The 71,883-nt window shown below is 40.1% G+C and overlaps 4 protein-coding genes across 6 annotated transcripts in view; 2 read left to right on the forward strand and 2 right to left on the reverse strand.

The window, feature by feature from the left end:
• Positions 1–13,270: 13,270 nt before the first annotated feature.
• LOC146517513 (pregnancy-specific beta-1-glycoprotein 1-like) lies at positions 13,271–20,560 on the reverse strand. The gene is made up of 9 exons (XM_085164359.1): positions 20,337–20,560; positions 19,990–20,217; positions 19,362–19,712; positions 19,029–19,262; positions 18,614–18,874; positions 14,742–15,002; positions 14,009–14,099; positions 13,838–13,895; positions 13,271–13,712 (listed from the first exon to the last, which is right to left on the reverse strand). Exons 1-9 carry the CDS (start codon positions 20,443–20,445, stop codon positions 13,692–13,694), a joined length of 1,614 nt encoding a protein of 537 aa, XP_085020485.1. The 5' UTR covers positions 20,446–20,560; the 3' UTR covers positions 13,271–13,691.
• A 3,576-nt stretch (positions 20,561–24,136) lies between these two features.
• Positions 24,137–26,008, forward strand: LOC146517514 (small ribosomal subunit protein eS6-like). Its single transcript, XM_085163058.1, has 4 exons — positions 24,137–24,160; positions 24,336–24,462; positions 25,260–25,417; positions 25,880–26,008. The coding sequence occupies exons 1-4, from the start codon at positions 24,137–24,139 to the stop codon at positions 25,973–25,975; spliced, it is 405 nt and encodes a 134-aa protein (XP_085019184.1). The 3' UTR covers positions 25,976–26,008.
• A 7,795-nt stretch (positions 26,009–33,803) lies between these two features.
• Positions 33,804–37,486, reverse strand: LOC146517515 (uncharacterized). 2 transcript variants are annotated; one of them, XM_085163913.1, is made up of 6 exons: positions 37,435–37,486; positions 36,642–36,696; positions 34,923–35,875; positions 34,806–34,832; positions 34,548–34,714; positions 33,804–34,323 (listed from the first exon to the last, which is right to left on the reverse strand). In XM_085163913.1, exons 2-3 carry the CDS (start codon positions 36,682–36,684, stop codon positions 35,052–35,054), a joined length of 867 nt encoding a protein of 288 aa, XP_085020039.1. In that variant the 5' UTR covers positions 36,685–36,696; positions 37,435–37,486; the 3' UTR covers positions 33,804–34,323; positions 34,548–34,714; positions 34,806–34,832; positions 34,923–35,051. The 2 variants fall into 2 exon arrangements, with proteins under 2 accessions (XP_085020039.1, XP_085020040.1); XM_085163914.1 differs by lacking the exon at positions 37,435–37,486 and having other exon boundaries at positions 33,804–34,318; positions 36,642–37,410.
• Positions 37,487–71,731: 34,245 nt separating this feature from the next.
• The window catches only part of LOC146517516 (uncharacterized), a 3,092-nt gene continuing 2,940 nt past the window's right edge, over positions 71,732–71,883 (forward strand). For both annotated transcript variants that reach the window (XM_085161586.1, XM_085161587.1), the window contains exon 1: positions 71,732–71,883. This exon is cut by the window's right edge and continues 79 nt beyond it. The gene's annotated coding sequence lies outside the window, so the exon portion shown is untranslated.

The raw sequence follows: 71,883 nt of genomic DNA on the forward strand, positions 1-71,883 counted from the left end.
GACGTCACATTCACACCGCCCTTTTCTTCGATGTTGAATAGTGACCACTGTGAAAAGTTCTAATGTACATAAAGTTTGTCTTTTGCTCAATCTAATTGTTTCTTTTTTCATAAAAACACGATTATTGAACAATGAACAAAATGAGATTAAATATTTTATTTGAGCAAGGAGACAGGCACCAACAGAGCCGTGTGAATAATCACCATATAATGCAAGATATGCAGCTTTAAAAAGGTTGCCTGTTGTCCTTTGTGCCACTTTTCAAGGTATCTTTATATCCACATCAAGTTTCATGTTTTTTTAATGTTTATCTTTAGTTTCCCCAGTTTAGGTTATTGTTTAGCTTCACCTTTGCCTTTTGTTTTTTAATCTTTTACCATCCTCAATAAATGGCTCGTTTTCTGTTAACATTTACGTTTTTTTTTCCATGTTCCTTGGTGTCTGCATTTGGGGTCCACTCCTCAAAATCATACAGTGTGCTGCTGCTACTGTGACAGCCAGACCTAACCAGACCAGAGTTCCTCCAGAAAGTTTCCCAATTATCTATAAAGCCCACATTGTTTCTTGGACACCACTCAGACAGCCAGCAATTTATGGAGAACATGACACTCCTGGTGTGATTGGGGAGGGGACTACAGTCTGACATTGTGTTTGCAAAGTTACACACTGATTCAATATTGATTTTAGTGACCTCTGATTGACGTAACCGGGTGTCATTATTGCTGATGTGAATTATACTTTTACTGAATTCAGGTTTACCCTCAGCCAGCAGTTTTTAAATTTCCCTCAGTGCCGCCTGCTCTGGCCCCTGGAAGACAACTGACTATGGTTGCTGGTGTCTTCACATGTCTCAGAACAGAATCACTAATTAGCAGAGTTTGTGAGCTTTGTGTGATTTAATAAGTATCTGAGGCTGAGACCACAGGACTGTAAAACATGATTGTTGGGCTTCATATCTGTACTGAACAGTCATATAAGATTAGCTAGTAAATAACAAATAGTTAATGCTGTTCATGAGACTAAAGTCAGTGTAAATATGAGATGGCCAATATTATAGTTATTATATTAATCATTATTAGTTATTACAGCAGTGAGCTTGAACTCTCAAATCAAATCACTTCTATTGTCACATCACATGTGCAGGTACACTGGTACAGCACATGTGAGTGAACTCTGTGTCAAATACTGAGCTTCAGTAAAGATTCACCTTAAATCTTCACTCAAAGACACTCAAGTATCTTTGACAGTGTATATATAGATGTATTATATATAAGAGACAAATATTGTTCTTTTAATATGTTGGCATTACTAAATTTGGTTCAATGCTTATATATGTGTGTAAAAAGCAAATGTACGAGCTGTGATAACTGTGTCTGATAGAATGAAGAGTAGACTGATATATTAAATATTCCTTTATTGGGTGAGAAAATCAGACCATGTCATAACTGCTTTAAGTCATACAGAATAGATATCAGAGCCTTAAACAGGCTGACTTCTGCTAAATTGGTCAAACTGGGCAGAAAGTCTACAAACACATAACATTCTTATAGAATATGATGTAACACTATAGATCAACTTACCTCAGAATATATAAAGCATATAAACAATTACAGCGATATGATGCAACAAATACAGCAGTGCTACTAATCCAAAATACTCAAAGCTTCATAGAACTGAAACAAACATTTATTTTTAGCTCCATTCTGCTGCTGATACATACTTTAGGTTTCTGAATATTAAACTTGTTGCTGCCTTTCATAGTGTGTAACTTGAAGGCCCTGAGTACTTTCTCCCACACTGAAAACACTGGGATGATAACATTATTTGAACATTACCTAATAAGACTGATTCAGGACAGACAATTAGTTATGTTAAACTTTTCTAGCAGTCCTTCACAAACAGGGAACAGTCTGTCTATTCTCTCCATCTGTCAGCTGCTGCTGGCTCTTCCTCCTCTTCCTCACACACTGCTGAGTTTGTCCTGGTGGATCATTGGGGGTGCAAAGCCTCACAGATGATGTGCAGCAGTGGGTCCCTCAGTCTGTCCTCACTCTGGACACTTGCAGTCGTCACACATGGGAATCAAATGTGTGATAAGCTGCAGGATTCAAACACAAGTGTAACTTATAAATACATGTTCATACTTTTATTCCACAATCAGAGAGAAAGAAACAGAGAGAGAGTGCAGGACAGACAGACAGGTGACAGTCTCAGGTGTATACACTGCTACAAACAGAAGGATTTAGTGTTATTACGAGTGCTAAACAAGAAGAGTTCCCAGCTGGTACAGTGGACACATGTGTGACTGCTGTGATTAAAGCATCTTTCTTTCAGCTTAATGAGTGTAGGAACCATAATTAAATGTATTGAATTTTTTGATGATCACTGGGTTTTCATTTGTTTGGTTGCTATGGTGATGTGTAATGGGAGTCACGTGGGTGCTAGCGGTGACATTAAGAGGGCGTTGTCAGTCTGTCATTCACTGGTTTTGATTTTGACAGAGAGGAGGGCTGGGTAGCCGTAGTTTTTGTTGACTGCTGCACAACATGTTTCGTCTTGTTACATTAGAGCCTGTGACGTTGTAAGAGTCCAAATCTCGAGATGACATTACTCTGTAAACACTTTAATAAACAAGCAAACAATTCCACCTCTCGCATTATTGCTAAAGTTGACAGCGCGTCAGGCAAATAGGCGGGCTCCATCCCCGGCCTCTAGCGACTGTGGAAGTCGCTACAATGAGTGAACCGTCAGCTCGTTCAAACACACGTTAAAGTCCGTTTGGCTCAACACCACCGAACAGAGGCAGCAATATAACTTAGCTAACATTAACAGTGCAGTGAATCCTGCTTGTGCCGTGATATTCAGGACTGCAAACCGAGCAGCATCACTGACTTTCAGCCTGTTGTGTTTGTGGATATATGACTGACTTTAATTATCCACAAAATCATCACATTCTCTGTAAGATTAAGGTCGACTATCTAACGGCGTATAAAGTAAAGACTTTAAAACAAAGTAAACGCTGAAAGTACAAACATCGCTAATGTCACATAACTTTGCCGGCATGTGGCCAACAGTAATGTTTTAATGTTCCTCGTTATTAAACATTTGCACATAAATAAGTGACATAATATTCAGAACTTACTTTTGAAAGTTTACTCTTTGGCCGCTCTGCTTCCACTTCGTTGAAGTGTCTCCCAGTCCCAGTGCACTTGTTAGCATGTGTCACTACCCGATCCGTACCGGAAACCCGATTGGTACCCCGCATGCGCAAATCTTACGTCACTTCCTCTCTTTGCCAACATTGCGACATTCAATATATTTGAATGATACGGTTAGCGCCCAGTTAGCTCCTAGCATTTCTCAACAGCTCTGCCTCCTTTTCGACTGCCCGGGACATTTAAACAATGGATAATCCGTTTACAAACAAATTCATGCTTTTCTCCTCAACAGAGAGCGTTCCCCGATTGAACAACAGCGCCGTAAAATAAGAAGAATGGCGCCTTATTACAGACTTAATAATACTGATTTAGCAATGTGTCACGTGAAGATTCATCAGCCAGATTAAGTGTTTACTGACAATTGACAGTGATAGTGGACATCATCATCACTATTCCAGTCAATCCTCTCCACACAGACGAGCATAAACACACTCGACTATCACTAAATCAAATTTAACACGCGTTTGTAATGACGCCAATTCAGTTTACAATAGGGTTCATTCGCTCAGTCAGAAGGTGGCAGTATCCTCATACACTGGGGAGTAAACTGCCATTAAACGAACAGAAGAAGAAGAAAACATCTGCACATGCGCGGTACGGATCGGGTAGACCCGATTTGTACGGTCCGACTTTGCACATGCGCAGTAAGGATCGGGGAGTCCCGATCCGTAACTATCTTTTTATTTTTCGTTTTTGTCTACATTGTACTGAAATGCTTCATTATTGCAAACATTTTAAGATATACTTATTATTCTTAACATCTTAACTGATACTCTGACCCATAACTATCGTAAAATGCTACGACCGGAAGTAGACACCTTTCGCGCATGCGGGGTACCGATCGGGTTTCCGGTACGGATCGGGTAGCGACAGCATGTTTTGGTCAACTGGTCCGTCCGGTTATTGTCTCCCCAGAAACATTTCCGTTGTGTTTTTTCCTATTTCCGTTGTGTTGTGTGTGCTTTTGCAGCGCTTTTCTTTTTGCAGCGCTTTTCTTTTTGCAGCATTTTTCTTTTTGAAAGTGTTTTTCTTTTTGCAGAATTTTTCTTTTTGCAAGTGTTTTTCTTTTTGCAAGTGTTTTTCTTTTTGCAGCATTTTTCTTTTTGCAAGTGTTTTTCTTTTTGCAGCATTTTTCTTTTTGCAAGTGTTTTTCTTTTTGCAGCATTTTTCTTTTTGCAGCATTTTTCTTTTTGCAAGTGTTTTTCTTTTTGCAGCATTTTTCTTTTTGCAAGTGTTTTTCTTTTTGCAGCATTTTTCTTTTTGCAGCATTTTTCTTTTTGCAAGTGTTTTTCTTTTTGCAGGTGTTTTTCTTTTTGCAGCATTTTTCTTTTTGCAGCATTTTTCTTTTTGCAAGTGTTTTTCTTTTTGCAGGTGTTTTTCTTTTTGCAGCATTTTTCTTTTTGCAGCATTTTTCTTTTTGCAAGTGTTTTTCTTTTTGCAGCATTTTTCTTTTTGCAGCATTTTTCTTTTTGCAAGTGTTTTCTGAAGTTGCAGTCCGTTTGGCCTCTCAGGGCCACCGTACTATATAAATAAAACTGTACTTTTACCTTTTACTTACTTTCTTTACTCACTTTGTATGTTATTGCAATAACACTTTTTTTTATTTTTTATTTATTTTTATTTTTTTTACAAAAGTAACAGGGATTGAAACTTCATTGGTAATTTTCCAGGCAAAAACATTATCCTCATTCAGAACCTCATTGGCTTACGGAATGTTGATGTTATTTAAAAAGATTCAAACAAAAATATGACCTCATTCAAAAATGTCATGTGACTTATGGAATTCTGATGTCACAATCCTCTAAAGCTTTGATCCTTTGAAGCTTTGATCGTCATGAATCCTTAAATAGGGGTGAGGATGTACAACTTTTAGTCCGTTATTTGCAGCACTTATGTTAGCAGCATTCAAACGTTCGCCAGTAAAACATTTTGAAACATTTGGATCCTTTTTGTAGTCACGGTATACAGACTCCAACATGTCTCAGAAAGATCAAGAAAGACAAGAAGTTGACCCCAGCTCTATTCCGTGGTATGAGTCCCTAGACCCTTATATCAGCTCTCTTCCTTGGGACGAACAGGTAGAATTAGAGGAACAGCGATTGGAAGAAATGCAAAATGAAAATCTCATGAACAGAGAGAAGATTAAGATCCTGACGGAAGAAAATGAGAGAAAGAGCACTGAATTAGAAAAATTATCCTACCAGCTTCAAGAAAAAGAGGGTATTATTGAGGAGAAACAATGGGCTCTCCAAGATAAGAAGAATCAGGAGCTCCAAGAAAAGCTTGATGAAGCTTTGGAAAAAATTAAAGATCTGCTCCAAAAGGAGAAAAAAGAGAGCATTAAAGGGGATACAATGCTCAAGAAGAATCAAGAGCTCCAAGAAAAGCTTGACGAAGCTCTAGGAAAACTTAAGGAAATCCACCAAGACAAGAAACAACAGCCAACAGAGCAGAGAGACCTGCAGAGCAAACTCCAAGGCATGGAGGAAAAATACAAAGCGCTGCAGGTGAAGTATGATAAAACTCTGCACAAAAATCAACAGTTGTTTCAAGACAAGAAGCAACTGAGAGAGCAACGGGAAATGCTCGAGAAAGGAACGGACTCCAAGGTTGAAGTCTTGGAGGAAAAATTGAAAATGCTCCAAATAACTCTTGAGGAAACACTGCTCAAAAATAAAGAGTTGCTTGACGAGAAAGACCAACAGAAAATACAACAGGAAGAAATGGATTGCAAGCTGAGGAACATCGAGAAACACAATGAAGGCTTGCAAGTAATTCTTGATGAAGCTCTGGAGAGAAATAAAGAGATCCTCCAAGACAAGAAACAACAGCCCAAAGAGCAGAGGGACATGCAGAGCAAACTCAAAGGCGTGGAGGAAAAATACAAAGCGCTGCAGGTGAAGTATGATAAAACTCTGCACAAAAATCAACAGTTGCTTCAAGACAAGAAGCAACTGGAAACGAAACAGAAAGAAATGGACTCCAAGCTTGAAGAGATGGAGGAAAAACACAGAGGGCTCCAAATCAGGCTTGATAAAAAAGTGCACAGAAATAAAGAGTTCATTCAAGAGAGAGAGCAACGGGAAATGCTTGAGAATGGAACGGACTCCAAGGTTGAAGTCTTGGAGGAAAAATTGAAAATGCTCCAAATAACTCTTGAGGAAACACTGCTCAAAAATAAAGAGTTGCTTGACGAGAAAGACCAACAGAAAATACAACAGGAAGAAATGGATTGCAAGCTGAGGAACATCGAGAAGCACAACGAAGGCTTGCAAGTAATTCTTGATGAAGCTCTGGAGAGAAATAAAGAGATCCTCCAAGACAAGAAACAACAGCCCACAGAGCAGAGAGACATGCAGAGCAAACTCCAAGGCATGGAGGAAAAATACAAAGCGCTGCAGGTGAAGCATGACAAAACTCTGCACAAAAATCAACAGTTGCTTCAAGACAAGAAGCAACTGGAAACGAAACAGAAAGAAATGGACTCCAAGCTTGAAGAGATGGAGGAAAAACACAGAGGGCTCCAAATCAGGCTTGATAAAAAAGTGCATGGAAATAAAGAGTTCATTCAAGAGAGAGAGCAACAGAAAATGCAACAGGAAGAAGAAAAACTTATTCTCCAGAGGAAAATTCAAGAACTCCAAGAATTGTATAATGAAACCAGGTACAAAACAACTGTACTGGACGGAGAAAAGAAAGAAATGGAAAAACAATGCTCAGCGATGCAGAGTAGCATCAATGAAATGCTGAGAAAAAATACTGAACTTGAGGAACTTTCAAAGAACTTGAAGTGCAAAAACACTGAAATCCAGGTGCAAAAGCAAGAACAACAGAAAACACATAAAGACCTGCAGTGTAGACTTCAGGAAATCCAGAAGAGAAACCAGCAGTTGGAAGACATGCACAAGAAAGTAGAACAGAGAAATACAGATGTGCACAAGGCAAAGCGAATAGAGGAGGCAACAGTTAAAGAACTGAAAGACAAGCTTGAAGAAAAACAAGAACAATTAGAAGACATGGTGAAAAGATGCAACAAACTTGAGAAAGAAAACACAGAAACAATGGATGAGCTGAAAACCCTCATCATTGAGAAAAAGGTGCTCGTCGAAGAATATCTTAAAAAGAAGAAAAAACGCTTCTTCTGGTTCTGGAGGAGGGACACTGCTGCTTCTCACCTGATGTAACCTTGTCTTCCTCCACCTTTATTCCAACTTAATTTTCCCCCTTCCCCTTCCCCTTCCCCTTCCCCTCCCTCCTTTTCTTTTTTCACCCTCACCCCCCGACCAGTCCCGGCAGTTGACTGCCCCCTCCTGAGCCTGGTTCTGCCATAGGTTTCTCCTTTAGATTTCTTTCACTTTAAAGGAGTTTTTCCTATCCACTGTCGCCTGGTGCTTGCTCAGAGGGGATTGTTGGGGTTTTCTATCCCCCCCCCTTTTTTTTTTTTTTTACCTCTTTTCCCCCTTCTACATTTTCCTTTACCCAATAAATACAATTGGCCACATTTTACATGTGTTTGAAAAATGTCTTCATTCAACAATAATTCATCTTAGGTATAAAAACAAGAAATGTGTAATAGCTGCATGTGTGTTTGTGTGTGTGCATAATATACATACTTAACTTGTATCCCAGAAAGAATTAACACTAGATGGGTAGAGACAGGTTTTAAAGACTACAAATGAAAACATGTGAGTCCTATAATCTAAGCTCGTTTCACCAATAGGTGATGTTACATTTTAAATTAGGCACTTCATTACAGGACTGTCATTGTACCGAGGTACATTAAATAACATGAAAATGGATTTCTCGTGTCTCAGGTGACCTCGCTGTGAAGGTATTAACTTGTTGAATAATTTAGCTCTGCAATAGCAAAGTTATTTCTCACCACAGAGATGAGGGAATTTCACAAAGTCAAAATTAAAACTTGCAAACATTACACGGGGAAGGCAATAACTCAACATGCCAACAAGGCATCAAGGAAATAAAGACATCTCAGTATCAGCTCTCTTCATGTCGTCTACTGACAGCTAAATGAGCACAATTCTATGGTCTTCTTGGCTTTTGGCATCTATTCCTCAGCTGAAGGTTTATACATCATCGTAATCAGGACAGCCAGGCTGGGAGACAGATCCAAAATTCTCAGTCAGTGATGAAAATCAAGCTTTTTTAGTTCCATCATATTAAAGCAAATTACATTTTCATTTCCATTTGTCCTGACAGGAAATAGCAGAAAATGCCACATTTTGTTTAAACATGGGCTGAATGCTATGCAGGTTAATATCTGAGCTGATCTCGTGGTACAAAACAAAAAATCGTTCCTATTTTCACACGTGAAGTCAAAACTTTCTGGGAAGTTGAGTATATTGGATGTTTAATGGTAGAAACAGACTTTTTAGACTTCTAGAGACTGACTGATGTGAGTTTAAATCAAATCTGAATCCGATGTGCTTATCTTTCTAGTTGTGGTCTGCAAAGATGTCAGGTTTTTAAAACTAATTAAAGGGCAATAGTGTGATATTTTGTATTTATTTATTTCCTTTTTTTGTCCTTCTTTAAGAAATTTGTATTGAAATAAAAACAAGTGCAAGGGCTTTTATTTTGTCCTGATGAAACCCATTTTACTATACTTGACATAATTCTTTTTGATTTACACAGATATGCAGATATACTACATGTGTAACATTCATGTCATTGTTTAAATGTTTAATAATAAAGTACATGAATAACTTGAGCTTATTATATATCATAGTAAAGTATATTTCCTATTAACTAGGCAGGTCATTCTCTTTCTCTTGACAACGCTGTCTTTAAATAAAAATATATAATTCTCTATATTCCTATCTATTCCAAACAACGGTAGTAAGTAACAAAGTTTCAAATTTGTCTTTCACTTTGACTCTTAATTTAATAATAATAAAATAATGAACAAGAGGTCAGAGGTCAAATGTGGCATGATACCTTAAATCTTTCTATGACACTTTCTGTATGTGGACCAGAGATGGGCAATAACGCATAATCCGATTACTTTTTTCAAGTAACGAGTAAAATAAGGGATTACTATTGCAAAAAAGGTAATTAGATTACTGTTACTTTCCCGTTAGCACGCTGTGTTACTGCGTTACTACGTTACTAAACCGTGATTTCGTTTGCGAGAGTGTCTCGTGACAATGATGTAAGCGTCGTTCGTGGCAACAGCTGTGTGCAGATCAAAAATGGATAATATAACGAGTGTGGGAGAGAGAACGACTGTGCAGCGTTTAAAGCGTGGAAGTACTGACCTTACTTCGAGTTTGATTCCATAAAAAGTGACAAAAACATTAGTGTCCGCTGTACACTGCATGGGAAGAAAACTTCTTTTTACAGCGAAAAACCCCCTAAACTACCGAGCAAGCACCGAGTACGCTGCCACGGGAATGCGAAATTCACAGAGAAACTCCAAGATTCTTCCACTGACATGTGGCACACCTGCACCAGGGCAAACCTCTGCCTGCCTAACTCCTGCTAAGCAGGGGAAAATAGAGCAACAGGACCACTGAGTCTTTGATTTGATTTGATTTTTTTTCTGCTGTGTTTTACTTGCATCTATTTGAAAGAGTGAGTGTAAACACAAAAAACTATTTAATTTTATGTGCTGGAATGTGCAGAAAACAGGTTTAAATGTTAAACAAATTTCTTCCAGTCAGACAATGTTGCATATGATTTAATTTTTGCTTGATGCATAAAGTTAAAAGATTAAAACTAATAAAACTAGTTTTAAAAAGAGACTTTTTCATTTGATTACATTTTATATGGTGGATTATGCAGAAAAAGTAGAATTGGGCTGAAAGATCTATTGCTTTATTACCTATTCAGGTTGTAAATCGTGTTTTTTAAAAGTAACTAAAAAACGAATTACTTTTGAAAATAAGTAATCAGTAAAGTAACAGGATTACTTTTGGGGGGAAATAAGTAATCAGTAATTAGTTACTGATTCCTTTTTCCAAGTAACTGGACCAACACTGATTGTGATTACTTTGGTTGCAATCAGATTGCCATGGTCACCTGCAGTTTGCATGTAGGATGCCAACTACTCACCAAGTGGTGGACAAAGTTTGGTTTGGTTTAGTTTGGCTTTCATCTTTACTTTTGCGCCCTCCTGTGTCTCATGGTCTAATCAGCCCCTTGTGCATTTATAATCCCTCCTTTCCCTCTGCTTTGCCTCACAAACAGCATGCACACCTGACTTGACTGCCAGATAAAATAAATAAGGTCAGTATAAAAAGAAAAGGAGCAGAGAGAAGAAAACATTTAAAGTCCCCCCATCAAGCAAAGATTTATCAGTAAAACCTGGCTTTTGGCAGTGTTTGGGAAAACAATTCATCCAAAATTAAATCAAAGTATTAAGCATGCAAGCAAGCAATTTATTTATATAGCACTTTCAGAAAAACACAGCTGAACACAAAGTGCTGTACACTTGGCATGCCAAAAATGATACATGAATAAGTAAAAAAAAAAAAAAAAGATTTACCCAAAATAAATAAATAAGAATAAATAATAATAAAATGAGAACAAATAGCGCAAAATAAAAATGTATGAAATGATAATTAGAATTAAAAACAATAAAATCTGTGTCATACAGAGTCATATGCCAAGGATTAGAAATTTTCTCACAATCTCATAAAGAATAGTGTCATTTATAGTACCTCTACTCTCTGCGTTTATGTGGTCATTTATATGGCGTGTCATACAAAACCTAAACTGTTTTAGGTTTTCTAGCATCACTTCTGATGCTTTCAATCATTGTTTCCACACAAATTTTGCTTAAATGAATGCATGTGCGCGTCACACTCCTGGTGTTAATGCACAAAACAAGCAGTTCCAGTACTTGCAGATGTTGACTTGTAATACACAACACCCCCAATGGGTTAAATAAAGAAGCATAAGCAGATATTTACTTGATAAACTGTCTCAGCCATGAACAGAGCTCAACAAATGTTGTGTTTGTGAACACTAGAAACATCGTGCACTCTATATATGAAGACGTAGATTCTCTTTTTCACATGTTAGCATGTTGTTTGGCCCACAGCTGTGGCTTACATTACCGCAGCTGTGATAAAATGATCAGGAGTAGTTCTATGTGCACATTAAGCATCTCCTGTAAGTTTCCTTGTACTTCCTTGCAGGTCTATGTGGGAGGAGGCAAATATGTTCACCTTTGTGTTTACGAGAAACTCCCGGCTTATGGAGGAACGCTCAAGCTGACCAGGCTGCAGCATCCCAACAGTCAACATGACAATATTGAGTCATATTGAGAATTTCAATCACAGAACCTGTAAAGTGGGGTTAGGCGAGATGTGCTTACGTGTTGGTGCCATACTCTACGCTGTTCTAGCAGCTCTAACATTGATTAATGCATTTGATAGCATTTAGGCCAAGTTAAACTGAAAAAGATTAAAAGAATGGCTGCACAGTGAAAGGACGGGCGGGCATGTCCCAGTAGCTGTCACATCACGTGAAAACTATGGATTGATCGATACTGAAAATGCAGGGTCTGTCAACAGAACACAAAGCAAACATGAAGTGCTCCCTATGTCACTACCTGATGACGTGCTTGCCTGTGTTAGTCACAGCTGCTTCCTGCACTGCACAACTTGAAATTTCCCAAATGTGCTTGACTGCAGTGATAAACTACTCGTTCTGTGAAGCACTTTGGCATACCTGTGGTTTTTTAAATGTGCTATATAAATAAAATTGTATTGTATTGTATTGTACAGATAACAGACCATCGAAGCAAAATTCAAATGTCTGGCACAGCAGACGGTAAACAATTTGTCTCTAGAAGCAGATCACGATCGAGTTTGTTCGGACACAGTAAACGTATTAAACCACCTGAAAACACACAACATCCTGCAATCTAATGAATGCATGAAGGGCAAGAGCAACAATGCAGTGACTGCTAATGTGAATCGTCTCTGAACTCAGATGTCCATAAAAGGTACTGTTACTTCAGTGCAAAGCAAAAGCCTCAAATATAATAACAACACTGTTATCTCAAATAGCATGGCACTCAAAATTAGAGATGTACATATAGGCCCTTGGGGGTGGGTACTTTGTTTCTCTCCCCCTTAAGTTCAGTAGGTATAACGAAATTGTATTAAATAAATAAAGTTTTTGGAAATTTGAATTTCAATCACAGCTCACACCTTGTATTTTCACTTCCCGGCAGACTCAAGAGTATTTTGTCATACGCTCTGTTTTGTTTTGTTTTTTTCAAGTTACTCATTACTTTCAAAGTAACTAGTTACTAGGGAAAGTAACTTTGGTTTTACTCAGAATTCTTCTACTAATGTGTTGCTTCCTTAACTGGATACCAGCAAGGATGCCAGTCTTCTAGCTTGCTTAAATGGTAGCACTATCCTGCCACAAGTGCACTGTGCCACCTAATGGCCTGAACCTAAAATGCCAGTGTAGTAGTGTGAGTGCAAGTTAATGATGAAATGAATGAAACTAAATTTGAAATTAACAATGTTTTTTTAATGTGTCACTTTTTAATCTGTCTGTTTTAATCTATTTCTATTGTTTCAAACCTCTATAAATGCAAACACATCATTTTGGGGTTGATGCAGCAGTGTTATAAATCTAATCATTGTATGTAATATCACTAGGAAGAAGCAGTGGATCACAAAACACGACATACAGTGTGTTGAAACTTTTGAAAAGTATATTTATTTTTGCCATTGAAATTGGTAGAAAGTTTACTTTTAGCAGTGCCAACATTAAACTGTGCCTCAGACCATTTAGGAGCTGTAGGTATCAAAATAGTGCAAAAATGGTTCAACATGAACACAGTGAGGTTTGTCCATTCTGTGTCAACTCTAAGCTGAACTGCACCAACTGCAGACCTCATGTTCAGTAATGATGGGCAAACTTTAAAGTATTTTGAGCCTCACAAAGAAACATAAAATAAATAATAAGTATGTTCAGCCTCATAAATAGTCTAGATTTAACCAAAATAATAATTCATCCAGTCAGGCCAAGTAGATAAATAAAATATGATGGTAGATTTACATGTGTCTTTCATAGTGGGCACAAAAACATTTCTGTAAATTAATAGAAATTGTTGATCATTTTGATTATGGAGCAAAGCACAGAAAAAGAACTCCCAGTACTGTCTCTGTATTTTATTTTTTATATTTATTTAGAGTATAAGCTCAGTAGATTTCTTTGTAATGACATTAGATTGGCTGAATGTGGAAAAACACCACAGGCTGCTCAGCGCAGGTTTCATACATGAAGAAGAAGAAATTTTAAATTGTGGCAGTCTTTGTTTTATTAAGCAAACATTTTTAGTTTTAATGGTCTAACACACAAAAGGGCTGTTTGTGACTCTTGAACTGAACACCTGCTGTAACCTGACTGCACTTTACACCAGCTGTTCCTGCTCCTCCTTGTCATCTGTCTGTGCTGCAGTCAGAGCCTTTGAGGATTCATCAGGATTCAGTCAGGATGAGAGTATACCTAATGAAGAGAGATGAAACGCTCAGACTGAAACAGCTTCACTCATAAAACATGTGCATGTATTTCATAATAAGTCATTTGCTGAGTGTCACTTGCTCCAACTCCAATAATGCAAATAAACAAACCTCAGTCATCTCTACAGGTTCATTTGGTTCAGTTTTTAAGATGATGCGCTTCTTCCTCCTGGATATAATAAAAAAACAACAACTTTAGTATAAATGTTATGAACTTTCAACTTTCAAACTAAGGGTCTAATGGGAAAATAAAAGAGGGGTAAAGTGTTTGTATTGTTTTACCTCTTCAACAGACTCAAGACAAGCAGAGGAATCAGGATCAGGACCACCAGAGTCAGCCTGATGATATTCATGATTATTATTTTGGATTTCCCTAAAACAGAGACAAATACATGGCAGAGATTTCTCAGCAGTAAGATTAGATTGTTTGCCAGGTGATGCTATTAGTTATTTATTGTCATAATCCACTCATACAAACGTTTTTCCTTTAAAATTAATGAATAAATAACTATTTTAAATATTGTATACAGTATAACAATTATATTAATATACTAGAAGATGCATTTTCTGAAGAAACAGCAGTGTGAATGCTGATAACTGATATTTTGAGCTGAAATGAAATAATTGCTGAATGTTAAGAGAAAAATAAAGAATTTTTCACTTGAAAACAAAAGTGCAGAACGGTTGAAAACTGAAGTTCACACAGAAGTTGAAAAATAGCCGAACATGTTTAAAATGTGTATTAGAAAAACCTGAGTAATGACAAAAGAAAATTTAGAGTCAGAAAACATCTGAATAAATATTAAAAGTTCATATTCTGCATCTCTGAGCTTTGGAAGACACGCTGTCTGAAAGAAAACAACGATGGTTTTGTTTTGAGGTGAAAACAATGGCTGTAGATCAAACACTGTTGTTTTCTTTCTTCGATGCTTAATCAGCATCCACACTAATTACTGTATAAATGTGTGTACTGTATTTACTTTACATTTGTTATTTTAAAGAGTGTAAAATTTACTTGTGACAACAGTCAGCTGTAAGGTGGAGTTATGAGTCCCTCTGTTGTTGTGGGCCACACAGTAATAACTCCCACTGTGCTCAGGTCTGATGTTGCTGATGGTGAAGTTGTGTCCTGATGTTTTAGGTGAGTCTTCATCCTCCTTGTACCAGGTGTAACTAGCTGCTGGGTTAGCATCACTGCTACAGGTCAGAGTGACTGAACTGCCCTCCACTATCTCAGCAGAGGGACTCACTGACACAGAGGGAAGCTTTGGAGCATCTGGAGGAGGAAACATACAACATATAATTACAATATATACAATATATAGTTAGAACCAAATTTTCAAATATTAATAGCTTATATTCTAAAAGGAAAACATTGTAAACTTCCCAAAACAAAACAAATCAGCTTTATTGAGGAGTAAAGGAGTAAGAGAAGTGAACTCACACACTGTTAGAATGGAAAAGCTCTGATCCTTTCACAGCACAGTTAAAACTGTCTGCAGGTTTTTCTTCAGCTAAAAACTTGTTTGATTTCAATATTAGAGGAAACTCAATGAAACTGCTTTGCTTTGAAGAATTGCTTTGTGTATAATGAGAAGCTGCAGTTGATGTTCTCAGTTGGATAAAGTCGTCTGTTATTTAAAGAAATGACACAAATATTTGTATGAACACACTTTTGAAAGTGGAAATGATTGGATCAAACTTTATATCACTATTTACTGAGATTTTGATGTAGACATTTGTAATGTTTCTTACATGTGTTCATATACAGTGGCTTGCAAAAGTATTCGGCCCCCTTGAACTTTCCCACATTTTGTCACATTACAGCCACAAACATGAATCAATTTTATTGGAATTCCACATGAAAGACCAACACAAAGTGGTGTAAACGTGAGAAGTGGAACGGAAATCATACATGATTCCAAACATTTTTTACAAATAAATAACAGCACGGTGGCACGGTGGTTAGCACTGCTGCCGCACAGCAAGAAGGTCCTGAGTTCAATTCCACCATCAGGTCTTTCGGTGTGGAGTTTGCATGTTCTCCCCGTGTTTGCGTGGGTTCCCTCCGGGTACTCCGGCTTCCTCCCACCGTCCAAAGACATGCAGCTTGTGGGGATAGGTTAATTGGATAATCCAAATTGTCACTAGGTGTGAATGTGCAAATGAATGTGAGTGCGAATGGTTGTCTGTCCCTGTGTGTTGGCCCTGCGACAGACTGGCGACCTGTCCAGGGTCCCAATTAGGGGGCTAATTATTCAGCCCCCTTTGGTCTGAGTGCAGTCAGTTGCCCATAGACATTTCCTGATGAGTGCTAATGACTGAATAGAGAGCACCTGTGTGTAATCTAATGTCAGTACAAATACAGCTGCTCTGTGACGGCCTCAGAGGTTGTCTAAGAGAATATTGGGAGCAACAACACCATGAAGGGATAACGTTATTGCGAAATTTAAAGCAGGCTTAGGCTACAAAAAGATTTCCCAAGCCTTGAACATCCCACGGAGCACTGTTCAAGCCATCATTCAGAAATAGAAGGAGTGTGGCACAACTGTAAACCTACCAAGACAAGGCCGTCCACCTAAACTCACAGGCCGAACAAGGAGAGCGCTGATCAGAAATGCAGCCAAGAGGCCCATGGTGACTCTGGACGAGCTGCAGAGATCTACAGCTCAGGTGGGGGAATCTGTCCATAGGACAACTATTAGTCGTGCACTGCACAAAGTTGGCCTTTATGGAAGAGTGGCAAGAAGAAAGCCATTGTTAACAGAAAACCATAAGAAGTCCCGTTTGCAGTTTGCCACAAGCCATGTGGGGGACACAGCAAACATGTGGAAGAAGCTGCTCTGGTCAGATGAGACCAAAATGAAACTTTTTGGCCAAAATTGCAAAACGCTATGTGTGGAGGAAAACTAACTCTGCACATCACTCTGAACACACCATCCCCACTGTCAAATATGGTGGTGGCAGCATCATGCTCTGGGGGTGCTTCTCTTCAGCAGGGACAGGGAAGCTGGTCAGAGTTGATGGGAAGATGGATGGAGCCAAATACAGGGCGATCTTGGAAGAAAACCTCTTGGAGTCTGCAAAAGACTTGAGACTGGGGCGGAGGTTCACCTTCCAGCAGGACAACAACCCTGAACATAAAGCCAGGGCAACAATGGAGTGGTTTAAAACAAAACATATCCACGTGTTAGAATGGCCCAGTCAAAGTCCAGATCTAAATCCAATCGAGAATCTGAGGCAAGATCTGAAAACTGCTGTTCACAAACGCTGTCCATCTAATCTGACTGAGCTGGAGCTGTTTTGCAAAGAAGAATGGGCAAAGATTTCAGTCTCTAGATGTGCAAAGCTGGTAGAGACAAACCCTAAAAGACTGGCAGCTGTAATTGCAGCAAAAGGTGGTTCTACAAAGTATTGACTCAGGGGCTGAATAATTACGCACACCCCACTTTTCAGATATATATTTGTAAAAAATGTTTGGAATCATGTTTGATTTTCGTTCCACTTCTCACGTGTGCACCACTTTGTGTTGGTCTTTCACGTGGAATTCCAATTAAATTGATTCATGTTTGTGGCTCTAATGTGACAAAATGTGGGAAAGTTCAAGGGGGCCAAATACTTTTGCAAGCCCCTGTATCTGAGATTATAAAACACATCCTGCCATTTCTCCTCCAATTTTCAAAAGCATAAAGCTGACTAATTTCTGCATTAGGCTGGATGGAATACCCAGCATTCATACCCTACACACTTTTTTTATTAGTGATATGACCAACTAGAAATATTTCTGCCCTTGCTAGTCACCTTAAACTAGTCTGTGGTCTTCTTATTGTATTAATATATAATGGCAGTTACTTGTTCAAAGATGAAGAGCCCACTGGCCAGTAACCTGGGCTGCACCCTTGACAGATGACTGAGCATCCAAAAAGAAGGAAGGATGTAAAGGAGAACCAGGAATCAAATGACAGCCCACTGGCAAAGGCAGTCTCATTCGGCAGCAAGGAGTGGATGCTAGCTTGGAAGAAACCAAGGCTACTTCTGTCTGTGCTGCTAAGATTAGCCAAACTCTGCAAACTAATAAGCATATTTTGAATTCAGTGACAGCAGCACATTTTCAAAAAATTTGGAGCAGAGACATTTTTACCTTTTTGAGGGTCTGAATATCACAGGCATCCAATAATAATCTCAGTCAATGCACCTTATGCACACAGATTTCTCTAGATTATCTCAATATTTGATGACATCATGTACTATAGCTGGTCAGATATCCAGAGTCTTAAAACATAAAATCTTTAATTTTACATCGTGGACGATAATTTTGTAAAATTTCCATAATTTGTAGTCACAGGTTTTTACAGATTGAAGAACCTTTGCCCGTCTTTACTTCTGAGAAACTCTCAGATTTTATTTTTATACCCAAACATGTTGCAAGACTGTTGCCAGTTAACTTGATGCAACATGTTCCTCCAGATGTTTTTAGTAACTCTTAGTTTTCCAGCCTTTTGTTGGCACCATCCAAATTTTTGGACTTGTGTTACTGTCATCAAACTCAGAATGAACAAATATTTATTTTCTTTAAATTGTACATTTTCTCAGCTGATATGTTTTCTATGTTCTATTATGAATAGAAAACATATAAAATTTGTTTATGACATTTTCTAATCATGTAATTCTGTTTGGGTTTTTTTTCTATTTGAATGCATAAAATAGTTCAGCTCAAACACTCAGCCATTGAAAATAAAACAACCATTGAAAATAAAAAGAATAACAGCATTTCTAGCAACTGCAAACATGGTGTTCATGATATGTAACTCAAGTTTTTCCATATTCCTGCAGCAGTCTCACAACTCTTCAAAAAGTCTTTACAGCTTATAAATGTATTTTACTCACATTTCACATCAATAGTTCTGCTTTCAGATCTCTTTTGTCCCAGCTTATTATCAGCTGTACAGTAATACTTTCCAGAGTCAGAGGGCAGGATGGAGCTGAAAACATGTTGGTTTTGGTAACTGAGAGGATTGATGACATCCTCCTTGTACCAGGTGTAACTAGCTGCTGGGTTAGCATCACTGCTACAGGTCAGAGTGACTGAACTGCCCTCCACTATCTCAGCAGAGGGACTCACTGACACAGAGGGAAGCTTTGGAGCATCTGGAGGAGAAATAAGGAGAATGACAACATGGTCATAACAACTAATTTTTACATGATTAACAGTTTATATTCTAAAACAAAAACATCATAACCTTCCCAAAAAGAAACCAATCAGCTTCATTGACGAGTAAAGGAGTAAGAGAAGTGAACTCACACACTGTTGGAGAAGGAAATGTCTCATATCCTTTCACAGCACAGTAAAAACTGTCTGCAGTATCAAATGTATTCAGGTGTAAATATTGTTTTTCTGATGAAAGTTTGTGTCCATTCCTGTACCAGATGTAGGAAGATTGATCAGGTAGCTGACAGTTGTTGTGACATGTCAGCTCTGTCCAGTTAGAATAAGAGTTTACTGTTGATCTCCTCACATGTACCTGGAGCTGTGGATCTGGGAGCAAACAACAGATATTATATTAAAACAACTCAACATACAGACAGCTGCAAAGCTTATAAATGTTTAAAGTGATTCCAGTGAAAATTATTTTACTCGTGACAGTCAAAGTGACTCCAGGTTTTCCAGAATATTTCTCTCCTGGATCTTTTGTTATGAATCTGAACTTGTACTCAGCTGAGTCGCTCTCTCTCAGGTCTGAGATTCTCAGAGTGCAGTCGTTGTTTTCACACTGATACTGAACACGGTTTCTGTGCTCTGACTCTATTTTCAGATCCACAGGTTCATTATTTTCATCTCTGATGAACCAGAATTTTTTGACAACTTCTGTATTTCTTCCATTTATAGTCGATGGGTATCTGAAGGTGCAGCGTATTTCTGCTGTTGCTCCTTTGAAGGCACAGACCTGAGTAGAAGTGTAAGTCACATCCCAGACATCCTTCACCACTGTGAGACAGAGAGAGTTGGATATTAGTCAGAGTCACAACATCCGAGGACAGAAATGAAAACGATGTGATCAGGCCTCAGTATAAGCCCATGAGAAAGGTCTCCTCCCTCCAGTGACCTCAGTGTAGGATAACTATTTATGAGCTCCGACTACACAGGTTGTGTGATCAACAGAAAATACAAACCAGTAGTGTTACCCTTATGAAAACCTATAAAATCTACAGCTCATTTGCCACATGGCTCCACAACATGGCATTATGTTAAAGCATAAACTCACCCACTGAAGGAGAGCGGGAGTTCTCATATCCTCTGACAGCACAGGAAATCCTGTTTGTAGGATCCCAGTAGTTTAGATGAAGATTAGATGTTTGTCCTCTGATGATCTGTTCATTCTTGTACCAGATGTAGGAGAGATTATCAGGCAGAGGACAACTGCTCTCACACTTCAGATCTGCTGACTTAGAAACACCTCTGACAGCTGATCTGCTCACCTGCACCTGCAGATCTGCCCATTAGTAAATAAAGAACATTAAGCTCAGCTGACAACATACAGATAAAACACACAAACACACTCACAGCAAACACTTGGATTTAAAATAGTAAACGAGTGGACGAACATGTTACCTGTGACAGTCAAAGTGACTCCAGGTGATCCAGTATATTTCCCTCCTGGATCGTTTGTTATGAACATGAACTTGTACTCAGCTGAGTCGCTCTCTCTCAGGTCTGACATTCTCAGAGTGCAGTCGTTGTTTTCACACTGATAATGAACTCGACCTGAATACTCTGGATCTGTTTTCAGATCCACAGGTTCATTATTACTCTCTTTTGTGAGCCAGAATGTCCTCACAACTATGTAAGGATTATGTGCTCTGGATGGGTATGTGTAGGTGCAGCGTATCTCCACTGAGGATCCTTTTACAGCACAGATCTGAGTAGAAGTGTAAGTCACTCTCCAGCCATCCTGACCCAGAACGACTGTAACACAGAGCACATCATAACAAAAAATAAAGTTAGATTAACAAAAATTAAACAGACTCATTTGGATTAGTATTTTTCTGTAGGTTACATTTTCAGCTTCATGTCATGGAAAACAAAGTTTGCAGGTTTTTATTTTCAGCTAAAGATTCATCTGATCTTCACATTAGAAGGCAGGAACTCAGTGAGAGCAGCTGCTTTGTAGACCGAGTGTAATGAGAACCTGCAGTTACTGTTGTTGTTTGGACAGATAAATACTCTCACTTAATGTTAGAATAAAACAAACTATAATGAAAAATGATTTGCTGATGATAAAGGTAAATGTGTAGAAGTTACAGGCTGCTAGAGTTGATTGCATTGACCCACTGTTGCTCTGTGCACAAGGTAAGATGAGTTTGAAATTAGTTTAAACATGTTTGAGCCATCGTATGAGAGTGAAGGCAGCATGGAGATGGTTAGCAGTGATGATGGCGACAGGAGAGGACGTGGGAGAGGAGACGCACGTGTAACAGTAACAAACACATAAAAGTAGAAACCTTTGTTGGAATTATTGCTCATGTAGTTTAATGTATTTCAGTCTAAAATCTTCAAAATCAGAAAAAGAAACAAAAAAAACTAAAGCAAAACTAAATTTTGAATAATTGTATAAACTTGTATAAAAGTAAGTTATCGTTGGGTTGAAAACCTCGTTACTTTTTGTTTTGTTATTTATTCTGTTGTGTTTAATGATCATTATTTTCTGACCTTGATGGACGATTTCATTTTAACCAATGGGATTTGTTGTCCCGCCTTTAGCTGTTTCCTGTCTGTTTACACTGGTAAAGCTGCTTAGCGCTACACCCACTAAAGGTGTTCCTACAATGCTAAAGGAATGTTGTTGCTATTCAGGCTGGATAGCAGCTGAAGCCTGAGGTCTGTTCGATCAGCTGCTACATCTGGAAACCTGTTTTTTGTGAATACACGGTGCTTTGCATTGGTAAGTTTTTTTTTAAATTGGATATCAAGAAACCGAGTCCACAGAGAACTTCCACAGACCTTCTGGAGATCAACAGAAGAATTATGATCTTTCATTGCGATGGATGGTGAGGCGCAGCTCACATGGAACTGAATCTTGATTGTGGCAGAACAAAATGTGCAAAACATACATTGATTGTTGGACTGGTTTCCCCCCAGAAGCTGTACGTTTAAATTTTTCAGAAATCTCTCAGTCAGACCGTGGTATATCATGCCTGGGTGGAAACTAGCGAGCTAACTTCACTTCACGAAGCTCCTGACAATGGTAACAGTAATGCGCCGACAATCCATCAAGCGGTGCGGCTTCGTAGCTTACCAAAGTTGAACTAAAACATTTTTTGACAGATTTTTGAGTGCTGTGTACCACATAAAACCGGTTCGAAGTCAGTAAGCACAATCAGAATTCGTATATAAGATGCACCGGATTATAAGGAGCACTGCTGATTTTTGAGGAAATTAAAGGATTTGAAGTGTGCCTTATAGTGCGGAAAATACGGTACTCATATGACTATGCATGTGACAGATTAAGAATCTTGAATCTTCACCCTTCTAAAGTACAGTAATTACAAATATGCCTGTATACTGTGTCTCTTAACTTGGATCATAATTAATAACCATTATAGATTATGAAAAGGGGTGGAAACAACACCCACCACCGGGGGAGGCGGATCGGAGGAAGATCTGGTGGGAAATCCGGGAGAAACTAGCCCAAGAGCGGGTCCCAGTAAGTATTTCTCCAGGGTTTTTTTGTTTTTTTTATATATATATTTAAAAAAGCTGACACTTGCAAGACTTTATCAAAGGTGTAAACATCACAGCAGATGTCTTTGTGTCAACTGAGGATAAAACACGAAAACATGGAGGAGATTTTCCTGGCAGACAACCTTAAAAATATTCTGCAGTAGAACAAAAACTGGAGAAAAACATGAAGCAACATGTGAGCATTACCTGATGCTGCTGAATTAAAGCAGAGCAAAGTACAGCTAAGCATTATAAAAAAACAAAAACAGCGTCCGACAGTGCTGTAAACAACATTAGACTGGTGGGTAATAAGCCAGAGAATAATGCAGAAAACAGGTTTTTAGATGGGAAACTCTTCCTCAGAGAGAGAGAGCTCTGCATGAAGTGTGATTTTATCATGGTGGAAGAACAACAGCCACAGTAAGAGGGAATAAATGACGATGTTTATGTGAAGCAAAATATTGGGGTCTACTTTATATTCCAGCTCTAAAGTCAATGTCGTCTTCACTCATGAAGACTTTTACTGTCCTGGGGACAGGAGAGAGGAGTCTCGTCAGAGGAGCTATAATTTTATAGCTTGTAAAAGTAGAAACAAATAAGTGTTCATTTGAATTCTGATCTTAGTGATTGAAAATGGTCTCACTTTCTGCCCTTCACTGTTTGTGTCTAAGGCTAAAAAACTACTTTATCTAAATTAAACGTGACTCTAAATATTACATATTTAGTTGTGTGTGTGTGTGTGCACACATATTTTATGTATATAGATTTCTTTTCAATTATTACTCATGATCAGTGTTGGGTAAGTTACTTTAAATTAGTAACTTAGTGACATTACTAGTTACTTCTATCAAAAGTAATTCACTTACTTCAAGTTACTTATTACTTTCAAAGTAACTAGTTACCAGGGAAAGTAACTTTGGTTTTACTCAGAATTCTTCTATAATTGTGTTGCTTCCCTAACTGGATACCAGCAAGGATGCCAGTCTTCTAGCTTGCTTACATGTTAGCACTATCCTGCCACAAGTGCACTGTGCCACCTAATGGCCTGAACCTAGAATGGCAGTGTAGTAGTGTGAGTGCAATTTAATGATGAAATGAATGAAACTAAATTTGAAATTAACAATGTTTTTTTAATGTGTCACTTTTTAATCTGTCTGTTTTAATCTATTTCTATTGTTTCAAACCTCTATAAATGCAAACACATCATTTTGGGGTTGCAGCAGTGTTATAAATCTAATCATTGTACGTAATATCACTAGGAAGAAGCAGTGGATGACAAAACACGACATACAGTGTGTTGAAACTTTTGAAAAGTATATTTATTTTTGGACTGGTTCTTATATAGCGCTTTTCTACTCTGTCCGAGCACTCAAAGCGCTTTATACAGCTAATTCATTCACCCAATCACGTCTAAGCTCAAGTGCTAAGTATCTAACATTCATACACATTCACACTCCGATGGATGCATCGGAGAGCAACATGGGGTTAGTATCTTGCCCAAGGATATTTGGCATGCAGACTGGAGCAGCCTGGGATTGAACCACCGACCTTCTGGTTAGTGGCTGATCCGCTCTGCCACCTGAGCTACAGCCACCCCCATTGAAATTGGTAGAAAGTTTACTTTTAGCAGTGCCAACATTAAACTGTGCCTCAGACCATTTAGGAGCTGTAGGTATCAAAATAGTGCAAAAATGGTTCAACGTGAACACAGTGAGGTTTGTCCATTCTGTGTAAACTCTAAGCTGAACTGCACCAACTGCAGACCTCATGTTCAGTAATGATGGGCAAACTTTAAAGTATTTTGAGCCTCACAAAGAAACATAAAATAAATAATAAGTATTTTCAGCCTCATAAATAGTCTAGATTTAACCAAAATAATAATTCATCCAGTCAGGCCAAGTAGATAAATCCCTCACCCCGGCCCAACCCCACATCGACAGCCCAAGAGGACGAAGGAAAGGAAGGCAGCAGGTCCAGAGAGAATCTGCTGCAGGACTGTGCAGAACAGCTTTGTCAGGTGATCCTGTACATCTTACATATTTCTCTCATATTTCCTCTTGTGTCAGTACCAAAGAATATTTCCTAATAGTTATAGTGTGTGTGTGTGTGTGTGTGTGTGTGTGTGTGTGTGTTCTTATATCTTATATATCAGAGAGTGAGTGTGTTTGGACTCGCCTTCTAATTTAATGTTTTTCTTCTTCATGATGATTTACGTTGTAGATTGTAACTGAAAGAATCAAAACTTTGAATGAACACATATAGTATTATGTAGTAAACAAAGAAAGTGTGAAATAACTCAAATAATGTTTATTGTATAGTCTTCAAAATAGCCGCCCTTTGCTTTGATCACTGCTTTGCACACTCTTGACGTTCTCTCGATGAGCTTCATGAGGTCGTCACCTGAAATGGTTTTCCAACAGTCTTGAAGGAGTTCCCAGAGATGCTGAGCACTTGTTGACCCTTTTGCCTTCACTCTGCGTCCATTTCTTCCAAAATCGTCTGGATTGGGTTTAGGTCAGGTGACTGTAGAGGCCAGGCCATCTGACGCAGCGCACCATCACTCTCCTTCTTGGCCACACAGCCTGTAGGTGTGTTTGGGGTCATTGTGCTGTTGAAAAAGTTATGATGATCCAACTGCAGACAGATCAAAGTTACTGTTTTTGTAGAATTGGAAAGTAAGCAATGTGCTTCCTTTGAGGTAGTACAGCACGAGTTGTGTGTACAGAAAGTGAGAACATTAAGCTTCTTCCTCATTACCACACTTGACCTTGAACTGTGTCAGTATTGACTCTTTCAATCCTCTCGCTTTGGTAGGTAAGAAGCCCAGAACTAAGGCTGCCAACATCCAGAGACTGGTGACTCCTCGTGTGCTGCAGCGCAAGCGCCGCCGCATGAATCTCAAGAGACAGCGCACCCAGAAGAACAAGGAGGAGGCCTCGGAGTACACCAAGCTGCTGGCCAAGAGGATGAAGGTATGTGTTAATCTAGGCCTTTATTCTTAACCAGCTGCTGAGAATCAAAGATCACACTAGTCTGTTTTTGTCGTGTAGCTGAAAACTACATTTATTTCTAGTGGTTCAGATCAATGAAGATAATGTGACAAATACATTTCTGGCAGGTGTGATATTTCCACTAGTGTTGGAGCGGCTGTGTTACATCAAGTGCATTGTGTCTAACAACATATTGTAATTAATTTCCTGACCTTAAATATACTTTTAAGTTATGATTTAATCGTGAGTCACTTGAAATTTAAAGTACCGGACTGTGTTTTTCAGCAGTGTAGTTTTGAGTTGCCTTGCATGATATAGCTGTAATGGCATTCGGCCGATTATGGGTTGAAACCCTTCAAGGAGCACGTGATGGTGAAATGTTAAGGAGACAAAGTTGGACATGTGGGAGCTGTTTGACTGACACGCATTTGTTCTTGTAGACAGGAGGCCAAGGAGAAGCGCCAGGAACAGATCGCCAAGAGGCGCCGCCTTCATTCTCTGAGGGCGTCCGCATCCAAGTCAGAGTCCAGCCAGAAGTGAAACGGAATCAAATAAAGTCATGTTTTGCTGAAACAGTGTTGTGCAGTTGTCAGTTATTTTCTCTTCCACATATCCCCCCATGAAGAGATTAGATGATTTTTGTCAGCCCCTTGTGTGTCTACATGAATGTGTATGCAACAAAAACTTTTAGTTGGTGGTGGATAATCTAGAGATACAGCAACAGCCTCAGGTCAGTGGTTGCTATTATGGAGTACTGCAATAGTACTTTTATTTTTTTGATTCTTTGGTATGAGTGAATTCTGGTTCACACTCCGAGCCAGTTGGTGGCGGTAATGCACATCGTTGTTTGACAACTGCCAAATCACATAAAAGGAGGAGGTAACCAATGAGAGGAAATTGTACAAAAAAATGGTAAATGGTCTGTATTTGTATTGCGCTTTACTAGTCCCTAAGGACCCCAAAGCGCTTTACACATTCAGTCATCCACCCATTCACACACTGGTGATGCCAAGCTACATTGTAGCCACCCTGGGGCGCACTGACAGAGGCGAGGCTGCCAGACACTGGCGCCACTGGGCCCTCTGACCACCACCAGTAGGCAGCCGGTGAAGTGTCTCGCCTAAGGACACAACGACCGAGACTGTCCAAGCCGGGGCTCGAACCGGCAACCTTCCGATTACAAGACGAACTGCCAACTCTTGAGCCATGATTGCCCAAGACTAAGAGGGGCAGAGCTTGAGTTTTAGTCGTAGGATCTGGTGTAGAAACCCACTCCCTAACAGTAATTTTGACCATGGCCTTGGATTGCAGGACAGAACTGTCTTCTGCTGCTAGTCTGCTGCTGCTGCCTTGGAGGAAAAATAAATCTGTGTACCCTAATTTAAGTGTGGCTGTGTTGGTTTTCCTGATGGTCACCATTAAAACTTGTTGCTTTCTTGCATGCAGGCAAGTGACCCACTTAACGTGTTAATGAGCAGTTAAGCAGGTGCACCTAAGTTACCTGATTTTGGTCATTAGGCGTTTTAAAAAGTATTACTGCCATTTGTGTCTTTTTCTGGTGGTAAATTGAATTTATTTGCACAGACAGTGACTAAATCCAATTTACTCCTAACCCCACTGGCCCTGACGTGAACCTTGGCCTGCATACTTTTAAACTACAGTTAATGGTTATTTTGTCCAAATACAGTAATTACACTGTGTAAGAATTTTTTAAACCACAGCTCCATGATCCCAAAGTCCAACAACCCTACTGGCAACTTTTAATTGGAAAAGGGAGGAGAAGTCAAATGTATTATTGTTCACATATTACACAGACTGTGCTGACTGAACAGGCTCAGTGCAGTTCCTGGATTATTTTCAAGCATCATTAAAGTTACAGCATGTAAACTCTCACCATTCTTATCTGTCCTTATTAAAGTCCATAAGCTGAACTACGGTAGCTCTGCTAACTCTGGTAATTCTGACTGTAAATCTTTCCTTAATCTCTTTATTTGCTTTTTCGACACGTGAAGTTACAAAAATGTACTTTGGTAGACAAAAAGAAAACCTTTGTAGACTTTTTGGAGTAACTTTTCATAATGTGGAACTTTAGTCTTGAATTTTCAAAAGTGAACTTTTTCCTTCTAGTTATGTTGCCACCGAAAATATTTTGTCAACACTGAGAAGTCAAATCATTAACGGTGTGTGGTCAGCCACAGGTGATGGTGTGGCTGTCTTAGTTCTCTTTCTGTACCAGAACTTTAAAAAACTGACCATGAAGAACGTAACTATAATACTGAACCTGAAGTATGATCCTCCCACCCACCAGGCGGCGCCACTGGTAGCTGTGGGTTCACCACCTCCTGCTGAACTCAAACAACCAGTCCAGAGACAGACTCTGATGTAGCATCACTTTCATCGCTCACTCCTGAACTCCTGAACCATAACGAGTGTGGCCTCTCTAAACATCAGTGACTAAGAAAACTTTTCAATTTGTCATCATTTGAGTTATTTATTAATGACTCACTTAACTCTGTTAATATGTTACAGGTCACTGTTTAAGGAAAGTCAGAGTAGGGTAGTTTAAACGGGTGGAGAGGCGTGTAACGCTCATCGTGCCAGAGCAGCTTATCCTCCAGAAACTTAAGCGTTTCCAAAGTGAGGACGATGGCTTCATGTTTCAGCATGCTGTGGACTTTCAGACCTGAGAGAGAAAATATGACAAATAAACTGAGTTTTAAAGAAGAGATTTGTTACATATAACACTTAAAACCCTGAGCTTTTTATGAACTGTTTAATTAAACTGGCATGTTAGAGGTCCATAGACACAGTGCTGCAAAGACATCAATGCATGAAATATTGTTTGAAAGGAGGAACAAAAATAATACATTTTACCATCAATTAATCTGTTAAAACTGAGTTAAGAGAGACAAAAATCACTGAGTGTGAACTCACCGATTGCTGGAATGACGTTCACTGTCTTCAAGTTTGCCGTGGCCTGAAGGATGTTTTCAGAAAAGTCTTCACCTCTGAAAGCAACAACAAAAACGTGAGCACTGAGCAACAGTGGGCGTCCAGTGGTGGAGATTCAAACAGATTTGAAGGTTGATCATTCATCATCAACATGTAGTAGTAACTGGTGGGTCCATGAGACACCCCACCTGAATCAAACACAGAACCAGTCAGACCATAATGGCCTCCAGCATGTGAATCCTTCCTCTCCATATTGGTGAGCTCGTCCACCTCCTTTCTGTTTCCAGGGTTTCCTGCCTCCACCGCTGACCTCTGACCTGACTGTGTGTGGGCGTGACTCTGAGATGTGAAGACAGCCATTAGTCTACTTATCATTTTCTTTATCAGCCACAATAGAGCTCAAACCTTTCTACATTTGATCGTCTTCCTCTGTCATATATGCACTGTTACGTATTCCTAATGTGGTCATTTCAGACACAGAGCTCAGTGAAGGCTCACAGCTCGTCTTCAGCTCCATTCAGTCCTCTGACTCTGGACAGTGTTACTGTAGAGCTGAAAACAAACTAGAGGTGAAGCGGTCTGAATCCAAACATATTGATGTAAAATGTGAGTAAAAAAGAATAAAAACTGAAACATTTCATCAGCTCTGCCTGTTTAACATTCACATTCTGCTGCTGTAGTTCACTCATCAGCTGTAATAGATGATAAAGAGGTGCTTTGTTCACATCAGACATGCAGTGAGGTGATTTAAACTATGAAGGATTTTTAAATCCACCTCTAAATTTATAGATGCATGAAAAATATTAGCACATCTTTCATCTTTCACCATCTTACAATGCTGTGATTGCAGCCATTCCCCAACTCTCTGTGAATGGTCCTCATGGCCGTTGGTCAGTGGTTGTTGATCAATGGTCGTGAGAATTTGCATAATTAAGATTAACGAACTGACCTCCCAGCCCTTTGTTCCTTCAGTGGGCTGGTTTCGGTCATCATGCAAATGTACTGTTTATAAGATTGAGGAAACCTGCAGTCAGCTGAGACTGAAGAAGTCACTTGGATGAGTGACGAAACGTTTCTCCCACAAAACGCTACAAATCAACTTTTTGGAGACCCCCTTAAATACTCTTTCTCATTATTAGATTCACCTTTGTATGTAGGTCAGGGGTCACTGAGCTTACCAAGCCAATTTGAGTTCCAATAATTAGTTCTAAAGGTTTTGTAATCAATAAAAAGACAACAGTGCCCAAATTTATGTTATACTGTTATGTTTACAGGAAAAATGTTACTGTTGTGTAAAGTATTTTCCTCTTTTTTGTATATTTGTTGCTGTTAAATATCACACTTTTAATAATAGACCAAGATCTGAGTGTATACAAAACGCAGAAGAATACTTTTTTGAGGGACAAGCAGCTATCCAGACCTACCTGGATGTAGGAATCCAATAAAGTCTTTTCACAACAGACATGTCAAAGTGGATCAGCTTCCTCACTTTGTTCAATGATTTCATCTAAATCAGACCATGGATCACACTTTGCTAACTGTACCAGTTTCCATGAACTGCAGCAGCTGCTTCAAATAAACAGCCAGATTCCTCGACCGTTCTCTAGTTACAGCCGTCGTGGTCAGCTGTGTGGCAGGTAGAGTGTGGACCCAGATGCAGGACACAGAAGGTAGAAATAAACTCATAAAGTTCACCAAATGTTTACAAACGTCAAGAAGTCACAAGCAAAGAGAGACCACACCATGACACATGTTTAAACAAGGAATGTTTATTCATCAAAGCTACTTATTGATCAAATAGACATGTTCAAAGCACCACAGTGGTAGAACGATATCACACAGCACCGTCACAGGATATTAAACAGAAACTGGCAACAGGGCTCTGTAGAGTGAGCGATCATAATGAAGCCGTTTATTTGAAGTTGGGATTCAACCTGCTCTTCATATTTCAGGCCACCAGATGTCACCAAAGACAACTGTGGTGAAAAGTTTCAAGTAACGAAACCTTCTGTGACTGGAAGAAATTTGTTTAACATTAAACCTATTTTCTGCACATTCAGGCAAATAAAATAAAAACTTTTTTGGTGTTTACATTCACTCTTTCAAATAGATGCAAGTAAAACACAGCAGAAAATAAATAAAACTCAGTGGTCCTGTTGCTCTATTTGTACTCTGCAGGTGTGGCGCAGGGGCCATGTCAGTGGAAGGATCCTGGAGTTTGTCTGTGAATTTCACATTCCTGTGGCAGCGTACTCGGTGCTTGCTCGGAAGTTCAGGGTTTTTTTGCTGTAAAAAGAAGTTTTCTTCCCACACAGTGAGTGAACAGCGGACGCTAATGTTTTTGTCACTTTTTACGGAATCAAACTCAAAGTAAGGTCAGCACTTCCACGCTTTAAACACTGCACGGCCATACTCTCTCCCACACAGATAAAACAGCAATGAGGGGTTAAAGGAGGAAAAACACACCGCTGAACTAAATATGATAACAAAAAATGCTGAGGTGTAATTAAACACTAGACACAGGAGACACAGGCTACCAGAATAAAACAGGAAATAACTGAATGTGGGAACAGAAACATGGAGTGGACACAATTTTATGTATACAGCACCAAATCACAACAACAATCGCTTCAAGGTGCTTTATATTGTAAAGTAGACCCTACACAATACGTACAGAGAAAAACCCAACAGTCATATGACCCCTATGAGCAACACTTTGGCGACAGCGGGAAGGAAAAACTCCCTTTTAACAGAAAGAAACCTCCAGCAGAACCAGGCTCAGGGAGGGGCGGGGCCATCTGCTGGGACCAGTTGAGAGAAGGAAGACAGAACAAAAGACCTGCTGTGAGAGCCAGAGATGAATAAATAGTATGATGAAGTGTACCCAGAGGTTGCCCTTTGTTCAAAATTAAAGTCTACAAATCAATGACATCACACTGGCCTATGTTTATATACAGTCTATGATTACATGTCAGTGAGATCTTGGAGCTGCAGGTATGCAAAGCTGCAGCTTTAGAATTTAGGCTCTGATCCTTTTTTTCCACCATTTTTTGTTTTTCTACTTTCTTTGTGTTTCTCAGCCATGTTTTTTCTCTCCCTTCATTTCCTCTTATTGTCCCTTTACTTACTCTTTGCCTCGCTCCAGTCTACTGCAGAATTTCACACCGAGCTTCAAGGAGAGTGAAATGAACGCCATCACCATCACCTCTCTCTTTCTAGTCCCTGTCAGTACTCTTGCTGCAACATTTTGGATTAACTGAAGTCTTTTCAAGGAGTTTTTAGGACATCCTGATAAAAATGAATTACAGTAGTCCAGCCTAGAAGTAACATATACATGAACTAGTTCTTCAGCATCACTCTGAAACAGGCTATTTCTAATTTTATTGATATTGTGCAAATGGAAGAAAGCAGTGCTCCATATTTGTTTAATATAAAATAGAGTTTTAATAAAACTCTGCTTCCTGGTCCCAACACTGGATAGTCATGTTTCAGGGGATTTCATAAATTTGCCAGATTTCTAGAAATAACAGCTGCTTCATCCAAAGTGGGATGGATGCCATGTCTCCTAACCAGACCAGAGTTCCTCCAGAAAGTTTCCTAATTATCTATAAAGCCCACATCGTTTCTTGGACACCACTCAGACAGCCAGCAATTTAAGGAGAACATGACACTCCTGGTGTGATTGGGGAGGGGACTACAGTCTGACATTGTGTTTGCAAAGTTACACACTGATTCAATATTGATTTTAATGACCTCTGATTGACGTAACCGGGTGTCATTATTGCTGATGTGAATTATACTTTTACTGAATTCAGGTTTACCCTCAGCCAGCAGTTTTTAAATTTCCCTCAGTGCCGCCTGCTCTGGCCCCTGGAAGACAACTGACTATGGTTGCTGGTGTCTTCACATGTCTCAGAACAGAATCACTAATTAGCAGAGTTTGTTCCCCGGCGGGTGTGTCACCGAGTGGGGAAAAACAGTTCGACACAGGAACAGGGTTGTGGTGTACCAGGGCTTCTGTTTAAGTCTATGATTCCTCCTCACCGTCACCCAGCCATCATGTTTTCACGTCTGCTCAGGATAACCTGCTGGGAGACAGTTAGCAGGGTCTACGCCACCTTCCACTGCTCCAGCTACAGAGGCCTGACCAGCTACGAGTTTTTCAAGGGTGGGATGCCGAGAGTTCAGTTCAGTGATCCAGGCCTCCAGAGCTGCATAAAGGCTACATTTATTACAAGTATCATTACTGCTCATTTTAAAAAACAGAAAGCATAACTCCTTCTCCAGAGTCGAGCAGTCTTCCACATATCAGGTTAAATAAAGGCTGCTGAGGAGCAAGCATGGCTTGGGCCCATCTCAGAGCTCGCCCTCGCAGCAGGATAACCATGAATGCAATTTTGCACAGTCTGAGGAATAAATTCTCCTTTGTTGATGAAACACTAGGAAACACTGTGTGAGGAAACCTGTTCTTTTCACTGGTAAAAACTTCAGGTGTAGGAAGAGGCCTCTCCAGAGGTACAACCTCCCTGAGCTGTGCTGCTGACCATGTCCATCGTTTTATGACCACAGTATACTCATCTTATAACGGATGTCAATCCAGCAGATTATCTTTGGCATGTGGTGGATCAGGAGATTTGCAACATGGATGCACAGCCGACAAATCTGAAGCAACTGTGTGATGCTATCATGTCAATATGAAACTAAATCTGTGAGGAATGTTTCCAGGTCTTTGTTGAATCTGTGCCACAAAGAATTAAGGCAGGTGTAACTAATGAAGTGGCCGGTGACTGTATTTAGTGTCTAGATTGAATTTTCAGTATTTTATTCACTTAATAGCAGGACAGAATACCACATGACTGTGGCCTTGTGTTATACCCTCTCTGCTGCAGTGATGCTGCAGACAAACACAAACATCGTGATTACACATTTAAGAAGAGCCTCTTAAAGATGAAGGTCTGTGTCTCTTGACCTAAACACATAATCCAGTTAAATCTAATTTATGTTCATCAATGCCCCTCACACTGTAACTTAAAGTAATAAATTGGTTACTGATTAATTACAGAAGCACGTTTGTGAGCATAAAGATGTAAGCCTTGGACCATCGGGATGAAATGTGGTTGGGAAACTTAACAAGCATTGATGAAGCTTCATCAGTAGTTCGAACAATGCCTCAAAACCTTCGCTCACCACGGGTGGTTAGCAGACTGTGGTTGTACCATGCAGCCTAATAACATGCAGTAAATTGCAGGTTAAAGCAGCTTACACATTGTTAAACGAGGGAAGGGAACTAATGTGGCTGTCACATTACCCTTTTGTCCCATTTCATCCCAGGATTTGATTAAATTGCTGCTCACTTTCTACAGTACTTAAAACTGATCACACAAAACTATTTTTCTTCATCTTTTAATGATTACAAAAGTCTGTGAATCCCCAAATTGTTCAGTTGTTCTTTTTGCTCCCCATGAGGTCACTTTCACCATGTGACAAAAACAACACCCCACTGTACACACTCGGGCCACCAGCAACTTTCTAAATCCTCAATAAAAAGCTGACAGGTTGCAATGATGTTCCAAATAACTTATTAAGAAAACAACTAAATACACAGAAAATATTATGAAAACTGGTTTATTTTATATCTCCTAGTTTGAAGTGAAGCAATAAAAATATGTATAAAACATCACAAACTGTAATATTATACAAATGCTTCCTGCTGATGCAATGGAGACATCTTCCAGTGACAGTCTTCATCCGTGTGAGTGTGAGGAGGCTCTTAAACCCACCGACACAGAAGTGCATGTTCACAACTCCCTCTGTGCAGGCGGGGTCAGGACCCTCCTCACCCTGGGTGAAGAGGGGTGGTGCTGTGGCCAGTCAGGTATGAAGTGCTGAGAGTGGATCTTTGGTCCTCTGTGCAGCTCTGTCCACTCTCAGCTGCCCTGCAAAGCAATAACACGAGAAAGACATCATTTTAACACAATACAGCATTTCCATTGTTGGCAGCTGCAGCATGTTGTTAAAATGCAATTTTAAACTCAACATATACACACAATAACTATAAATAAACTTAAACCTACAGTACTGTAGGACGATGATTTACACCAGCTATTGGAAGGATTTAGTCTTCAAGACAGTTTGTAGCCAATGTGAGGTGATAACTTACATAGCTGGAACACAGCACCACTCTCCAGTTTGTCATTTGGTCATCCATCCTTCTCATCGGGTTGGGGTAAGGCTGTCTTCTGGGTGGAGCATCTCTCTGTGTTAGCTCCGTCTTGGACGTTGAGTGTCTGAAGTGCTGAATGCTGGGAGAGGACAAGTGTAAAGCACCTGAAGACAAAAAGACAAAGAGAAAAGCATGAATTCACAGATCACCGAGTTGTTCAATTTACTTTTCTTCTGTTATGTGTTTTTACCTTACCTCTGATCCCTTAGCCACAGGCTATACCTTATGTAAAAACAAGAGACTACAGTCAGTTCACGACATCATTTTTAACCATTTTCTACTTATTTGTGTTGACATTAAGTACGGACTTACCTTTGTCCTGCATGGTGAGCTAGAGCTTGAGAAAAAATATGTTAGTCATTTAAATAGTGTCTTACAAACACTGCAAGACGCAAAGGCCAACTTAAACATTTAAAGTTTAAAAACAAGTTCTAACATTACCTAGTCAGAGTCACTGTCATCAAGTGAAAGGTTAAAAGGCCTTTCCCAGAAGCGTCTGACTCCAAAAGAACCTGAGGATGTCGAAGGGCAACAGAACGTGTCATCACTTACCTTGCACCTCTTTGCACTTACCTCTTCAGTGCAGATGTCTTCTCTGCTTCTCTTTGCTGAGGAGGTGAGAGCTGAGGTTGAAGGAGAAGCTGAGAGAGTAGCGGAAGAAGGAGCAGCAGAGGAAGGAGCTGAGGGAGCAGGAGAGGAAGGAGCTGAGGGAGCAGGAGACGAAGCAGCTGAGGGAGCAGGAGACGAAGCAGCTAAGGGAGCAGGAGAGGAAGGAGCTGAGGGAGGAGCAGAGGAAGGAGGAGAAGCTGACAGATCACCAACTGGGAAGAGTGGGGCGTTGGCCTGGCCGAAAGGCGGCATGGCGAACGGGGCAGCACCTGGAGCAATAGGATGTCGCCAATCGTGCCAAAACGGCTCTGGAGGGAGCTCCTGGATGAGAGGGGAATCATCTCTCTCATCCATGGTGTCATACCCCGAGTCGTCACTAGGCCAATCGGCCCACTCTTCTGAGTTGTTCCAGTCAGAGGAATTGTCAGTGTCTTCACTCACCTCATCGACGTCCTCAGGTAGGTAGGGAGGGTACTCACCTTCCTCTTCACTGTCATCAGGATCCTGTGCTTCATGAGAAGAGGGGGAGGATGAGAGAAGGATATACTCACCATACTCACCTTCACTGACATGCTGGCTGTCAGAGTCATCCAGGATCCTGATGACCTCAGGAAGGCCTTCTTCTGCGGGACGCTCAACCACGTAGTCGAGACGACCTGTGAGGAAACAAGTTCAAAATAACATTAAGAATGTAATAAACATCAAGTGCTAAAGGAACAGAGCTACATCTGTTAGTTTGAGCAGATGATGAGAGAAAAGCATTTTAGGATACATTTATGTCAGACTGAATGACACTTCTACTTGTTCATGCAAGCAAAAAACAGCTAAGTCAACTAAGTTCACATCATTAACTGCTATATAATAAGATATAGTATTAGCATAACATGAGGATACCATTATTACTACTGTACTATGATTACTGTTTTCATATTCTTTATTATATTATTTTATTTTTGTTATTTTTTATTATCATGTTTTGTAGCAGGGAAAAGTTATAGTTTATTTCAATAAAGCCTTTGATCCGAGAAGAACAGGATGTTAGGAGGGGACCGGGATCTGGTGTGTTTACACCTGTGTGTTCTGACGTCATGACATGCTGAAGATGCTGTTACCACAGAGACTGCTTTTGGGGCATTTTACAAATTGTAGTCCATTAAGCTATTTTTAACCAAATCATTAAAAAAGTGTCAAATTTGAAGCCTTCAAATCAAAGTAACACCTTTTGTTTCAAATTCATACACCAGTCGTTAATAATTTCTACACCTCTCCCGGAAAATTTAAAGCATACAAACAGTTTACGGGGAAAAATCTTGGAATAAGCATATTTTGATAACATTAAAACTTGATATTCACACTGGAACTTATTAAATTATTACAGTCATTTAGTGGCTCTTAAAATAACTGAAGAAAGGTTAAAAGTACCTGCAGCGAAGTCCAGGGGACTGTCGAGTCCACGACGAGCCATCTTCAGGCTTTGCTGTATGAAAAACAAGTACAAACAATCCAAAGATGAAGTACTTGTTGTCGCTAGCAAGTAAAATCCGCTTTCAGTAAAATATTTTCCGAAAACTTAACTTTCCACAGGCTGAGGTTGGAGCAGGTCAAAACAAGTCCAATAGCAAGTGTAAAGGGACGAATGGAACATTGTGCAGCATTTATATACCCTCCGCAGGCCATGGTTACGGTTGCCAACATGCGTGTGCACGTGCACGTGATATAACTATATAAATGGAGCTCACGCAACGTAATTTACAGTTAATTTATGGTCTTTCACACTTACTGCCTCTGTCAGCCTTTAAGTAGCATGTATACTAACCGCAGGTATAGGTATATCCAGAAATAAACACAGATATTAGAAAGCAGCAAATCAAATCAATCATACTGAGATGTTTGCTTGAGTGAATAACATTAGCATGTAGCTCATGCTAATATTACATTTTGACATTTTTCTTTTCAAAGCTAACAATAACTTAGCGTTCTCGCTACTCACCATGCTGTTAATTAAACAGGTATATGTTAGCAATGACAACATTTAACAAATGTTTTTAAAATGCTAGCCGTGCTGATTAGCCTTAGGATTACTTGAGGTTGTTTCCAGCTCTAGTGGTCATAAGCGAACTTAGTTCTGTGCCAGCCTTTGGCACGAAAATCAATCCTGTAAAGCTCACTATTAAACTGACAAAAAGCCTTAGAGCCTAGAAACTTTGATACTTACAACTGTGCTATGTTTGTGTCATAACATATAGCAAGACCCCATAACGATAACTGACCTTTGACCTCTTCTCAAGATGAATCTTAAGGTTAAAGAGATAATGCTATAGAGCTATTTTAACACTATGTTTCTTACTGCCATTGTTTGACAACATATAAGCATAAAGGAAATGATATATGGAGATTCTAAATATCAGGTTATTATGACTTTATTATAAACTTTACAGTAACAGTTCAGAACTATTAAGCAAGATTCGTTTTGGAAAAATCACATTTGTGATCAAAACTTTTTACTTCACATTTATTACTAAATAATTCAATAAATTATACTCAAGTACTGAATAGTCACAAAAAATAGTAATTATGCTGAAAATTATGTTAAAGTGATTTTCAACTGAGCATATAAACAAAAGCCTGGACAAAAGTTCTGCTGAACAACACACATATGTTACCAATATTGTAGCTGGTGTTATTTAATAATTTATTTTATTCGTGATACAATTTAAAACTTTATTAACCTTTTCAATAAAACAAAGTCTCAGATTTAATTATTCTGAAATTAAGTTTAAGCTTCCCAGAACGTTTTGTTGCAAGTTACATTACTGATATAAGAAATATAAAATGTTTGTATTGTTCACCCACAAGTGCAGTCTCTGGCTCAAACACAGAAGCTTGGTATGTTTGGTTGTCAGTCCAGACATTCCTAAAGAAAGTTGTCCTTCTTCAGCTCCAGACCTTTCTAGATAAAAATGGCATTAGTGAAGTATTTCAGTCTGGTTTTAAAACGCACCACAACACTGAAACTGCTCTTGTAAAAGTTTTTAATTACCTTTTAACTTTTACTGACTTGGAAGATTTTGCCATTTTAATACTGTTAGACCTCAGTCCTGCATTTGATACCGTAGATCGTGGGATTCTTATCTCTCGGCTTGAGCACTGTGTCAGAATCAAAGGCTGCTTTGGAGTGGTTTAAATCTTACCTGTCCAACCAAAGTTTTTCTGTTAGATTGGGGGATACATCGTCCTCAAAAGCCTCACTTTCTTGTGGGGTCCTCAAGGAGTCCAATCTTGGTCCAGTTCTCTTTTCTATTTATATGCTCCCTATGGGTTCAACTTTTAAAAAACATGGGATCTCATTCCATTGCTATGCAGACGACTCACAGATTTACCTGCCACTGAAACGTAAATCTGTGAGTCCTCTGAAGGGTTCGCTAGATTGTTTGGAGGATGTTAAGGATGGCATGGATGGCTTTAAACTTCCTTAACCTGCATGAACAGAAAACAGAGGTGATTGTGTTTGGTCCCTGTGACCGCTGTGACTTTGGCCCTTTAGGAATTCATGATAATAATAATTAAAAAAAAACCTTTGCAAGGAACCTAGGAGTGTTTTTTGACTCTAATCTAATGTTTGATAAACAGATTAATGCTGCCTTTGCTGTAACTGCTCCTAAGCTCCCTTCACATCAGGACTTCCCCAACATTGGACACTTTTAAAACCCGTCTGAAAACCCACTTTTATTCCTTGGCTTTTAAATCAGAATGAGCTTGTATCACTTTTATTTATCTTATTTCTCACTCAAATCTTCTAATTTTATGATTCTTTTTCTTAACTCTTATCATGTCTCCCGATGTATTTTTTTCTTTTATCTTAATTGAACAGCAGCTTTGTCAACGGTTGTTGTTTTAAATCTGCTATATAAATACATTTGACTATAACTTTGACTTCACAGTACTTTAAATATTTACTGAAGTATTTTTTATACTTCTTAAGTAGAAGTATATGTGTACTTTTTCTTAATTAAAAAATGTCTGTGTTTTGCCACCTCTGTTGACAGACAGTGTTAATCTCTGTTTTCTGCAGCTCTTCAGTTCCTCTTTGTTTCCTGACTTGCAGACTCTCCTTTTTCACCTAAGTGCAGCCTTGATGTCAGGACTGAGCCACGGTTTAGTATTTGTGAAACACAGTACAGTCCTGGTGGGTCCAGCATTATCTGAACATACATTAATTCAGCCTGTTTTGTTTCACGCCATAAATGTCCTCCCCACTTTATCACAAAGCACTTCTCACATTGTTGTGTAAAAACGGTCCCTCAGAGCCTCTTCAGTCTCCTCATAACTATGAATTCTGCATATCAATAAATAATGTTCCTCCTGATGATCTCTTCTAATTGAAGTAGAGGAAAGAACTAGTTTGTACTATCTCTTTCTAGTATGGCGCTCCCTCCCGGCACATCTCCATCTCTGTCACATCAGATCAGGCATGATTCAAATGCAGGACTCAGAACTGTGCAACTAAAGGGAGGTTTATTTACAACACCAGGTGAAATGTATACATATGTACAGTGATGAAGGGACAGGGGCTCTAGAAATTCAAAGGAAAGGGCCAGGGCAGGGGTAACTATTTCACACTCCTCTTCACACTGACTCAAACACACCAACTCTAGTCCCACGCTGAAACTCACTCCCACTCATGCTCATCCAAACAGGATCCACAGGAAACAGGCGGGAGTCCAGGAAGGTCTGTGCAGAGAGAAGAAAATGGAAAACCAGTAAACAAGATGGCAGACAAACAGATTCACAAGAGAGAGCTGGGACTACATTAATGGGGGTAAATACAACGATCCAGCAAAGAACAGCACTCCACCAAGGCCTTAAGTACTGGCAGGAACAATCATAGATGATGAGCAGCAGGTGAGTGATGAGTGGGTGTGGAGAACAAGGCGGGAACTAGGAACCAAATGCCACCATGGTGGGGGGGAGTGAAGAGTTAGGCTGTATCCCAATTCAGGGTCTGCAGCCTCAACGGTCCTCAAGGGCCGCGCACTCAAAGACCGCTAAGGCCGGAAGTGTGAGGCTTGTGAAATGAGACGGTCTAGCCTCCGTCGCGCTGCCCAGGTTGCCTAGCAACCATGATAGCTGGAAACGCGTGGTTGACAGAAATGAAGGAGAACATATTTTGTTTGTTTGTTTGTCTCTACATGAGCTTTGTGTGATTTAATAAGTATCTGAGGCTGAGACCACAGGACTGTAAAACATGATTGTTGGGCTTCATATCTGTACTGAACAGTCATTTAAGATTAGCTAGTAAATAACAAATAGTTAATGTTGTTCATGAGACTAAAGTCAGTGTAAATATGAGATTGCCAATATTATAGTTATTATATTAATCATTATTAGTTATTACAGCAGTGAGTTTGAACTCTCAAATCAAATCACTTCTATTGTCACATCACATGTGCAGGTACACTGGTACAGCACATGTGAGTGAACTCTGTGTCAAATACTGAGCTTCAGTAAAGATTCAAGTTGCAGCTATTTATATTTCCTATCACCTTAAATCTTCACTCAAAGACACTCAGGTATCTTTGACAGTGTATCTATAGATGTATTATATATAAGAGACAAATATTGTTCGTTTAATATGTTGGCATTACCAAATTTGGCTCAATGCTTACATATATGTGTGTAAAAAGCAAATGTACGAGCTGTGATAACTGTTTCTGATAGAATGAAGAGTAGACTGATATATTAAATATTCCTTTATTGGGTGAGAAAATCAGACCATGTCATAACTGCTTTAAGTCATACAGAATAGATATCAGAGCCTTAAACAGGCTGACTTCTGCTATAGATCAACTTAGCTCAGAATATATAAAGCATATAAACAATTACAGCAATATAATGCAACAAACACAGCAGTGCTACTAATCCAAAATACTCAAAGCTTCATGAGGCAGTTCATTTTCTACAAAAGTAGATTTAGAAGCTGAACAGAAGTGAAAACATTTAAAGTGACAGTCAGCACAAATCCAATCTCCATGCAATCCAAGTCTTCATTTAAAGTCATTATAACTGTGACACACGGTTTGTTACAGTATTAATCCTGCCTGATGCTGCAGGGCAAACATCATAAAACAGGCTCAGCATTTATTTCCATTATAAAACTTTATGAAGGTTTTATCATTTAAAAACAAACCATTGTTCTGTAGTCGTCCCAGGACTGTTGGTCAAATGTTCTCTCCACATGTTTAAGGTTGAGCTCACTTTTTCGTCTCCCTGAAGGAGGAAAGCAGATGTTACTAAACACCACAATAAAACATATGAAATGGGTGCACATGAGGAAAGAAGCCGTCTGCACTGTTAAAACCATGCAAACATCTTCACACATAAAGCAGCAACACCTCTCAGTTTAGCAGCAGCTGGTAAAACCCACAAACCCACAGTGATCTTGGACCCTCCTGAAGGACTCGTTCATCAATAACTGTCAGGAGGACGATTAAACCTTCTGCACACGTCCTGTAGTTACACACTCGGGAGGAAAGATGACGTCCTCGCTCTCCAACATGATCTGTGTTTCACGCTGAAACACAGATTAGTTTCCAAATATTAGACGCACTGGTTTTTCATGCGTTTCTACCTGAGCACTCAAAGTCATTTCTACAACAGGCCTCCTTCACCTGTTGGTGCATCTGTTTCTGTGTTTGGCTGTTTCCATCAGTGCCTGATGTTTGTGATCTTTGATCTATTCTGAATTCTCTCTTTGTAACAAAAATATTGTTTGGCTTCTTTTGCAAACAAGGCAAAAGAATTTGAATGTATTCATTTACTGATCTTACTTTTCTAATGCAAAGCCGTCCTTTCAACGCTTTATGAATAAAACCAAACAATATTTTTAAAACTTTCCCAAAATATAAAAGCTATTAAAACTATAAACTTCTGCTCCATGTAAATGTCATTCTTCTTCTAGACTGTATGTAATTGTTATTGCTAATTGTCAATAAAGTTGTTTTATAAGTTACGTTGTAAAGGAAGCTTGTGGCGAGGGAGGAGGGGCGACTAAAAGCAGGTTCATATAGTGGGAAAGTCCTCAGGTCATGTGAGGATATTTACTGATGCATCAACACTGTCAGATAAAAGAACGGCTGTTGCATTTGTTCTCCCAGAAATAAGTTTGGTGATGAGTAAAAGAATTACAGATGATGTGGCAGTTTATAGTGGGAGCTGGTAGCGCTTTGAACTGGGTGGAGGACGCACCAACAGGGAGGTATTTGGTTTGCTGGGATTCTAGCAGCGCGCTAGTGAGTATAGGTGATATGTCTTCAGACTCTAGGCAAGATATTGTTTTTGATATACTTCATTTATTGTATAGAATTAAACACAGAGGGATAGAAGTGGATTTCTTATGGCTTCCTGTGAATATTGGTGTTGATGCAATGAACAGGACGATAAGTTTGCAAAAGGTGCAGCAAGAAGAAGTCGTGTAGGTTTGACTATAAAATACAGTAAAAGTGAGGTGAAGAGTTTAATCAAGGTAAAGATGAAGGACGAGTGGCAGGCACAATGGGACAGAGACGGGAAAGGCAGATATTATTATACAGAAAACAGTTGGGCCGTGTAGATGAAGCTGCAGGAGAGACGAGGATATAATCTGGAGAGTCAGATTTGGTCACACAGGCTTGAATAGCACACTTAAAAGGATGGGTAAACATGACACAGGGAAGTGTGACTTCTGTGGACAAGAGGAGACGTTTGACGGGTTGTTAGCGTCGTCAGGATGCTTGATGGAAATGCTGTGCCTGATAGGATGCCAGTGATTACAGGCTGGACTTTGTCTTCCTGTTACAGATGGATCCAGGCCCTGGATGACTCCTGGACACACATGACCAACACTAGGCTGCCTTCATCCATCCTTTCCTCCTTCACTGAGACTCAGAATCAGCATGTATGTAACAGGGTGGGTACCTACAACTACCTGGATGTATGGCAGTAACAACAGCAGTAACAGCTACAGTATTAATCAAAGAAGTGAAGTTGTTCATTTTTTAATCACATTTTAATGATGATTTGACAAAACAAGGATGAAGTTTGTGTTTTATTAGTTTTATCAGTGATTTGAATCATTTCATTACAGAGAGTGAAGTTAAAGTAGATGTGTGAACACACTAATAAACATAAAGGGACACAAATACTACTCCACGATGTAAAGCTGAAGTATTACACAACTTTATGAACCACCTGTTATCCTGGTAGACGAGTACAGCAATAAATCTTTTACTTGAACATCTTCTGGCTCCAATAAGCTTTGAAATGTGACCATGAAGTTAGCTACACACTGACTGAAACCCACAGCTGTGACTGTGGATCACATCCACACACAGTGTAGCTGCTGTCTCTGTGTGAGCTTTTGCACCGTTATATCACTCAGCGCTCGCTGCTGTTATTGAATCCACTTTTTACTGTACGTGCAATCAAGCTCCTCTGCAGAGCTTCATAGAAGATGCTGAGATGCTGAGATGCAGGGGTGCAACACAACCTACTATATATATATATTAGGGGTGCAACGATACACAAAATTCACGGTTCGGTTCGGTTCGATACTTTGGTGTCACGGTTCGATATTTTTTCGATACAAAAAAAATGTTCATGCCTTTTTATTAATTTGTCATTTATTAAATTTTCACGGCACATTCTGCACCACATCTCTGTGCGTTCATCATTTGTTTGAAGCCAGCTCACCTCCTGCAACCACTTTTCAGAGAATACGCGCTTCTTTTGTGGTTCGGACTCCTTCTGACATTTCTTTGGAGGTGGAGGAACATCACAGTAACTGCTTAAAGGAGCTTCTTCGACATCTTTAAGAGTTCTAAACAAATGTCTGTCCTCCTGAAAATCTTATGTACGCAAACACGCGTTGCAACTTCTTATCTTGTGCGGGTTTTTATTTTGACAGCGAATGCGCACCTGCGGACCACTTATGTGCAGCCCTGGTTATTTAGCTCGTCATATTGCAGCCACAGAAATTCTTTTGTCCATGAAACCATAAAGCTGCACTTTCTTTTTTCCTTATAGTCTGATTTGTCATAACCTTTCCGTTTTGTGGTAAGCTTTTCTTTGGCTGTCACTTCTTCACGCTGACCTGTCTTATTTGGCTCAGCAGAACTAAATATATATCCTGCTGCTTTTACACACGCACTAACATAACGCTCAGCGATTCTCTGCGCGATCAACCTCTCACATGTTTAAGCTGCGGGAGATTTCACTTGTCATGTTTGCATAGTAAGCTAACGATTGATAAGACGATGTCAGAGGAATTGGTGCGCAAATTATCATCACTCACCAATCAGTACTGTCGCTCTCTATACACAGTTCACGCGATTGCAAAGTGAAAGCAAAAAACAAGCGCAAATTCAAACGCGATTTCAGTATGTCACATATTGACAGTGGCCGATGCCAATGACATAATTACCCAGCTACATTTCCAAAAGAATGCAAAAGCATTGACATATATTTTTCCTTCCTAGGATAGGCCGACGGGCAGGGCAGAGATAGATTTTGGTAGCCCGACTGGAAAAAAGCCCCGTCGGGCTAGCGATTTTGCGAGCCCTGTATCTGATTGAGGAATCACTCATCTTTGGAAAAGAGAGTTTATTATGGAGAAATGTCTCTTTCCAAAATAAAAGCTATACTATACGCTTCTTCTGGGCTATATTCTCAGCAGCATATTAAACATATCAGGTCCCCATAAGGAGAATCGTGTGCTAACGGCTGTCTAAATGACTCGGGTAAAGTTTGTAGCATGCTGCTTGTTGTTTTTCTCTGCTTCCACTTGTCTTTGCACTAGGATGATGTCGGAGTAAATGTGCAGTCATATTGGTTGTGTTCCCACTAGTGCTGTCAGCGTAAATCTGAAATGACATTAACGTCACAACACGGCAAATCTCCGTTAACGAGCTACCGCGGATCACCTCATGAGTGGGGCTGGAAGACGTCAACACATTAACGAGCTAACTGCGCTAACACACTAGTTCCCACCAATTGAGCATTGCTGGCACATCCAACATACTGTTTTACTTTTGTCCATGACAGGCTTACCTTCAGGGTCATACATCACATGAAAACCAAAATAGTTCCAAACGCCAGATCTGAATGAGGGTGGGGGAGGTTCAATTTGCCATGTTGCAACTAGCCTAGCTTCTGTCTCGCTAGCTTGCCCTGCGCTCAGTGAATCTGTGTTCGACTACTCCGCCTAGGCTGCACTGTCGAGCGCAGATCCACTGAGCGCTCAACACAGACAGCATCATCAGAAGGAAAGTTGATAAAATAAATTAAAAATGTTGTATCGTTCGATACATATGCGTACCGAACCGAAAGCACTGTATCGAACGGTTCGATATCGATACGAGTATCGTTGCACCCCTAATATATATATATATATATATATATATATATATATATATATATATATATATATACATATATATGTATATATTTATTTATTTTTAAAAAAAAATTTTTATTAGGGGTGCAACGATACTCGTATCGATATTGAACCATTCCATACAGCGCTTTCGGTTCGGTACGCATATGTATCGAACAATACAACATTTTTTATTTATTTTATCAACTTTTCTTCTGACGATGCTGTCTGTGTTGAGCGCTCAGTGGATCTGCGTTCGATTACTCCGCCTAGGCTGCACTGTTGAGTGCAGATCCACTGAGCGCAGCGCAAGCTAGCAAGACAGAAGCTAAGCTCGTTGCAACATGGCAAATTGAACCTCCCCCACCCTCATTCAGATCTGGCCTTTGGAACTATTTTGGTTTTCATGTGAAGCATGACCCTGATGGTAAGCGCGTCATGGACAAAAGTAAAACAGTATGTCGGATGTGCCAGCAATGCTCAATTGGTGGGAACTACTGCATTAGCGCAGGTAGCTTGTTAACGTGTTGACGCAGTCCAGCCCCACGCACGGAGTGATCCGCGGTAACTCGTTAACGGAGATTTGCCGTGTTGTGGCGTTAACGTCATTTCAGATTAACGCTGACAGCACTAGTGGGAACACAACGAATATGACTGCACATTTACACCAACATCATCCTAGTGCAAAGACAAGTGGAAGCAGACAAAAACAACAAGCACGCATGCTACAAACTTTACCCGAGTCATTTAGACAGCCGTTAGCACATGATTCTCCTTATGGGGACCTGATATGTTTAATATGCTGCTGAGAATATAGCCCAGAAGAAGCGTATAGTATAGCTTTTATTTTGGAAAGAGCCATTTCTCTGTAATAAACTCTCTTTTTCCAAAGATGAGTGATTTCTCGATCAGATAGATTTATTTTTTTATTATTTTGTTGTTTCAGCAACATTAAATTTAAAAACTTTTGACTTAAAATATATATTTATAATTTTAATAAATGACAAATTAAAAAGGCATGAACATTTTTTTGTATCAAAAAAATATCGAACCGTGACACCCAAGTATCGAACCGAACCGTGAATTTTGTGTATCGTTGCACCCCTAGCTGTTAAGGATTCCTTTGCATTTATGATTGTTGCCTCTGTTTTTTTGTACTTTGGTTCCTGGGAGCCTTTTAACATTTCCATCAGCAACAAATATCTGAACAGGGTTTATTGTAGACTGTAGGCCGAGTAGGAAATATAGTATTAAATAGTTGTGATTATTTGTAGAGTATTTATTAGATGTTGTTAAAGATGATCAGATGAGCTGTTTGTTTAGTTTAATCCTGTGGCTTCAGTCAGCATCACTGCGCTGGATAGTTTTATTTTTCTGATCTTTCTGTTAATGTTGCTCAATAAAAGCTGGTTGGTCTGCACCTCACCTCTGCCTTGAGCCTCCTTCTTTAAACCAGCAGAAGGTCTTCATTCAGTTATTACAGCTAGAGTTGTTCTGCAGGAGACCGAGAGTACTGTCCTTGGTCCATAATGACATTAATCCTCAAAAATAGTTCTGGCATAATAATTGTGCACACAGTGTAAAACTAAAGAAGCTTCTCGGATGAAATGTCTTCAAGAAACTTAAAAAAATCCAGAAACTTTTCTTTCTGAGCTTCTTAATTCAATTCAGTTTTATTTATATAAATCACAACAGCAGTCGCCTCAAGGCGCTTTATATTGTACAGAAGATACAGAGAAAAGCCCAACAATCATATGACCCCCTATGAGCAAGCACTTTGGTGACAGTGGGAAGGAAAAACTCCCTTTTAACAGAAAGAAACCTCCGGCAGAACCAGGCTCAGGGAGGGGCGGGGCCATCTGCTGTGATTGGTTGGGGTGAGAGAAGGAAGACAGGATAAAGACACATAGTGAGTGAGAAAGCTGACTGGAAAGGAAAAACTCAATGCATCATGGGAATCCCCGGCAGCCTACGTCTATTGCAGCATAACTAAGGGAGGATTCAGGGTCACCTGGTCCAGCCCTAACTATATGCTTTAGCAAAAAGGAAAGTTTGAAGCCTAATCTTGAAAGTAGAGATAGTGTCTGTCTCCTGAATCCAAACTGGAAGCTGGTTCCACAGAAGAGGGGCCTGAAAACTGAAGGCTCTCCCTCCCATTCTACTTTTAAATACTCTAGGAACAACAAGTAGGCCTGCAGAGCGGGAGCGAAGTGCTCTAATAGGGTGATATGGTACTACAAGGTCATTAAGATAAGATGGGGCCTGATTATTTAAGACCTTGTATGTGAGGAGCAGGATTTTGAATTCAATTCTGGATTTAACAGGATGCCAATGAAGGGAAGCCAAAACAGGAAAAATCTGCTCTCTCTCTTTCTAGTCCCTGTCAGTACTCTTGCTGCAGCATTTTGGATTAACTGAAGGCTTTTCAGTGAGTTTTTAGGACTTCCTGATAATAATGAATTACAGTCGTCCAGCCTGGAAGTAATAAATGCATGAACTAGTTTTTCAACGTCACTCTGAGACAGGATATTTTTAACTTTAGAGATGTTGCACAAATGGAAGAAAGCAGTCTTACATATTTGTTTAATATGTGCGTTGAAGGACATATCCTGGTCAAAAATGACTCCAAGGTTCCTCACAGTGTTACTGGAGGCCAAGGTAATGCCATCCAGAGTAAGAATCTGGTTAGATACCATATTTCTAAGATTTTTCAGGGCCGAGTACAATAACCTCAGTTTTATCTGAATTAAGAAGCAGAAAGTTAGCGGCCATCCAGGTCTTTATGTCTTTATGTCTTTATGTCTGAAAGAGTTGTTGAAGCTAGGTTAAGAAGGGAGGTGAGGATCAGTGAGCAGCAGTGTGGCTTCATGCTGAGAAAGAGCTCTACAGATGTGATGTTTGCTTTAAAAGTGTTGATGCAGAAATTAAGAGAAGGTCATAAGAAGGTGCACAGTGACTTTGTGATTCAGAGAAAACAGTGTTGATTTCTCTGATTTCTCTCAAAAAGTGTTGATGCAGAAATTAAGAGAAGGTCATAAGAAGGTGCACAGTGACTTTGTGATTCAGAGAAAACAGATGATTTGCTGCTGAGAGAGGAACTGTGGTACTGCACGAGGAAGCCATGAGTGGTAGAGAAATATATGAGGGTGGTGCAGGACATCTATGAGGACAGAGACAGTGAGGTGTGCAGCAGGCGTGACAGGTGGGTTCAAGGTGGAGGTAGGATTACATCAGGGATCTCCTATGAGCCCCTTTTGGTTTGAGTCTAAACATACTCCCCAAACATACTCTATACCCCCCAGGTCCAAGTAGCTTCTCCCTGGGCCAGTTCCCCCACTGACCCCAGTAAGAACCCCCGTTCCCTGGAATCCACCGAAGCCAGGGGGTCCAGGCCCATCCGGACCAGGGCCAACGGCAGCAGCACAGCCAAGCCCCACAGAGCCCGGGGCGGCCCACCCGACCCCACCCCAGAGGAAACTACACCCACCCCATCATCCAATCATCCCCCACGCTAAATAAGACAATAGACACCCAGGTTGAGTTCTCCGCCTCTCTTATCCAGTCTTTAAACTGTAAGGTTACACTGTTTCAAACATGAACGTGAGTGTGTCTCCTTATCAACTTCTGATGTCATCTTTGTGCCTTCTCTGATTGGTCAAATACTCAACAAGGTACTCAAGTCTTGACCTCTTATGTGAGAATCAGAGGACAATCAGAGAAATCAATGTTGATGAGGTGGATTCATGACGGAGCTGTCTGATACCCCCACCTGGTTTAATCTGATAGTCTCTTATTTTGGAGGGAATGTTTTTTTTTCACGCTGTCAGCAGGTCTCAGTTTTCAGGAAGATCTTGGTAAAAAAATAAACCAACAAATTAAAATCAAATTTACCAATATAGTATCTTTTAGTGCTTGTTACATGTGTTACTTTAATTCACCCAGCAAGACAGAGACACCACAATGAATCTGCTGCTAGAGGCAGGCGAGATGCACTGTACAGGTTCTAAAACAATAGCATGTTTTAGAACAGCCAAAGTCTTTGTAGCACATGGAGGTGTTTACTGGCCCAGTAAGATGTGGAAAAGGCTTTTCAATATTTTACACGTCGCCTTTTCAGGCTGACATTGTTCTCTGGCTCACAATGTTTCCTTGTCACAACTGATCCTTGTGCAGCTGTCTGCTCCTCACCACCCCTGAACCCCCTGCACCACCCCTCCCTTGTGAACGTGTAGCTCTACACAAACAAATGTTATCGTGAACCATAAAAATTAATCATTTACACCTTAAAGGTGTGGGGGTGAGGCCACAGCAAGTCACGACAACAATGAAGATGTGTGATTGTGAATTTGGAAGCACAAAAGTTTGCTTCAGTGTGTTTGTGTTAGCACCTCCTTCTGGTGCAGGTCAAAGGCCTCCCACTGCAGCCCTGAGCTAGCAGAGGATTAGCAAGCTTACCCCAGAGCCGCCATGTCAGTCAGAGTTTCACCAGAGACCACCTTCATCTAAGCTGCTATATATGATATGTGTGTGGTGTGCAGCTATGCGTGCGTGTGTTTTCTAATCCTAATAGTTGCACTTCCACAGGACACGGGCACAAGATAACCTGTTTAGGAAACTGTGCACCAAGGGTTGGAGCCAGCGTTGGTCAAGTTACTTGAAAAAAGTCATCAGTAACTAAGTACTGATTACTTCCCCCAAAAGTAATCCCATTACTTTACTGATTACTTATTTTAAAAAGTAATTAGTTAGTTACTTTTTAAAAACATGATTTAGACCCTGAATAGGTAATAAAGTGATAGATCTTTCAGCCCAATTCTATTTTTTCTGCATAATCCATATAAAATGTAATCAAATGGAAAAGTCTCTTTTTGTTTCTAATAAAACTTTAGCGGGAGTGGGCCAGGTGGAGGTTTGCCCTGGTGCAGGTGAGCCGTCATGCCAGTGGAAGGATCCGTCAGTTTCTCTGTGAATTTCACATTCCCGTGGTAGCTACTCGGTGCTTGCTTGGAAGTTTAGGGTTTTTTGCTGTAAAAAGACGCTAACGATTTTGTCACTTTTTACGGAATTAAACTCAAAGTAAGGTCAGTACTGCCACGCTTTAAACGCTTGCCGCTCATACTCTCTGCCGCACTTGATATATTATCCATTGTTATCTAATTACCTTTTTTGCAATAGTAATGCCTTACTTTACTCGTTACTTGAAAAAAGTAATCGGATTACTGCCCATCTCTGGTTGGAGCTATGCACTTGTGGTTTGCCCTTTCCACCTTGTGTACGCGTTTATCTTTGCTCTGTGTACTTGTACCTCTGAGTGGAAGCTGAACTCTTGAGTTCAAGTATTGAAGCATCAGCTGTGACGCTAAAGTCCAAATAGCTCGTTCATTTGACGTGCAAATGAAAGAAGGTAATGCCGTTTTCATGTGGATATGTCATTGAGACATTTTCCAAATCCACAGCTCACAAAATGGGAAAACTATAGAAGTATAACAATGAACAAGTTACTACACTGCTGTTTTGAAAGAGATACAGTGTGTTTATCTAACTTAAGAGATAAGATAAGATAAGATAAAACTTTATTAATCCCTCGGGTGGGTTCCTCTGGGAAATTTGGTAACTTGGCTGAAGCCAAAGTTCTCCAGACAAATTCAGTCTGTTTTTTTTAATGAATGTAGGCTGTACATGTATTTATAAGTGTGAAGGAGCCCTGGGAGAAAAGACTGAAGCTTGTGCCAAAGAACAAAAAGGAAAGAAAGATCAGCATTAATATATAATGTATCGAGGCACTCGCTGCTCAAGAACACCCATATGTTTGAATATGATCAGTACTACAGCCTCTGTATAGATGTGCAGTCAGATCACTGGAAATTTGACCAAAAGAGCTATAAAGATAAACTATTATCATATTGATCATTTGAAGGGTTAGTTTATTTCTCATTTGCTTGTGATTGAGAAACACTGTAGCGCAGTTTTTAAAGAGGGCTTTAGCCCTATTGTTAGCGTTTTCTACGGCCTCATTTTTGCCTCCATGCTGGGGGATTGACAGACTTCACAGTTTTGGTAGGATGAAACCTCGAGTTAGAACAAAAGACACCTGAGCGAGGACACACACAGATGCACACAAATACACACGAGCACAGAAAGTGCCAAAGATTTCTATAAAAGTGTGTGTTAATTTGTTCCATCTGTCGTCCTTCACAATAAACAACAGCTAACAGACACACATGCACTCTGTGTCACTTCACAGGGGCTGATGAAAGTGGACACAGTAAAGGGAGTGCTCGACCTGTTCTACACATCCTGGACTTTATTCTGCAGCCTAAACAGATGACGTAAAACTATAAAGAATATAGAAAAAATATAGAAACGTTTAACATTGTGACTGTTCACATTAGTGAAGCTGCTACTTTGCTGCCAGGTGAAAAAAAGAACCCTAAAGCTGAGTCTTATTAAACATCTGCCTGCACGAGAGAGTTTCAGTGGCCCTGCCTTATGCTGTGCTTGCTGACCACCTTGTCCTGACACTTCTTCACCATCCTCACAGTTGTGTGAAGAAAGAGGGAAGCAGGTGGAGATGTAAACCATCTGTGATGCTGTGTTCACTTGTGTGTGTGCGTCTAGGGTAATATCTAATGTGTACCTATAGACAAACATAAACAAAAACACATGGAATTGCACAAGAGTCTCTACTGGAGCAACCTGCAGATGTCAGAGATGTGATTAGAGGGTAAAGTGGACTAGTGAGTGCATCTATGTTTTGTTGTCTGCTGGGGGACAGCATCAGCTCCAGAGATGCATCAGGATCAGCAAACTAATCTGCAAGGCTGGAAGTGTCACTGAAGGAGTTTGAGTCAGTGAGGGACTCAAACTCTTTATTCTGTGAGCTGAACACAGCTGTCAGGCAAAACATCTGTGATGGGACATTTCTTTCTTTCATGATCACTTTGTCACTTAGTTATATGCATGTAGGACAGCATCACATGTGAGTCTTATGCTCCTTCACATCTTTGTTCTACATACACACAGTCGGGCATTGTAAGTTCATGGAAGAAGTTACACCAGGGGTCTCAAACTCGCGCCCCGCGGGCCATTTGCGGCCCACGTCACCTCTACTTGCGGCCCGCATATTGATGTGAAGAAATATTTTTTAAAAACTATTATACGAAAAATGATTTAATACGACAGCAGAGTGTTACAGGCATGGCCCTTTAAGACTGTAGCCTCATGGGCGGTGTAGTCCGTGCTGCAGGCAGAACGTGTGGGACCGCCCCTCCTGCTGTGTGTGTGTGAGCGTGAGGGAGGGAGAAAAAGGAGAAAAGTACGAGGTGCTACCAAACAGAAACGGGAGCTGGAAGCATGTAAATATAACAATAACCACAGCAGCCAAAAAGAGTGCCTGACGAGCCCCGTTGTAAGTAAGCTATTAAGACTCGACTGTACACCGTGTTCGTGTTTTCCTCCGAAACAATAAAGTTCTGCTGGAGCAGCCTTTCAACGCCTCTCTCTGTCTCTCACTAGCAAAGTTGACCCAGACAGTAAAGCTAGTTCCCGGCTACGAGCCCGACATGGAACCCAAAGTATTAGCCATAGGTCTCTTTACCAAGGTTCGGAGCCGTGGACCTTGCCAAGGTAACAAGAAAGTGCAAACATGTTGAGGGCTGTGTTGGTTCAGTGAGAGATTTATTTGGAAAGAAAACAATTTTGACTTGCAGTCGAAAGCTAATGTGCACGCTTATGCCTGCATTTTTATTTTGTTAAATACAAACAAAATTGTAGCAAAACTGCTGCCACGTGTCTGGCCAGAAAGAGCTGTTTATTTGGTAGTTCAATGAAACTACTGTACTACACTGCTGAGTGACCGTCTTCTGCTTGTCAAATACATTTCATTGCAATGTTGACCCGTGCTAACTTGCGTATGACAAATGAAACTGAAAGGCTTCAGATAGTTAAGAGTGAGAAAAAAATTGCGTTCATGTTTGCAATTTTGTCTTGTTACACAATATTTGGAATAAAACAAACAAAACACTACATTTTAGGAAATATTAGTGGGTGTTTTCATTTTTGGTTTTTTTGTACTACTTGGACACTAAAGTGGCCCTCCAATGAGATGACGGTGCCAGAAGTGGCCCGCGGCTCATTTGAGTTTGAGACCCCTGTGTTAAACAGATGGTGAGACTCCTTCCCTTATCAGGGAGGACGAGGGAGGGAGGATTGGAGAGGTAAATCTCCAGGCTACGTGAAAAACAAAGGGAAGGCTTCTAAGACAGAGCCAACATATATAAGAGGGTTGAAAAGCGTAAACATTACTAACCAGGTATTCTTTGAAGAGGATGCTTGGGTCTAGAGAAAGACAAAGAGATGTCAGCAGCATCACAAACATCAATATAAGAGGAAGCAATTTGAACACAATTTGAACTTTAAAATGCAAAACAAGAACGATCAACTAATGAAATGTATTGATTGCATTTAAGCTAATTTAACAATAATCCTCAGAAGAAGAGCAATGTTGACAATGCTATATAATAACTTTCTATAACAATAATTACTGTATGACCTGGTCTATTGACATCATGTCTGACTCAAATGTAGTGAAAAACTTAGTAAAATGTATAAAATGAATTTTTTTGGCATAATGTACATTATTATACGTTAATAGAATAGAACAGATCTTTACTGTCACTCATGCAAGAACAATGAAACACAGTTTGGCATCTATTTTATATTGTGCTTCTGAGTCCTTGGTTGTGCTGTTTTGTGGGAAAACAGGAGGTGTATCACTCCTCCTGTTTTCCTACAGCGTTTACACTTCAACCTGCTGTTGGTGGCTTTTTTGTGGCAACTGTGACACTTAGTGGTAGAACTGACACACAAAACAACAACTACACTAACTATATAGTCTGCAACACACCCAGTGAGCTTGATTTGAAGTGGGTTTAAAAAACACATTGCAATGTGGAGAGAGCATCCCAGTGAAACACCAGGACCATCTCTGTGGCCACTGTCCTTACATCTTATATACAGACACACAGACAAAGAACATCCACAGACCCTCACATGTTGGCCCCTCTCAGGGGGGCTATACCTCCTCCCTCACAGAGAGAATTATGACCTTGTTTTCTGCTTGGCCTTTACCTAAGGATTTACATCCCTGATAAGCAGAAGGAGTCTCACTATCTGTTTAACGTCTCCCATTACAATGGCCTCACTGTGTTAAGTGATATTACTATAACTAATGTGATGTGATTAAATATGTGATTAATACATGAGAAAAGAAATCTGCCACCTACATCCAGAGCAACATCACAGACACTCTGGATCCCTGCAGTGTGCCTACTGGTCCAACAGGTCTACATCAGACACCATCGCTGCTGCCCTTCACTACTCACTCTCCCACCTGGAAAACAAAGACTCCTACACCAGGGTACTTTTAGTTGATTACAGCTCTGCTTTCAATACTGTGATCCCACACAAACTCACTCACAAGCTGGCAACACTCGGCCTGCACCCTCCACCCTCTGTGACTGGCTACAGGACTTTTTGACTGGCAGCCCTCAAGACTGATAAGACAAAGGAGATGATAGTGGACACGAGGAAGAAGAAGAAGAGGCCTCACTAGCTGCTGTTTACCCAGGAGAGTGAAGTGGAGAGGGTGAGCAGCAGTACCTGGGCGTCCACATCATTGAGGACCTCACCTGGACACTGAACACCACACAGCTGGTCAAGAAGGCTCAGCAGCTGCTGTATTTCCTGAGGAGGCTGAGGAAATTTGGGATGTCGGCCAAGATCCTCAGCAGGTTCTACAGCTGCACTGTGGAGAGCACACTGACCAGCTGCATCACTGCATGGTACGGCAGCACTACTGATATGGACCGCAAATGCCTGCAGAGAGTGATAACAACTGTGGAGAAGATCATCAGGACCCCGCTGCCCTCTCTGCAGAGCATCTACCATTGCAGAGTCCAGAGGAGAGACACACTTTTGCCCTCGGGACGAAGGTTCAGAAGTGTGAAATCTAGAACATCCAGACTCAACAACTCCATCTTCCCCACTGCTATCAGACTCCTGAATAGCTGACCGACCTCAAACTGCAATTTGCACATCAGGTCACTTTGCACATTAAGTTCATTTTGCACATTAAACTCCTTTGTACATCCATGTACATCGACATCTGCACACCACACGTGTCTTCAATTACTTATTTGTACTTATTTGCAGTTATTTATCTTTTTATTTCATTTTTTTAAATTATTTTTTATCCTTATTTTATCTATTTATTTAATCTTATCTTGTTCTTTTAACCCTTATCTAACTTGGCATTGTGCATGCTATTTCTTCTGTACATATGACAATAAACACTTTGAATCTTGAATCTGTACACATCTGTATGTTTCAGCTTTGTCCTTCAGTCACAACATTGTTCATCTTCATCTTAACTTCCTGCTTCTATTGTGGTTAAAGCTCATGAATCCTCTGGACATCAAACACTGATGGTGTTATTGGAGCTGAGTGACGTTTGATGGCTTTATTATCCATGCTGTGACACATGGCAGCTGTCAGAGCAGAACACATGAAGTCAGCAGGTGTGTTTAAATTCAGGGACATGGACCCCCTGATGATCCTCTACCTAATCACACGAGCCAAGGTGTGAGAACGGGTGTGGGTTGCAATCAGCCAAGGTTTTGGGTGAACCCACTGTGATCAGCCCCACCGTATCGTGATTTCCTGAGATCAAATGGCCCAGGATGTGAGTGGGCGTTAAGGCGTCCATGTACCTCTTCGGGGACACGCCCATAGGGCTTAAAATCTGGGACTCTCCACCATTTGACCCTAGAACTGAAGAAGCTTCTTTGATGAGAGCAACTTAAAGAAGTCCAGACGCTTTTCTTTCCAAGCTCCTTAGACTACATCATTCATAGAACAGCTTCCAGCTTCTTTTGCTCGGCTACAGTTTGGATGGATTTGCATTTAAAGATGCAACACGACAAAAATGGTTAGGGTCAGGAGGTCAAAGGTAAGAGCTCCTGTGGGTCTGAGGGCGGCCTCACGCTGGAGAAGGATGAAGGAGTCTGACCTGAGCCAGTGTTTGACATGAACACATCAGCACTGCTATCAGTGAGCCTAACAACAGCCGTTAGCATCATTTCAGTGTTTCAGTCATTTAAAAACACTTCCTGTCACTGTGGTGGTTACAGTGACATCATGCAGTTTGTGCTTTGACCTCCAGAGGGCGACAAATCAGCAAAGACAGAGAGCTCCATTCAAACTTTGCTGCCATCAGTAGGGGAGACCGGGGATAGTTGTAACATTTTTGACATTTCTGTCTGTAAATTGGAGCTCTTTTAAGGTAGTGGATTCAAAATGTAATGCAAAGTATTTACATGTCTCTGCTATTAAATAGTGCAGCTATTTTCTCTGCAGCACAATTACCCATTGCATGGTATGGTCTCAAACACAAAGAGTGAAATGTTACAATTAACCCCATAGTCTGGGTTAGTTGTAACATATCCTGGGGTGAAATCTAACACAATGAAATAAGGGTACTAACAAAACATTAACATGTAATCTTTGTTTATTCAACACATGAATGCACTTAGAGCCATTTATGTAGCTGTGTGTGTGTGTGTGTGTGACAGAATGCAGAAATCTAGCTTTTGAACATATGCCAACCCCCCAAAAAAGACAAATTATGGAATTTTCTGCAACTGAATATTTTATTCATTTTGGTTGGTCTTCCTTGAGTTTGGCCTCATTGGCTCAGTGGGCATTGTAACCTACAACTCTTGCACCAATTTTGAACATAACAATGAAGCTGAAAAATGTAGTTGTTCACCAGCATTGCAATTCCATTACTTTTTTTTCATGGCTTACCTTGGTGTGGTTTGAAAAGTGCTTCAGAAAGATGAGGACATCTGTTTCTTGCACCCATCCTGATTTATTTCCACTACCAATACTTCCTACTGGTCCATCTCTGACACAGTGGTCTGCATAACGAATGTGTGGGAACACAAACAGTGGAGGAATTGTGTTGCCAATGGCATTAACCGCATATACAAAAGCGACCAGTGAACCTCTCTCTGCTGATGTCGTTGCCCCAACTTGTTTAATATAAGTTAAAGTAATAGTGTGGTAAGTTTTAACATCTGCATTATTGTTACAACTAACCCAGACTGTTGCTGTTACAACCGACCCAGACTCCTATAGCCATGAACTAGCTAACATTACAGCCAACGGCTAAAACATTAGCACTAAAGACCTACACAGAATATATCCCCATAGACATACAAATAACATAATTTAAGTTTGATGAGTTTAACTGCAAAGCAGATAATGCTATTAGAAATTGAAATAAAGTAGAAAAACTTACTTTTTGGCATACAAATTACTTTTTTTCGTGTTAAATTGTCTGTGTTTGGCAAAATGTCCTGATTTTTCACATGTGATAGCAGAACTGAATTGGGCATGCACAGGATGAGTCACATCATTTGAAACTTAGCCCTGATTGGAGAAATTGGAAGTGTTACAACTGACCCACGTTACAACTATCCCCGGTCTCCCCTAATAATTCTTCAAATATAATCATCAGTGTTTGAGCAGTTATGATATCAGGGACAATCTAGACACGTGTGGCAATACTGAACATGTCACATGACATACCTTAAACATCATGTGATCCACTCTCAGTCTGCACTTTCATTCATGACTTCAACAGGTTGAAATGAGCTTTGAACAAACATCAGTTTAGTGCTGAAACATTCAAACGCTGCAGGAAGAAGAAGAACAAAGTGATGACACGCGTTTGTGTTTCAAACAGGAAAACCAGCAGAAGTTTGGGAGTTTCCGAGATGGAATGCAGCACATGGTGTTTCGATGCTCCCGAGTGTACTCAAACGCCTCATCAGGCTCAAAGTTTACTTTCACTTCCTGAACTTCGTGGAGTGGAGCTTATTGTTGGTGTGTGAAGAAACTGTAAGTTTGCTTTGTTTCTACCTTTAACAGTTTGTCTTTAGGAACTTTACTGTTTGTTCAGCTCATGTTTGATTTCTTCACACAACAAACTGTGTGTGTTTGTATTTCCGGTCTCTCCATTAAAGTCCGCTTGTAATGTTTCCTGGCTAACATCAGCTGTGTGCAGCTTAGTTCAGCACAAACCTGCCGCTCCATAGTTCACGGTAACCGACTCACAGCTGGACCAACGAGGCCGAGTGTGTCCGCCACTCTGAGCTGCGTTTGTGTTTGTGTATTTGTAGTTTGTACTTTGTGAGTTCACTCAGAGTCCACAGAAGACACAGCGTACGTGATGCCATCACAGCTCAGCTGCAGCATTTTTCTCACCCTTACCACCTCGACTGTCACTGTGATTAATATTTACACACGAGACACCTACAGAGCTCTGACGCTAAACAATGAATGTAACACGTTTGACTTTTTCCTTTTTAATGATGATTTTAGGAACTGGGTTACAGGTGCCTTTAGGTGCACCTCGTAAATCCAGCATCTATAAACCAAACAGCAAAAGGTTGTGTAAAGGCTTTCCTGGTTAATGTTCTGTTGTTGGGACAAACACGTCTGTGTTGTTCTTTTAGAGTCAGCCTTTTATTAAATCCACTGCTAAAATCATAACAACGGCTTCTAAAAGATCTACATCAATAAATCCTCATTTTTATCATGAAATAAGAAAGGCTGAAGACCAGAGGAGCAGGTCTGATGGAGAAATGGCTCCACATCATGGTCAGTGTGTACAAGGAGGTCAGGAGGAGGTCCAACACTGAGAGTTTGCAGCCATCTGTGAGGCACGGTGGAGGCTCTGTCATGGTTTCAGCTGCAGGTCAGAGTCTGAGCCAGCATGCAGGAACATCTGAAAACATCAGCTTCAGCATGACGATGATCCAAGCACACTGCCAGTGCATTAAAGCGCACCTGCATAGAAACACAGAGTGCCTCCATCAGACCGTCACAGCAGGTCTCAGTACCTGAAGGTGGTGTTTCACTGATGATCTGCTGCCATAATAACCCTCCACACTGATCTCTGCACGATGACTCAACAGGATCGTCTGTTTCAGAGTGTTGATATGAAAACCTCCAACAAGTATTTCATGTGTGTGTGTTTGCTGTGGAAAGGTCAAAGCTAACCCTGCACTAAGAAAACAAAGCATTCCTTTCTGTCATTATTATCTTTGTCAGACTAAAGTGATCGCTGGGTTGTGATGTATAGCTTCTGTTGTTAAAATGCATCTTCATTTCTGTAAGGACATTCAAAGCTCTTCTTCTGTCATCTGTAAACACTCAGGTACAAGGACTGGACCGAAAACCAGTGAAGAAGAAGCCAACGTGCAAATAAACACAAACTGTGAGCGCTCTTCATAAAGTCTGGAAAACTGTTTCTGCAATGAAAAGTATTTTCTTCTTTTACTGAGGAAAAAACATCTGATTACTTTTTTATTTTTAAATAATCGATGAAAGAGATCAAGATGAATTGTTTGGAATACCTTCCAGCACCACCATCTTTATTTGAATCCTCCACAGGAACAGAAGCAGGATCTCTTTAAGGAGCTGCAGCGTCACACGGGTGGTGTTCAGACTGCTGCAGGTGTGGTTTGTGGGCTCAGAGCTGTTCACACACACAGGTTACTGTTGGCTTCATGCTCTCTGAGGTAGCTGTGAACGTGAGGAGACTCTCACAGCGACATGTCGCTACAGGAATCAGAAACAAAGAGCTGCAAAGACCACCTGTCAGAGTCTTTCTTTAACTACGTCCAGGTGGAGCTGTGGGTTTGTGCTCTGCCTCTTGGTGGAGCTTCTTCTCCTCAAACCTTTCCACAATCAGCAGGGCAACAGCGGGCATGTCCAGGTCATGTGACTCTTAGGCCTCTCAGGTTTGGGGAATAGTTGTAGGCTCTGCTCACCTCACAGCCTCCGTCAGCACCATCAGGTTAGAGCTCTGCAACCATCATCCTCCCTATTCTGCCCCCTCTGTTGTTGCTTTATTGGGTTTCTTTGGCTGGCGCATTTCTCAGGTTTCCCAATAGTGGGCAGTATTACCCCTTCAGTTTGTGGCTTCTTCTTTAGTTATTTTGTGTGCACTACACTGCCCCCTTTGGTGATGGGTTGTAAGCAGCAGGCAAAGTTCACGCAGGCAGCATGAGAAAATGCCTGGAGCAGAAAACAAGCTGCACAACTTTAAGCCCAGTTTACAGCGTTCGGGAGTTTGTTGAGCCATAATCTGTATTTTCTGTAAGATTTGTTACTTTCCTGTTACTTAAAAGGGTATTTGAAAGTATAAGGAAAGATGTTTATGGTGAATGTAAAGCATAAGAAAAGCTATGTTGCTAACTTCTGTTTTTGGTTACAAAATATGTCGATACTGATGCTTACGTATTATTTTACTGTATGTTCACAGTCTTACAAATTAAAAGAGGAAAAACGGTCTTCAGTTAAAGACACAAAGACAAAGCGATGTGTCTTGTCGTTCCTGGAACTATCTCCTCTTATGTTAAGCTCGCTGCATAGGGTGAATAGAGATTGAAAATGTGACGTCATTCAAGGGTAAAACCGCAAAGAATTCTGGGAACTCGTGGCAAGAGGTACTAGCGCACGCAGGCTTTCAATTGAAATCAGTTACACAGCGATAAAAAGACACACAAAAAACTGTCAAGAAGCGGTTGTATTATTAACTGCAATAGCCGGTCGCATGACAGCCATGAAGCCGACGGGTAAAGAGATCGTTTTTTTTTATCGATTACGTCGTTGAAGAGAAATTATTCGAGCCATGTTTCTGAAGTAAAAAGAGGCGACGGATGGCCTGGATTGCAGCCATTCAAAGACCAAATATAACGTCCCAGAACATCCAGCTCACAGGTTAGTCTGCTCCAAGCATTTCCACAAAGGTCAGTGTTTTGTAGTAGTTAATACGTCATTTTTCTTAACATAATTGGTGATATAGGTTACAAGCAAGTCTGGCGCTGAACAGAAATTGTGTGCTATGCTATCACTAATTGCCCAGTACGATTACAGCGTACAATATTATTGTCACTGCTATATTTCTGTAATGCGAACCAGAAATTATTTCCACTACTAATTAATTACCGTTGAGCTCAAAGGTCCTATTAGTAAACGGTTAATGAATGTGTATTTATGAAGACGATTTGTGAGACTCGTAAACTTATGATACGTACGATGGTCTTTCGTTCTACACGGCGCATTTCAAGGTCCTGTACCCATCCGTCGGTAAACTGTACCTGGGCTTGATGCAGTGACCTGAAGTTACTGAACTTCATGAGTGTATGCACTCACTCCAAGAACCGTATCATTATAAATATGAGCGTGGTGAAAGTTGGGCAGCACGCTAACGTATTTTGTCCACTCTGTGTGCTCGTAAGGGTCTAACCCTTTCACTCCTTTGATTTTTTCCTCGTATCTTTTCTTTGCCTTTTCATCAAGTCTGTCTTTGTACGGTCCGGCATTGTTCTCCTTCGTTTTGTACATAACTTTTTTGGGGGGCAAAGAAAAAGCAAGAAGGTATTGGAACCGGAGAATGAACGTTTTGCGGTGCTGCAAATGCTTGCATTTGATGCGGTACTTGGATTGTTTTGCCACGAGTTACCGGCATGCAATGCGCGAAAGTCACGTGGTCTGTCAATCTCTATAGCCATACATTCACCTGAGGGCAGCAGACTCCTAGTTTGTAAACACTGGTTTCAGTCCTCCGCCTGCCTGCTCTCCACCTGTGGGTCCCTGGAGATTCAACCCACTGCTCCATCCCCACTGAGCCTCCACTAACCTCTGCCATGCCTTCCTCACCTCTGATTGGACAATAAGTCCTCTTCTCTGACAGAGCACCTGTGAACTGACCTGACCTTTTCACTTTATAATTGTAGATCTGAAATGATTGTATCAACGTTAGCATTGATTTTCACACGATCTGTTCATAGTGTCAGTTAAGCATCCACACTTCTATAAATACTTTATTTCTTATGTCACGCTTAGAAAAGAAAGAAAGTTCATAGTTCACTGTTTCTCTCAGATATTTGTCTCTTTTTCCTCTACAGGGTGCTGTGCTGTTAGCATTACTCTTTTATTTTGATAGTCTACGGCAGGGGTCGGCAACCTGCGGCTCTTTTGTCCTTATACTGCGGCTCGGGGTGGTTTGGGAAAATAAATTAGAAGTATTTAGCTGAAGTGTATTTTATTTGTGTTTAGTTCTTTTTTTTAACTTGTAGTTCTAAACTGGAAGATTATTGTGATTTTGAAATATATAAAAATAAAATTATATTATATTTTCACCGCTCAAAATAAGCGTCACACTCGCGGAAGCCGGTATACCCGCCGAAACCCCGTGCATTTATCGAGACTTTCGACCCCAGGTAGGCCAGTTATGGATCTTCGGATCCACATTATGTCAGCAGCTCCACCATGAACTATGTTAAAACAAACACCGCTCAAGCCTCACAGATGACAGCTTACAGTCCTGCGTAAAGATGAAAGCCCCGATTTGCAGACGCTGTGCGCAGCGGTTCGGGACCATAATTGTAAACACATCACGACAGACCCGACGATGTTTGCACGAACATGCTTTTAAGCATCTCTTTATTGACCACTTTTTACACACGGTTGCTGTACGCATACAGCCGGCTGTAGCTTTTCAGCTCACAGCCCGACAACACAACAGCAGAGAGAGCACAGACTTTAAGGCGGCGAGGCGTGATTGCGGGTCCCGCTCAGGTGCGTCCGCCTCCTCTGCAGCGGTGCTGCAGACCACGCCCCGCCACACACATTAACCAGGTGAAATACATATTTAGGCAGAATTTTGCAAATATCTATTTTTTATTTTTTAGCAGCATAGTGCTTTTTTCCCAGTTATTTTTTAAAAGTCAGGTCAAGGCTCCAAAAGCCCAAAGGCGATATAAGGGTGGCGGCTCACAGCAGTTTTTTGCTGGATCATTTTAGTTCAGCTGGGTGTCTTTCCCTTTGTTATATTTCTTTAAGAGTTCAAAATGTGTTATTTACATAAATAAAATGTAATTTTCTCTGTAGCACTTCATGGAGTTCATAAGCAACACACCTCAGTTGCTCTGTGGATTCTTTTAAAAAGCAGTTAAAAACTTTTCTGTTCAAACAAGCCTTTTGTTGATCTACGTATTTTAGATTCTTTACATTATTTACATTTGATCTTTTACATTGTGTATAATGTCTATTGATTGTATTGTTTATTTTAATATTTGTGTACAGCGCTTTGTGACTGCCTGTCTGTGAAAAGCGCTTAATAAATAAACTTTACTTACTTACTTTAGTTGTTCACACAAAGCATAAAGGTAAAAAAAACAATATATGCAGTGTTATCTTCATTTTAGATTTCAAAAAGTATTTGCGGCTCCCAGTGTTTTCTTTTGCGTGGAAACCGGGTCCAAATGGCTCTTTGGGTGTTAAAGGTTGCAGACCCCTGCTCTAAGGGAACACTGAATGTTAAACTTGACATTAAAAACACCTATTTTGAGAAACTGCCCCTTCTCCTCAAGTAAATCTGTTATAAAGATGTTTTTTTCATGCCACTCTTTAATGAATGACTTCCTATTAATTGTAATGGTCCTGTTATTCTACAAGGTGGAGCCATGGGGCGTGAGGTCATGGGGAAAAACCATCTGCCAATAAGATAAGACTTGCTTATGATATTCTGACAGTTTGACAAGCAACTTCCATATATCAAAATCACATTTCAGGAGAAAATACAACCCTCCATGTAGAGATGGTAAGCATAAAAATGACAACATTTAACAATTCACTTTAACAAATATCTCTCATTAACCAATGATTTAGTGTTTTGGACATACCATCAGTTTTATCTTTTATCTTTTTTGACTTTTAATATCTTTTTTAAATAGATGCCTAAATATTTAACTTCACTTTTCACGGGAATCGTCCTCATGCTTTTTTCCAACAATCATAAAGTGAACATTTCTTTAGATTCAGGTACAAGTCTGAAGCTTTAGAAAAAAACTGAAATTCCATTCAAAGCTTTATCAAGCATTGATTAATCCTTCAAAAATATTACTGTGTCATCCGCGAACTGACGTCTTTTCAGTTCAGTATCAAATATATTTCTTCCTTCAAGGTCTATGAATGCCTATCACCGTTTCACCTGTATTCTCATTTTCTTTCTCTGTCAGGCCTGAGGTCCCATCTTCTGCGGTACCGTGCGCTCTCCAGACAGCTCTCCTTCAGTTCTTTGTTTTCCTTCATCAGCGACTCCATCTTTGTCCTTAGCTTGTCAACTTCCTCTTTGTTTTCTTTGGTTGCCTTTGTGTTTGCTTCGATGCGTTGTTCAAAGCTTCTTGTCAAGCGAATCAAATCTTTCCTCGCATGTTTTTGTGAAGGCTAGCAAGACTTCATATATATTCTCATTGCCCACCTGCTTCCTGGTAGTTTTGCTTCTCAGTTTTTGGGATTGGGACTTGGTAACGGAGTGTGGTCGCCCGTGGGTGTCGTCATATTTTGTTGAAGTTCCATCTCTTCTATATCTTCATCCTCACATGCTTCTTGCATTGCAGCGAGGTTGTAATCGTTGTTGGAAAGGCTGTTAGCTTAGGACAAACGGAGGAAAATGGAGGATTTTGTGTTGGAGGCAACTGTGAGTTCACTCACTGAAAATCTATTTGTGGCCGAAGATGTTCAACCTGTCCAAAAAAGTTGAAAAGCAATTTCTCAGTCTTTGTTTTCTGTTTGTGAAATCTTGTGCTCATGTGCAAGACCCTGCAGAAACACTGAAAAGCACCACAATAAACCAACTCTGCCAAGCACACAGTTGTTTTAGGTCACCATGAATAGCTCACATTGTAAATCACAAAGAGCCAGTATATTATACTGTAGATTACACTCACTGTGACAGGATGGCTTGAAGGAAGTAATTACACTCTGCTTCATTTGGTTACAGCTCAGATTAATGGACAACACATGGACAGATGGAAAAAATGTCTGAAAGATATTTACTGGTAGAAAACATTTATTACAGAAGTTTCTGTTTGGCAAACTTCAAAGGGGGCTTAACAAAAGCTTGATTTTGTCAAACGACAGATAACTAACTATTTGGGAGGGTGCAATGACTGCCCCTAAGCTTTCGGTAGAATATTAGCTCTGATTTCTAATTAAACTACAAACTGAGATATATGATTTTATCTCGGGGGCTCGACAGTAATTTGATTTATTCACACACTCACAGTGTATTCAGTTTCAAAGATCAGGGAGCACTTCTTTAGGGCTGGTCTGGAGACGTCAACAGACTTTAGGTGACAGGAAGTGCTGCAAGAAGTGAGAAAAACAGTATTCATCTCTTTTTGGTGCACATGATGACAGGTGTGATTCATGTATTGTGAGTATTATGTGTTGAGGATTTCTCTTTGTGACTGAGATCCTTACCGGTGGCAAGATTTATATTGAGCATGTGTCATGCATGTAGTGTCATCAGACACGTATGTGCTGTTCCACAAACATGTGATGTTTTTATTGTAGTCAGTGTTTTATTTCTCCAAACTGTCACACAGAAAAAAACCAGTTGGCTACAGATAAACGTAGAATAAACCGAGGACAGAACAACAGAAACAGAAGTGTTTCAGATCCTGCCTCAGTTTGTAAAACTAAAAGCAGTGATGATGTAATCCACACTCCTACTGTGTATACTAAGTACCACTTAAACTTACTGTGTTTAATTTACTTTCTTAACATTCATCCATTTTCTTCTACTTATACAATTTAGCATTGCAGGGGTGAAAGCTAGAGTCAGCTTGCACAGGTCGAGGGGTAAGGTGCACCCTGGACGAGTCACCAATCTAGCAGAGGGCTCATTCAGGTATGGTTATCATCAGTGGAAATGATAATAATCACTCCTCCATCCCTATTAACCTGTAGGAGTCAGGGCAGAGGAGCACAGAGAGTGAGAGGGGAGAGACCTCTACTGGAGAGGGGAGTCAAGGGTTTCACAGGATGGAGTCATTTGTGATGCAGACAGTCTGATTAGAATTTAATGGAACTCAATATGGATATGAAATATGAAACATTTCAGTCATGGTAAAACTTGAGCTCTTATTTAGGAGAGTCAAGATTAGAAAGTGGAGAGAACAAAGAGATATATATAAGTCAAATTAGCCTGACTCACATATTTGTGAGGGATCTATTTTTATATTTCTTCAATTCAAGTCATTTAGTAATATTTTTCAGGGCTTTAAATTGCAACCACTTTAGTCACATGTGCCCAAAATGTAATCTGTGTAACTTCAAAATATTTGGAGCAACAAATTACTGTGGTGTGTGAGCAAAGGTCATGACATTAGCCTCTATGTTGTATCAGTTATCAGTTCAGAAGGTTTGAATGTATCTTGAAGGGTGAGGCAGAAGGAGAGGCTGAGGGAGAAAAAGGTCAGCAGGCAAGTTTAAGTCAGAGAGAGCAAGAAGAGACAGAGGAGCTGCAGCAAATGGATGGAGAGGCAGAGGAAGATCAAGTTATTAGAGAGAGGAGAGCAAACAGGCCAAGAGAGGGAAAATGATGAAGCAGCTGCAGCAACTCATTCTACTACAGGGTTTGATTGTGGTGACAAAGACACAGGGCCCAGACAGCTGAAGCTGAAGAGCTATCCAGATGACTGTTGGTCACAGAAGCGAGCATTTCACCACAGCTGGTTTGAATATTCAGTCAAGCCCTTTCTCAATTCTCAAGTACGCGAGTACATACTCGCGTTCTCGGCGGGTACGTACTCGCCGAGAACGCACGGGAGTACGGACTCGCCGAGAACGCGAAATCACGATTTGTACAATTGGAACACCAGCGTACTTGATGATGTCACAGGTCCGGAGTTTTTACTGCCGTCCTTAATTTAACTGTGAGTAATATGTTATGAAGCTTAACTTTAATCACAGCCAAACCGGTTTACTCAGGAACAAATAAAAAGCCGAAATAAGCCAAACATTAACATTTAGAAGTGATCTAAGTGACTTATATATCATGTTTAACCTCAGTAGTGAAATCTCTATTAATAAAAATAGTGTACATGTACATACGTATACATACCTTAATAAAAACAAGCAGGTGAGATGTTAGAACGCTTTTATTTTTATTTTAGTGGACACTCAATACAATAGACAGCTACTGGGGTTTGGGGTTTGTTTAACCTGAGTAGTGAAAAGACCGCGGGGGGGTTGAAAACGATGTGCCGGGAGTCCGCTGTTCTCGCCGGCTGTAATAATCCTTGACCTCGCTGTCTCCTATGGAGCTGGCGGGTCACAGACGTCTCCGAAAAAGTCGGATCTCGTTTGGAAATATATGATATCTTGATAAACTGAGCAGATATTCGAAGTTTACACAGCTACATTCTCGCTTGAAAAGAACTTAAAAGTTTATTTTGTGACCCAGAAAGAGTAATATTTAAAAGTTTTTAGCCCCGCTCGTCCGCCATTGCCGCGTTTGAGTTTTGGACGAAATGCATTCTGGGATATTTAGCTGTACCAAGTCCACACAAGTCACCACCGATGCATGCTCGATAAAACGGGCGGAGCGAGAACACATCCGGGACTTTTTCGCGTTCTCGGCTTGATGCTTACTTTGAATTGGAACAGTACTCAATATACATACGCAATATAATATAATATAATATATATATATATATATAATATACATATTATGTATATAAGTCTCCGACTGATGACGTATCATGAGTACACGAGAACGCAAGTACGCACAAGTACGGATATTGAGAAAGGCCCTCAGTCTCTGGTGTTCTGTTTGTGTCTCTCCCTCTTCACTCCCCCCACCACGGTGGCATCTGGTTCCTAGTTCCCACCTTGTTCTCCACACCCACTCATCACTCACCTGCTGCTCATCATCTATGATTGTTCCTGCCAGTACTTAAGGCCTTGGTGGAGTGCTGTTCTTTGCTGGATTGTTGTATTTACCCCCATTAATGTAGTCCCAGCTCTCTCTTGTGAATCTGTTTATCTGCCGTCGTGTTTATTGGTTTTCCATTTTCTTCTCTCTGCACAGACCTTCCTGGACTCCCGCCTGTTTCCCGTGGATCCTGTTTGGATGAGCATGAGTGGGAGTGAGTTTCAGCGTGGGACTAGAGTTAGTGTGTTTGAGTCAGTGTGAAGAGGAGTGTGAACTAGTTACCCCTGCCCTGGCCCTTTCCTTTGAATTTCTAGAGCCCCTGTCCCTTCATCACTGTACATATGTATACATTTCACCTGGTGTTATAAATAAACCTCCCTTTAGTTGCACAGTTCTGAGTCCTGCATTTGAATCATGCCTGATCTGATGTGACAGAGATGGAGATGTGCCGGGAGGGAGCGCCATACTAGAAAGAGATAGTACAAACTAGTTCTTTCCTCTACTTCAGTTAGAGGAGATCATCAGGAGGAACATTATTTATTGATATGCAGAATTCATAGTTATGAGGAGACTGAAGAGGCTCTGAGGGACCGTTTTTACACAACAATGTGAGAAGTGCTTTGTGATGAAGTGGGGAGGACATTTATGGCGTGATGTATTGCAAAACAGGCTGAATTAATGTATGTTCAGATAATGCTGTAGCCACCAGGACTGTACTGTGTTTCACAAATACTAAACCGTGGCTCAGTCCTGACATCAAGGCTGCACTTAGGTGAAAAAGGAGAGTCTGCAAGTCAGGAAACAAAGAGGAACTGAAGAGCTGCAGAAAACAGAGATTAACACTGTCTGTCAACAGAGGTGGCAAAATACAGACATTTTTTAATTAAGAAAAAGTACACGTATACTTCTACTTAAGAAGTATAAAAAATACTTCAGTAAATATTTAAAGTACTGTGAAGTTAAAGTTATAGTCAAATGTATTTATATAGCAGATTTAAAACAACAACCGTTGACAAAGCTGCTGTTCAATTAAGATAAAAGAAATAAATACATCGGGAGACATGATAAGAGTTAAGAAAAAGAATCATAAAATTAGAAGATTTGAGTGAGAAATAAGATAAATAAAAGTGATACAAGCTCATTCTGATTTAAAAGCCAAGGAATAAAAGTGGGTTTTCAGACGGGTTTTGAAAGTGTCCAATGTTGGGGAAGTCCTGACGTGAAGGGAGCTTAGGAGCAGTTACAGCAAAGGCAGCATTAATCTGTTTATCAAACATTAGATTAGAGTCAAAAAACACTCCTAGGTTCCTTGCAAAGTTTTTTTTTTAATTATTATTATTATGAATTCCTAAAGGGCCAAAGTCACAGCGATCACAGGGACCAAACACAATCACCTCTGTTTTCTGTTCATTTAGGTTAAGGAAGTTTAAAGCCATCCATGCCATCCTTAACATCCTCCAAACAATCTAGCGAACCCTTCAGAGGACTCACAGATTTACGTTTCAGTGGCAGGTAAATCTGTGAGTCGTCTGCATAGAATGGAATGAGATCCCGTGTTTTTTAAAAGTTGAACCCATAGGGAGCATATAAATAGAAAAGAGAACTGGACCAAGATTGGACTCCTTGAGGACCCCACAAGAAAGTGAGGCTTTTGAGGACAATGTATCCCCCAATCTAACAGAAAAACTTTGGTTGGACAGGTAAGATTTAAACCACTCCAAAGCAGCCTTTGATTCTGACACAGTGCTCAAGCCGAGAGATAAGAATCCCACGATCTACGGTATCAAATGCAGCACTGAGGTCTAACAGTATTAAAATGGCAAAATCTTCCAAGTCAATAAAAGTTAAAAGGTCATTAAAAACTTTTACAAGAGCAGTTTCAGTGTTGTGGTGCGTTTTAAAACCAGACTGAAATACTTCACTAATGCCATTTTTATCTAGAAAGGTCTGGAGCTGAAGAAGGACAACTTTCTTTAGGAATGTCTGGACTGACAACTAAACATACCAAGCTTCTGTGTTTGAGCCAGAGACTGCACTTGTGGGTGAACAATACAAACATTTTATATTTCTTATATCAGTAATGTAACTTTCAACAAAACGTTCTGGGAAGCTTAAACTTAGTTTCAGAATAATTAAATCTGAGACTTTGTTTTATTGAAAAGGTTAATAAAGTTTTAAATTGTATCACAAATAAAATAAATTATTAAATAACACCAGCTACAATATTGGTAACATATGTGTGTTGCTCAGCAGAACTTTTGTCCAGGCTTTTGTTTAAATGCTCAGTTGAAAATCACTTTAACATAATTTTCAGCATAATTACTATTTTTTGTGACTATTCAGTACTTGAGTATAATTTATTGAATTATTTAGTAACAAATGTGAAGTAAAAAGTTTTGATCACAAATGTGATTTTTCCTAAACGAATCTTGCTTAATAGTTCTGAACTGTTACTGTAAAGTTTATAATAAAGTCATAATAACCTGATATTTAGAATCTCCATATATCATTTCCTTTATGCTTATATGTTGTCAAACAATGGCAGTAAGAAACATAGTGTTAAAATAGCTCTATATAGCATTATCTCTTTAACCTTAAGATTCATCTTGAGAAGAGGTCAAAGGTCAGTTATCGTTATGGGGTCTTGCTATATGTTATGACACAAACATAGCACAGTTGTAAGTATCATAGTTTCTAGGCTGTAAGGCTTTTTGTCAGTTTAATAGTGAGCTTTACAAGATTGATTTTCGTGCCAAAGGCTGGCACAGAACTAAGTTCGCTTATGACCACTAGAGCTGGAAACAACCTCAAGTAATCCTAAGGCTAATCAGCACGGCTAGCATTTTAAAAACATTTGTTAAATGTTGTCATTGCTAACATATACCTGTTTAATTAACAGCATGGTGAGTAGCGAGAACGCTAAGTTATTGTTAGCTTTGAAAAGAAAAATGTCAAACTGTAATATTAGCATGAGCTACATGCTAATGTTATTCACTCAAGCAAACATCTCAGTATGATTGAGATTGATTTGATTTGCTGCTTTCTAATATCTGTGTTTATTTCTGGATATACCTATACCTGCGGTTAGTAAACATGCTACTTAAAGGCTGACAGAGGCAGTAAGTGCAAAAGACCATAAATTAACTGTAAATTACGTTGCGTGAGCTCCATTTATATAGTTATATCACGTCGTGCACACGCATGTTGGCAACCGTAACCATGGCCTGCGGAGGGTATATAAATGCTGCACAATGTTCCAATCGTCCCTTTACACTTGCTATTGGACTTGTTTTGACCTGCTCCAACCTCAGCCTGTGGAAAGTTAAGTTTTCGGAAAATATTTTACTGAAAGCGGATTTTACTTGCTAGCGACAACAAGTACTTCATCTTTGGAT

The sequence above is a fragment of the Neolamprologus multifasciatus genome, chromosome 6 (assembly GCF_963576455.1).
Source record: "Neolamprologus multifasciatus chromosome 6, fNeoMul1.2, whole genome shotgun sequence".
Taxonomy (NCBI): domain Eukaryota; kingdom Metazoa; phylum Chordata; class Actinopteri; order Cichliformes; family Cichlidae; genus Neolamprologus; species Neolamprologus multifasciatus.

Excerpts from the sequence above, each read along its gene's own strand:
- LOC146517513 (XM_085164359.1), bottom strand. The coding sequence starts at position 20,445 with ATGTCAGACCTGAGAGAGAGCGACTCAGCTGAGTACAAGTTCATGTTC. Across the intron at positions 18,875-19,028 it reads ATTTCCTTCTCCAACAGTGT|ATGCTCCAAAGCTTCCCTCT; the intron begins GTGAGTTCACTT and ends TTTCTCCTCCAG. Across the intron at positions 13,896-14,008 it reads GTCTTGAGTCTGTTGAAGAG|GAGGAAGAAGCGCATCATCT; the intron begins GTAAAACAATAC and ends TATTATATCCAG.
- LOC146517514 (XM_085163058.1), top strand. The coding sequence starts at position 24,137 with ATGGTTCAACGTGAACACAGTGAG. Across the intron at positions 24,161-24,335 it reads TTCAACGTGAACACAGTGAG|TCAGGCCAAGTAGATAAATC; the intron begins GTTTGTCCATTC and ends TAATTCATCCAG. Across the intron at positions 25,418-25,879 it reads TGCTGGCCAAGAGGATGAAG|GAGGCCAAGGAGAAGCGCCA; the intron begins GTATGTGTTAAT and ends TCTTGTAGACAG.
- LOC146517515 (XM_085163913.1), bottom strand. The coding sequence starts at position 36,684 with ATGGCTCGTCGTGGACTCGACAGTCCCCTGGACTTCGCTGCAG. Across the intron at positions 35,876-36,641 it reads TCCCCTGGACTTCGCTGCAG|GTCGTCTCGACTACGTGGTT; the intron begins GTACTTTTAACC and ends GTTTCCTCACAG.